Genomic DNA, 60,948 nt, shown 5'->3' on the forward strand with positions numbered 1-60,948 from the left:
AGATAAGGGATTATATTGACTCCTTTCTGACGAAGGAGGACCATCATCTCCGCCATCACCTTGGTGAATACCCTCGGCGCCGTGGAGAGACCGAAAGGTATCGTCTGGAATTGGAAATGGCAATCCTGAATTGCGAATTCAGATAAGCCTATTGAGGAGGGTAAATGGGAACATGCAGGTAAGCATCCTTTATGTCCACCGACACTAAGTAGTCGCCCTCATCCAGACTGGCAATCACCGCCTGAAGTGATTCCATCTTGAACTTGAACCTTTTCAGGAAGAAATTCAGATCTTTTAGATTTAGGATCGGTCTGACCGAGCCGTCCGGCTTCGGAACAACAAAGAGGCTTGAATAAAAACCCGCCCTTGTTGTGACAACGGTACCAGGACTATAACCTGGTCTTGACATAATTTTTGGATTGCCGCTGTTACTGCTTCTCTCTCTGGCGGAGAAGCTGGCAAGGTCGATTTGAAAAATCAGCATGGGGGAACGTCTTGAAACTCTAGCTTGTATCCCTGGGATACTATTTGCAACACCCAGGGATCCAGGCCAGACAGAATCCAATCCTGGCTGAAGAGTTTGAGACGTGCCCCCACCCGAGCGGCCTCCCGCATGGAAGCTCCAGCGTCATGCTGGGGATTTGGCAGAATTAGGGGTAGACTTTTGCTCTTGGGAACCTGGAGCCGGTGTGGGCTTTTTTCCCCTTCCCCTACCTGCAAATAAGGGGGAACCTCTCGCCTTTTAGTATTTATTGGGCCGAAAGGACTGCATTTGCGGGTGATAGGTCTTTTTTGCTGGTGCAGGCGCAGAGGGCAAAAATGTTGACTTACCTGCGGTAGCCGCCGAGACTAACGCATCACCAAATAAGGCCTCACCTTTATATGGGAGAGCCTCCATGTTTCTTTTGGAATCTGCATTCGCGTTCCACTGGCGAATCCATAATGCCCGCCTAGCCGTTACTGCCATGGTAGCGGCCTGTGAACTCAAGAGTCCAATATCCTTCATTGCTTCCAGCAACCTAACATAAGTCTTTTCAGAGAAACTCAGTAGAGCTCCTCAGAGTGCATCCAGTCGTCCTGGGCACATTTCTAAAACTGGAGGAAGGGCATAGAGGGAGGAGCCAGTTCACACCCAATGAAAAGTCTTTAGAGTGCCCATGTCTCCTGCGGATCCCGTATATACCCCATGGTCTTGATGTCGTCCCCCAGCATCCCCTAGGATGTATGAGAAATCCTATTTTCTCTTATGTCCTAAAGGATGCTGGGGTCCAATTTAGTACCATGGGGATGTACCAAAGCTCCCAGTACGAGAGGGAGAGTGCTGAGGGTCCTGCAGAACAGATTGTTCAAACTTTAGGTCCTCAGAGGCCAAAGTATCGAACTTGTAAAACTTAGCAAACATGTTCGACCCTGACCAAGTAGCCGTTCGGCAAAGCTGAAGAGCCGAGACACCCTGGGCAGCCGCCCAGGAAGAACCCACTTTACGTGTAGAGTGGGCCTGAACAGATTTTGGACAAGCCAAACCTGCCGTTAAATAAGCATTCTGGATAGTAAGCCTAATCCAGCGCAAAATTGCTTAGAAGCAGGACACCCAATCTTGTTGGGATCATAAAGGACAAACAGTGCGTCCGACTTCCTGTGACGAGCAGTCCTCTTCACATATATTTTCAAAGCCCGCACAACATCCAGGGACTTTGGGGCAATCGATGTGTCAGTAGCTACTGGCACCACAATAGATTGGTTGATATGAAAAGCCGACACAACCTTAGGAAGAAATTGCTGACGCATTCTAAGTTCAGCTCTACCTTCATGGAAAATCAAGTAGGGGCTCTTGCATGACAATGCCCCCAATTCAGACACAAGTCTTGCAGATGCCAATGCCAATAGTGTGACTGCCTTCCAAGTAAGAAACTTTACATCCACCTCCTGTAAAAGGTTCGAACCAATGTGATTGCAGAAACTGCAGCACCACATTAAGATCCCAAGGTGACGTAGAAGGCACAAAGCGTGGTTGGATGTGCAGAACACCTTTCAAGAATGTCTGAACCTCAGGGAGAGCAGCCAATTGTTTCTGGAAGAAAATGGACAAGGCCGAAATCTGGACCTTGATGGAGCCCAAGCGTAGGCCCACATTCACACCAGCTTGCAGAAAGAGGAGAAAACGTCCCAGTTGAAACTCCACCGTAGGAAACTTCTTGGATTCACACCAAGACACATACTTTCTCCAAATCCGCTGGTAATGCTTAGACGTTACTCCCTTCCTAGCTTGGATCAGAGTAGGAATGACCTTGTCCGGAATGCCCTTCCAAGCTAAGATCTGGCGTTCAACCTCCATGCCGTCAAATGTAGCCGTGGTAAGTCTTGATAAGCGAAAGGCCCCTGTTACAGAAGGTACTCGCGAAGAGGAAGAGGCCTCGGATCTTCCAGCAGTAACTCCAGAAGATCCGTGTACCAGGCACTTCTTGGCCAGTCCGGAGCAATGAGGATCGCCTGAACTCTTGATCTTTTTATTAGCTTGAGAATCCATGGGATGAGTGGAAGTGGAGGGAACACATACACTGACTGGAACACCCACAGAGTTACCAGTGAGTCCACCGCCCCTGCTTGTGGGTCTCGTGACCTGGAACAGTACCTCCGAAGCTTCTCGTTGAGGCGAGAGTCCATCATGTCTATCTGAGGTACACCCCATCGGCTTGTTACCTCTGCGAAAACCTCCGGGTGGAGGCCCCATTCTCCTGGAAGGAGATTGTGTCTGCTGAGGAAGTCTGCTTCCCAGTTGTCCACTCCCGGAATGAAGATTGCTGACAGTGCCCGCGCATGCTTCTCTGCCCAGAGGGGGATTATTGTCACCTCTGACATTGCAGCCCTGCTCTTCGTTCCGCTCTGCCTGTCTATGTAGGACACCGCTGTGGCGTTGTCCAACTGAACCTGAATGGCTTGATCTCGCAGATGTGCCGCTTGTAGAAGGTCGTTTTGTACACGGCCTTCAGATCCAAAATGTTTGTTGGAAGGAGAGATACCTGAACTGACCGCTTTCCTTGGAAGTTTTCCCCCTGAGCGACTGCTTCCCAACCCCTGAGAATTGCATCTGTGGTTAGATGAATCCAATTCTGAATCCTGAACCTGCGGCCCTCGAGTAGGTGAGAAGTTTGCAGCCGCCAGAGGAGTGAAATTCTGGCTTTCGGCAACAGGTGTATCCGCTGGTGCATGTGAAGATGAGATCCTGACCATAAGACTAGGAGAACCAGTGGGAAAGAACGTGCAAGGAATCTTCCGTACTGTCGAGTCTCTTAGTAGGCAACCATCTTCTCCAGAAGGCGAATGCACTGATTATCCAATACCCAGGCTGGCATCAGGACATCCCGGACCATTGATTGGATCACCAATGCTTTCCTCACCGGTAGAAACATCCTCTGCACTTCCGTGTTAAGAATCATCCCCAGGAAGGAACGCCTCCTTATCGGCTTCAAATGCGAAATTGGAAGCTTCAGGATCCACCTGAGATCCCGGGACAGTTGATTTGAGAGAGCAACACTCCGTAACAACATCTCCCTGGAGGATGTTAAGGTCGCCCAGATACGGAATTATGTCACCTCCTGGTTTGTGAAGCGGGAGTATAAAGGTCGCCATGGCCCTGATGAACACCCCCGGTGTTGCGTAGAAGTCAAGTTCATACTTGCACTACAACTGGAAGTGACACAGTTGAGGTGCAACCTTAGATAGGCCTAGAGAGGCGGCCAGATTGGAATGTGAAGTACGCACCCCTGATAATTCCTCTACATCTCGAGCAGAGATCACCACTCCCAGACTCCATCCTGAATTGAACACCCACCAGTAAGGAATCAATAACCCCAGGTTTGAATAGTAACTCCTGTTACGTAAATGAGGTGGAACTGGAATAATGACATTAGTTTGACAAATGTTACGATAGCTTCCAGCAGTAGTGCACAATCTGCCAGAGAAGCTAGTAAGCTTGATCTGAATAATCTGTGAGGCGGGAATACTAGAAATTCTAGTCTGCACCCCTCGGCAACCCAACTGAGTCCAGGGGTCTAGGCAGTATATCGCCCAGATGTGTTACTGAATATCTTTAGTCTCGCTCCCACCTGCCTGATCCCCAGGCAGTGAGGTCCACCGACAAACCGAAGGGTTTGAAAAAGGCAGAATTTGATATCCGTCCCTAGGAACCTGGCGGTACAGGTTTTCTGGATTTCCCCAACGTCCTCTAAAGGAAGTGGAGGAATATGTGGAATCATGTTGGAAGGAATTGTAGTGTAGTTGTAGGATGTAATGTCCTGGTCTGTGCAGCTGCGGAATGGAAGACATACCGACTTACCCGCAGTTGACATTGATAATCACGTATCCCGTGCGTCCCAACAGGGTCTTACCTGTGAAGGGCGGACCTGTCATACCTTACTCGGATTCTGTATCCGCAGTCCATTGGTGTAGCCACCGTCCCCTGCGTGTAGAAACTGCCAGAGCAGTGGTCCCTTCGTTATGCAGGTCAATCTCCTTCATGGCGTCTCGCCGTGAAGCCTGTAGAATCCTGTATGTGACATAGAAACAACTACAAGTCACTTCTACATCATCAAGTAAGGAGCCCCAGAGATGTACGCAAAAGTGGGTCTCCGAGTCACACCTGCAGCAGTGTATAGTATTAGAGATTAATCTCAATAGGTGATCAGCCTTTATGGAGGTTGTACCAGGGACAGGTAAGACAACCATATTTGAGAATTTAGACACTCTAATGGGATGTGGATAATAACTCTGGGTGTACTCAGGTTTTCCCAAATAAGGAGTTCAACGCCCTACACCAGGGGTGGGGAACCTTTTTTCTACCGAGGGCCATTTGGATATTTATAAAATCCTTCGGGGGCCATACAAAAATTCTCAACTTAAAAAATTACCCTGCCCCCTAGTAGGTCTGCCCCTTAGAGGTACTGTGAGTGCGCGCCGGAGGCACGCGCGTGCCAAAAAAATGGGTGTGGCCAGTTAAAATGGGACGTGATACACATATGCCCCCAATAGTGCGGTGCCAGATCCACAATTGCCCCCACAGTGCCAGGTATACAGATGTCCTCACAGTGCCAGGTATACAGATGCCCCCACAGTGCCAGGTATACAGATGCCACCACAGTGCCAGGTATACAAATGCCCCTCACAGTGCCAGGTATACAGATGCCCCCCACAGTGCCAGGTATACAGATGCCCCCACAGTGCCAGGTATACAGATGCCCCCACAGTGCCAGGTATACAGATGCCCCCCACAGTGCCAGGTATACAGATGCCCTGCCCCCCCCTCCCCTCCGTGCTGCTTACCGTGCTGCTTTCGGCGGGACACGGAGGAGAGCGCGGCTATGTTGGGCGGCGGCGGCGTGTAGGACTTGAAACCAGCCGCCGGTTCGAGAGCCAATCAGAGCTCGCGGACCGGCAGTCGCGGCTCCTGATTGGCTGCCGGTCCGCGAGCTCTGATTGGCTCACGAACCGGCGGCTGGTTTCAAGTCCTACACGCCGCCGCTCCCACTCGACAGCCGCGCTCTCCTCCCTGTTCTGACAGCTGAGACACGCTGCCGCCGGACTGAGCGGCAGCGTGTCTCACTGACACAAGCTGGTGGGCCGGACCAAACGGCTTCGCGGGCCAGAGGTTCCCCACCCCTGCCCTACACAGTGGGAAGGCATTCATTATATACATATAATAACATTCCTCATCCCTAATAGCCTCAAACATATGTTGGACCCCTCATATAGATGCATTATATGGGCAAGTGTACGCTTTCTATGGTACAGAGATGGGGTGAGAGGCACAGCAGTGGGATTTGAAACCACACTTTTTTCAAAACTGCGGCTTCTACGCAGTATGGTATATATTGGAAGCGATATCTTCTTAAAGTACACCTTATGGAGGCCACCCCAGGGGGATCTGCCTCCGAAGCCTGAGATGTGTACAGTTTTGAGCATAGTATAGACTCCCCAGGAGAAGATATACATTCTGCAGTACAGGACAAAGTCCCTTAAACATAGTAAAGTGGATTACACATACACAGGTAAATGTCAACACAGTTTTCTCCCCCAGAATATCTTCAGAGAGTCACAGAGCACAAGAAGCCAGCCACAGCGCGCCCTTATAGGCTTTTATAAAGATAAAAACCCTGCTGACTAGCGTAACCTTAACAGGGTAGCTAGTACATATCACTCCCCCCCTTTTATAACACCTTTTACTTCAGTGTAGTTATGTGGAGGACAGCGTTCCCTGTCAGCGTGTGTCTGCAGGGAGAAAATGGCGCTGGTTTAGTGCTGGATCCGCTCTGAGGAGAAGCTCCGCCCCCTGTAATGGCGCGTCCTCCCGCACTTAGAGATTATACTGGCCTAAGGTAATTTTTGCAGCAAACAGTGGGTTAGACCTTGAAAGCTATGTTTGACCAGTGTAGGGTATCGCGCTGGCCCAGGACGCCCCTGAAAGCGCTGTACACAGTGTGCCGCTGAGCCATTCGGAGCGTAGCCTGTCAGAGCAGCGCTCCCACCCTTGTGCCACCATTCCCGCCGAGGACCCGCTTACCGGGACTCCGGCGTCAGATTCACCACTCTTCTTTCTTCTGGCTGTTAGGGGGTGGCGGCATGCTGCGGGAGTGAGCGGTCGCCTCAGGCGGCTAACGATCATCACCCTCAGGAGCTCAGTGTCTTGTCAGCGGAGATAGGGGCCATTAACCTCAAGGGTTGGATCCTACTTCCCCCCTAAGTCCCACGAAGCAGGGTGGCTGTTGCCAGCAGCCTGCCTGTAAAATAACAAACTTTAGAAAACAATAAAACTAAGAAAACTCCTAGGAGCTCCCCTTGCTGTGACCGGCTCCTCTGGGCACATTTTCTAAACTGAGTCTGGTAGGAGGGACATAGAAGGAGGAGCCAGCCCACACTGTTAAAACTCTTAAAGTGCCAGTGGCTCCCAAAGGACCCGTCTATACCCCATGGTACTAAATTGAACCCCAGCATCCTCTAGGACGTAAGAGAAACTATGACGAAGGCCCATAAACCGGTTTCGGCTCGGATTTACTACAGGGTCTGGAACTCTTACTTCACCTGGTGTGCTGCTAAGAACTACGATGTTTACAAGTTTAGAACCCCATGGCTACTGGCTTTTCTGCAACAAGGCCTGGACTTAGGCCTTCGTCTGGCCTCCCTCAAGGCGCTTTGTCCTGTCGTCCACCCTTCCTGATATTTCATTGTGACCGGGCAGTTCTCCGTACTTGCCCTGGTTATCTGCCTAAGGTGGTGTCATCTTTCCACCTTAACCAAGAGATTGTGGTTCCAGCCTTTATCTCTCCTTGTTTGTCTTCCAAAGAAAGGTATTTGGATGTAGTACAGGCTCTCCATATATATGTGGAGAGGACTGCCTCCATTCGGAGGTCTGATTCCCTCTCCGTACTGTTTGGTTTTCACAAACGTGGCTGGCCTGCAAACAAGCAAACTTTGGCCAGATGGATTAGAATGGCGATTGCGCAAGCTTATATGCAGGCTGGTCTACCAGCTCCTGCTGCTATCAAGGCACATTCTACTCTGTGTGTTGGACCTTCTTGGGCTCTCGCCGTGACGCATCTGTAGATCAATTGTGCAAGGCGGCTACATGGTCCCTTGTGAATACATTCATCAGGTTCTATGCCTTTGAAACTTCCGCCTCCCAGGATGCTTCCTTTGGACGCCGGGTTCTTGTGCCCGCTACAGTGCATCCCCTCCCATGAGGAACTACTTTAGGACATCCCCGATGTTATTCCCTGTGGAATACCAGTGTACCCTGCTGCAGAAAAGGCGATTTATGGTAGACTTACCATTGTTAAATCTCTTTCTGCGAGGTACATTGGGTTCCACAGGGCGCCCACACGGACTCATTTAGCTTCTTTGCGTTTGTATGGCATTAGCCGCTGGTGCCTTCTCCTGTCGTGAGAATGTGGTTATCTGCGGCTACTAACTACCATCGTCTCTTTTACCTGCAACTGTATTGGACTGGTTAACAAAACTGAGCTCCTGTGCACGGAGAAGGGGTTATATAGAGGAGGCGGTGCAGTGCATCCTGGGAACAGTCAAAGCTTTTAGCCTGTTGGTGCCTCGGATCAAGATCCAACTCTACACCCCGATGTTATTCCCTGTGGAATCCAGCGTACCTCGCAGAAAGAGATTTAACAATGGCAAGTCTACCATACATCTCCTTTTTTCTGTCAGCATCAACAAATCTGTCCATGGAGTCAAACATTTAGGGTTATTATATCAACCTATTCAATGGAAGCAGTAATACACCACCACTTTGTGAAAGACAAATGCAATAATGGAATAATAATAATAAAGGAATATACTATAGTTAATAGGAAGAGAGGATTCTACAATGCACAGAAATAACGAGTCTCAGATTAATGTACATTCATAATTTATTTGGTTGCTTATAAATTAAAATAACAAGTGGAGGTGCTGCTCTTTCTGAAATTGTTCCTCCAATCATTAAAATAGTCACAGTAAGAATGGAAAGAGCCTTCGTAAAAGATCCACTTCTCTGCGCTACCAGAACCTGAGAAAATAGCCTTACTTAGGATTATCATTCCTCTATAAAAGGTGCACAACCACCTACATCATTGTTTTACTAACATGATTCGTCTTCCTAGCCGGAGTACAAAAATGTCCACAGGTTCTAGTGCAGCTTTAAAAGGCATGTATTCAATCTGTGTTAGCAGACTCATTTTACTAATTGTTCTTGACAAAATCAATTTTCAATTCATTTTAGACTCTGTGCTAAAATATACCTTTAAATTCAACATTCCTTATGCTTATACTAAAATCACTTCTTTGAGAGGTCTCTGAAGGTATAACAGAGGTTATAAGGCTTTTCTGAGCGCCATGATACCTCTGACGTATCATCAGATCTGCAATAAAATCCACACGTAAACCCCAATGCAGCCAACACTCAGATGAAACAGAAGGAATGTGAATTACAGAGAAAGGAACTAGATCTTGGAAATAGAGATCTTTACAATATTTCATATATTTTCATAAATACAATTAGCAAAATGTTCCAGTTAACAACGCTAACCTCATATTCACATTTACGTTTCATAATAAAACCCTTTAAATACTTACACAAGCATATTTTGTGTTCTCTCTATAGAACATATTACAGGCAGTAGAACAGGACATCTTGCTGTGTGGTAAATGTGCACTTTTTCGATATTCTGCAGTATTATCAGATGAATAATTGTGAACATGATTAATATATAAATATATAGTTATAGGACCGTCGCTCTTGCAGCAGAAGCACTGACTTGTGATTATATAGCTTCTCTACGAATAATACTCCTCAAAAGGACCTCGCATATAAATGTAACTTAATCGACTGCAAACATTAAAAGTCATATCCAAATTCTTATTTGATAATTAATGTCACGCTTTGGTCTCAAACAGGATCTTTTCATTAGAAGCCATATTTATTTAGACATTTTACCTCCATCGCACTCACTGAAAAAATGCATTAAGTTGACCACATATGGGAATATCCCTCAATTACTTAAGTATAGATGTACAAAACTATCTATAGAGGAAGTATGTTTTAGTCTTTTAAGGAATAGCATGTGATTAAGAATCTTAATTAAGTTAATCCTTATAACAGTACGGATATATAAAAATTGGTTTTACAATCAGGCAGACTCAGTAATAAGTTTGATTTGTGCCTGTGTGTCATCCACGTTAAGCAGTTTACTGATGACTAACTGAGCGGAATTCAATTGTTTATCATGCTTGAGCTCCCGTCACTTTATTTAATTGTGCTTTTTAATCATGCACTTCGCGCCCAGAGAGGTCTGGTTTAGCTGCGTAAAGCAGCTGAACCCGGCCAAAGTAACGGGCACTACACAAAAAGTCACATTTGGGCATCCAAATGGGTCACTTCCCGCTCATTTTAGCTCGACACCCCTCTTGGGTGTGCGAACTGAAATGAAGGCTCCGGCAGCTGATTGTAGCTGAACAGAACTACGATTGAATGGTTCCGTTGGGCACCATCTACTGGCAGCTCAAATAGTTATATTCCGCCCACTGTGTTCCAGGCATAAGAAACCTTTCTGCAAATTTTAGCACCAAATAGTAAAAGCTGTTGACTGCTGCTGCTGAACTACAAATACCATAATACCCTGCTATGGTGAGACTTGTAGTCTAAACAGCTGATACTGTGCCGTAGGTTATCGAAGATATATCTACTGTATAAAAATTACCTGAATTTCTTTTCAATAAGCAGCAGAATTGGAATATGAATAAATGTGCTTGATAAATCTCTGTCACTTACAGCAGTAAGTGGCCTGTTTACTGGTGAAACAACATATACAGTAAGCCATTTTTGGAAATGCTGAAACTGGACTCTTTAAATCGCACCGGTCTCCAAGAGACAACAGAGACAGATGGTCTTTGGGCTAAACGAATATTTAATTACAATTCAGCTAATGTCTGTATTGTCATGGATATCTGTTTGGCCCACAATATAGCAGCTTACACTGTTTTAGGCGACAGAAAAACCTACCTTATTCCCAACAATATTTTCCCTTCTGCAACACACTAATGTGAAATCCAGGCATGCAAACACTGTCCACAGAACATGTCCGTTTTGCAAAAGCAAAACAAGTGGTGTTGCCGCTGTAAGTCAGTGGAAATTCTGCTTGTAGTCCCTGTGTCTGTGATGGGGGTGATGGAAGGTCCCGTGCTGTGCTAGCACAAGTTGCAGGTGGTCTGCTTGGCACTGCGACTCTGTCCCTGAATACAGATATTACATGCACATTTAGTGTAAGCTTAACTGGCAGGTTTATGGTCTTAAACATTTTAAATAAAAACAATGCATATTAGTGAATCAACGAACAGCATACAAGGTAGAGGTAGGCCATACTCTTAAGTAGAAACAAATGAACAGAAAAAAATATAAAAACTTAATACAGTATCTTTAATTTACACTTACCTGTGTGCACAATTCTGTGCTAGGTGCAATGCAAAACCCTAAGCGTGTCGGTCAGAGCACTAAAGAAAAAATAGGCACCTTGTATATTGTAAGATTTCATCCACTGGAGAATGAGCGACTAGAGGTATGTTCTACTACACGAAAGCAAGTCAGTTTTCAGATAGTAACATGTGTGAAACATAAATGAAAACGAGGAAGCACAGGTTGGCAATAAATAACTGGAACATGAAACAATGTGTAATAGTGATATAGGTTTTAGTCTAAATATATAACAGACACAGATCCATGCTCTGCATTTAGTGATATCTGTGTCCTACAATTCCATAACCTCAGGCAAAGTGCAGATTGTAAATAGACTTCTGTGTACTCACCACCTGTTGCCGTCTATACTCTTCCTCACTAGCAGACAGAGCTTGTGCCAGAGCCAAGTCCTCTTCTTCCTGAGTGCTGGGGACAAAAACATAGTAAACAATCAAGACATTATCCACCATTTATTATTGTATATTATATGTGAAGTCGGAAGCTAGATGTTTATTTTAACCCCACACTAACACATTTATGGGTGCTCGTGACCATGTACCTCCACGATTGCTCAATGTAGCCATGCTTATTATTAGTGGGAACCTCTGCTGTCAGGCTTCAGTAACAATGGGGCAGATGTATTAACTTGGAGAAGGCATAAGGAAGTGATAAACCAGTGATAAATGCAAGGTGATAAACACACCAGCCAATCAGCTCCCATATGTAAAATAAGAATTTACTCACCGGTAATTCTATTTCTCGTAGTCCGTAGTGGATGCTGGGTACTCCGTAAGGACCATGGGGAATAGACGGGCTCCGCAGGAGACTGGGCACTCTTAAAAGAAAGATTCAGTACTATCTGGTGTGCACTGGCTCCTCCCACTATGCCCCTCCTCCAGACCTCAGTTAAGGAAACTGTGCCCGGAAGAGCTGACATTACTAGGAAAGGATTTGGAATCCAGGGTAAGACTCATACCAGCCACACCAATCACACTGTACAACTTGTGATAACCATACCCAGTTAACAGTATGAACAACAACTGAGCCTCAGTCAACAGATGGCTCAAAACAATAACCCTTTAGGTAAGCAATAACTATATACATGTATTGCAGAGAGTCCGCACTTTGGGACGGGCTCCCAGCATCCACTACGGACTACGAGAAATAGAATTACCGGTGAGTAAATTCTTATTTTCTCTGACGTCCTAGTGGATGCTGGGTACTCCGTAAGGACCATGGGGATTATACCAAAGCTCCAAAACGGGCGAGAGAGTGCGGACGACTCTGCAGCACCGAATGAGCAAAGGCAAGGTCCTCCTCAGCCAGGGTATCAAACTTGTAGAATTTAGCAAATGTGTTTGAACCCGACCAAGTAGCAGCTCGGCAAAGTTGTAAAGCCGAGACCCCTCGGGCAGCCGCCCAAGAAGAGCCCACCTTCCTCGTGGAATGGGCTTTTACTGATTTAGGATACGGCAATCCTGCCGCAGAATGAACTTGCTGAATCGTGTTACAGATCCAGCGCGCAATAGTTTGCTTTGAAGCAGGAGCACCCAGCTTGTTGGGCGCATGCAGGATAAACAGCGAGTCAGTCTTCCTGACTCCAGCCGTCCTGGCTACATAGATTTTCAAAGCCCTGACTACATCTAGTAACTTGGAGTCCTCCAAGTCCCGAGCAGCCGTAGGCACCACAATAGGTTGGTTCAAATGAAACGCTGATACCACCTTAGGGAGAAATTGGGGACGAGTCCTCAATTCTGCCCTGTCCATATGGAAGATCAGATAAGGACTTTTACACGACAAAGCCGCCAATTCTGACACATGCCTAGCCGAAGCTAAGGCCAATAGCATGACCACTTTCCACGTGAGATATTTTAGTTCCACGGTCTTAAGTGGCTCAAACCAGTGGGATTTCAGGAAATCCAACACAACGTTAAGATCCCAAGGTGCCACTGGAGGCACAAAAGGGGGCTGAATATGCAGCACTCCCTTAACAAACGTCTGAACTTCAGGTAGTGAAGCCAGTTCTTTTTGAAAGAAAATAGATAGGGCCGAAATCTGGACCTTTATGGATCCTAATTTTAGGCCCATAGTCACTCCTGACTGTAGGAAGTGCAGGAATTGAACCAGCTGGAATTCCTCTGTAGGGGCCTTCCTGGCCTCACACCAAGCAACATATTTTCGCCATATACGGTGATAATGTTGTGCTGTCACATCTTTCCTAGCCTTTATCAGCGTAGGAATCACTTCATCTGGAATGCCCTTTTCCGTTAGGATCCGGCGTTCAACCGCCATGCCGTCAAACGCAGCCGCGGTAAGTCTTGGAACAGACAGGGCCCCTGCTGTAACAGGTCCTGTCTGAGAGGCAGAGGCCATGGGTCCTCTGAGATCATTTCTTGTAGTTCTGGGTACCAAGTTCTTCTTGGCCAATCCGGAACGATGAGTATAGTTCTTACTCCTCTCTTTCTTACTATCCTCAGTACCTTGGGTATGAGAGGAAGAGGAGGGGACACATAAACCGACTGGTACACCCACGGTGTCACTAGTGCGTCCACAGCTATCGCCTGAGGGTCTCTTGACCTGGAGCAATATTTTTTTAGCTTTTTGTTGAGGCGGGACGCCATCATGTCCACCTGTGGCCGTCCCCAATGGTTTACAATCTGCGTGAAGACTTCTGGATGAAGTCCCCACTCTCCCGGGTGGAGGTCGTGCCTGCTGAGGAAGTCTGCTTCCCAGTTGTCCACTCCCGGAATGAACACTGCTGACAGCGCTAGCACGTGATTTTCCGCCCATCGGAGAATCCTTGTGGCTTCTGCCATCGCCATCCTGCTTCCTGTGCCGCCCTGGCGGTTTACATGGGCGACCGCCGTGATGTTGTCTGATTGAATCAGCACTGGTTGGTTTTGAAGCAGGGGCTCTTCTTGACTCAGGGCGTTGTAAATGGCCCTTAGTTCCAGTATATTTATGTGTAGTGAAGTCTCCTGACTTGACCACTGTCCTTGGAAGTTCCTTCCCTGAGTGACTGCCCCCCATCCTCGGAGGCTTGCGTCCGTGGTCACCAGGATCCAGTTTTGTATGCCGAATCTGCGGCCCTCGAGAAGATTAGCACTCTGCAGCCACCACAGCAGAGACACCCTGGCCCTTGGGGACAGGGTGATCAACCGATGCATCTGAAGATGCGATTCGGACCATTTGTCTAACAGATCCCACTGAAAGATCCTTGCATGGAACCTGCCGAAGGGAATTGCTTCGTAAGAAGCCACCATCTTTCCCAGGACTCGCGTGCAGTGATGCACCGACACCTGTTTTGGTTTCAGGAGGTCCCTGACCAGCGATGACAATTCCTGGGCCTTCTCCACCGGGAGAAACACCTTCTTCTGTTCTGTGTCCAGAATCATGCCCAGGAAGAGCAGACGCGTCGCAGGAATCAGCTGCGACTTTGGGATATTCAGAATCCAGCCGTGCTGTTGCAACACTTCCCAGGTACGGGATAATTATAACTCCCTTCTTCCGAAGGAGTATCATCATTTCGGCCATTACCTTGGTAAATACCCTCGGTGCCGTGGACAGACCAAACGGCAACGTCTGGAATTGGTAATGACAGTCCTGTACCACAAACCTGAGGTACTCCTGGTGAGGTGGGTAAATGGGGACATGCAGATAAGCGTCCTTGATTTCCAGCGACACCATAAAATCCCCCTCTTCCAGGCTTGCAATAACCGCCCTGAGCGATTACATTTTGAACTTGAACTTCCTTACATAAGTGTTCAAGGATTTTAAATTTAGAATGGGTCTCACCGAACCGTCCGGTTTCGGTACCAAACATTGTGGAATAGTAACCCCGTCCCTGTTGAAGGAGGGGAACCTTGATAATCACCTGCTGAAGGTACAGCTTGTGAATAGCCGCCAGCACTACCTCCCTTTCCCTGGGAGCCGCTGGCAATGCTGATTTGAGGTAACGGCGAGGGGGAGTCGCCTCGAACTCCAGCTTGTATCCCTGAGATACCACTTGTAGAACCCAGAGATTCACCTGTGAGCGAACCCACTGGTCGCTGAAGTTCCGGAGACGCGCCCTCACCGCACCCGGCTCCACCTGTGGAGCCCCAGCGTCATGCGGTGGACTTAGTGGAAGCAGGGGAGGATTTTTGTTCCTGGGAACTGGCTGTCTGGTGCAGCTTTTTTCCTCTACCCCTGCCTCTGGGCAGAAAGGATGCGTCTCTGACTCGCTTGCCTTTCGGAGGCCGAAAGGACTGTACTTGATAATACGGTGCTTTCTTAGGCTGTGAGGGAACCTGAGGTAAAAAAGTCGACTTCCCAGCTGTTGCTGTGGATACGAGGTCCGAGAGACCGTCCCCAAACAATTCCTCACCCTTGTAAGGCAAAACTTCCATGTGCCTTTTAGAATCTGTATCTCCTGTCCACTGCCGAGTCCACAATACTCTCCTGGCAGAAATGGACATTGCATTTATTCTAGATGCCAGCCGGCAAATGTCCCTCTGTGCATCCCTCATATACAAGACGACGTCCTTTATATGCTCTATGGTTAGCAATATAGCATCCCTGTCGTGGGTATCAATGTTGTCTGACAGGGTATCAGACCATGCTGCTGCAGCACTACACATCCATGCTGAGGCAATAGCAGGTCTCAGTATAGTACCTGAGTGTGTATAAATAGACTTCAGGATAGCCTCCTGCTTCCTATCTGCAGGCTCCTTTAGGGCGGCCGTATCCTGAGACGGCAGAGCCACCCTTTTAGATAATCGTGTGAGCGCCTTGTCCACCCTAGGGGATGTCCCCCAGCGTAACCTATCCGTTGGCGGGAAAGGGTACGCCATCAGTAACCTCTTAGAAACCACTAGTTTCTTATCAGGGGAACACCACGCTTCCTCACACAATTCATTTAATTCATCAGATGGGGGAAAAGTCACTGGCTGCTTTTTCTCCCCAAACATAATACCCTTTTTAGTGGTAACTGGGTTAATGTCAGAAATGTGCAACACATTTTTCATTGCCGTAATCATGCATCGGATGGCCCTTGTGGACTGTACATTTGTCTCATCCTCGTCTACACTGGAGTCAGACTCCGTGTCGACATCTGTGTCTGCCATCTGAGCTAGCGGGCGTTTTTGAGCCCCTGATGGTCCCTGAGACGCCTGGGCAGGCGCGGGCTGAGATGCCGGCTGTCCCCAGGCTGTTAAGTCATCGAACCTTTTATGTAAAGAGTTGACACTGTCGGTTAATACCTTCCACATATCCATCCACTCTGGTGTCGGCCCCGTAGGGGGCGACATCACACTTATCGGCTCCTGCTCCGCCTCCACGTAGCCCTCCTCATCAAACATGTCGACACAGCCGTACCGACACACCGCACACACACACACAGGGAATGCTCTGACTGAGGACAGGACCCCACAAAGTCCTTTGGGGAGACAGAGAGAGAGTATGCCAGCACACACCACAGCGCTATATAACACAGTGATTTCCAATATACTGTGATTGTTCTCAATAGCTGTAAATACACAAATTGCGCCTAAATTTATGTGCCCCCCCTCTCTTTTTTACCCTTGTTGTACTGGATACTGCAGGGGAGAGCCTGGGGAGCGTCCTTCCAGCGGAGCTGTGAAGAGAAAATGGCGCTGGCTGTGCTGAGGAAGATAGCCCCGCCCCCTCAGCGGCGGGCGTCTCCCGCTTTTTATAATGTTAATGGCGGGGGTTTTTGCACATATACAGTGTTATACACTGTATTATGTGCTAATTTATGCCAAAAGGTAAACTAATTGCTGCCCAGGGCGGCGCCCCCCCCGTCTTCTGGCTCTGCAAGGGGGACGGCGGCACGGCTCCGGACGATCGAGGTCGGGCCCTGTGTTCGATCCCTCTGGAGCTAATGGTGTCCAGTAGCCTTAGAAGCACAAGCTAGCTGCAAGCAGGTAGGTTTGCTTCTCTCCCCTCAGTCCCTCGTAGCAGTGAGTCTGTTGCCAGCAGATCTCACTGAAAATAAAAAACCTAACAAATACTTTCTTTTCTAGTGAACTCAGGAGAGCCCACTAAGTGCATCCAGCTCTGGCCGGGCACAGATTCTAACTGAGGTCTGGAGGAAGGGCATAGTGGGAGGAGCCAGTGCACACCAGATATAGTACCTAATCTTTCTTTTAAGAGTGCCCAGTCTCCTGCGGAGCCCGTCTATTCCCCATGGTCCTTACGGAGTACCCAGCATCCACTAGGACGTCAGAGAAATTAACAGTTAGGAGCTGATTGGCTGGTGCATTATCACCTTGCACTTAACACTGCTTTATCACTGGTTTATCACTTCCTTATGCCTTCTCCAGGTTAATACATCTACCCCAATGTTTCAGAGTGGGATTATAGTAGGGATCAGGTAGAAATGAGAGCCATGTTCCAGTTGGACAAGAGCTATAGCCATCGTAAGAAAAGCTGGGAGACATTTTTCTTTATTGCTGTTTTGCAATAAGAATACAAATAAAAAGCACAAACATTTCTCCTATGTTACAGGTCTAAAAAGCCAATGAGGTTGTAAAGTAAAGACATTGGTAGTTGTAGCATCCCCACCAGTAGCCACAAGTGACTCAACGATCACTCTAGAAGGTGTGTGGTCAGCAGTGAGGTCCAACAAACACAAACGAGAGGGAACACCAAGTACTCATAAAGTGAAAACATATAAATAATCAGGATCTGGTTCAGCCATGGTCAACTGAGTCACAGCAATCGTCTCATAATCAACTATCAATACTGAATATTTCTATCAGAAGACCTTGTACATATACATATACAGTAGGACCCTGCATAAGCAAACAGCGACAGCCCCATAGCTCTTCTTGTACTTGTCAGTGGTAAGTTTTGTAACAGGTGGGAACTTTTACACTGTCTCTTAGAAAAATAAAAATGACAGAGCAGCATTAATTCCTATATTAACCCCTTACCTTGTACTTGGGCTTTAGCTGACATGGTTGCATCCCATGCGACCATGCCAACCAGCCGTGTCCCTGGCTGTGAATGAGAATGTGCACGTGTAGAACGGATTTCTCCTCTTGTTCTGGCCTCTATTAGTGATGTAGCGGTCTAGGACTGCCAACATCACAGACGAAATCGCGCCCCAGAATGTCATGCAAACAGGACTCTGGGGTGCATGTGCCGAAAACTAAATGTGCAAGGAGGAGAACTGCCTAGCAATAGAAAGTATGGCAGTCACAAATGACCACTTGATGTGCTGTAATTCAGCACGAGTCTAAAAATGTCATTTTGCGATATAAACCGTAAATGTCAAATACATCGTTCAGTGTAATCGTGGTAGCAGCAGCTCTGTAAAGTAAAAAGCAAAGAAATGACCTCCCCCTTCAGTACAGACAGCTACCACTCCTCCCACATCGCCCTAATGTATTCCGATACAGGTTACATACAACTGACCCAGTACCCTCGCATGAATAAACCAATAAACACAGTTAATTTCCACACAGCAACTCTGCAAAGCTGTCAGTCACTCCCTGCCTGCTGTGGTGGAAAAGCTCTTCCCTCCTAACATGGCAACCTGTGACTGAGGAGCACTAAAGCATGTTGGACATATTTGATGAAACTATTTCATATATGTTATGTAGCTCAGTAATGCACAACAGCTGATATTATATAATATTACTGCCATGTAATGGTTTTACTTGGAATTAATCTACTATTCTAAAATAATAGTTCAGGAATTCTAGGGGTGCTGGGTTGAGAAACTGTATGGTCTACTAGTCAGGGTTGGGACTGCCATTCACTATACCTGTGCTGTTCGGTCACATTCTGCGCTGACTCCGCGATTGACATTTCCAGAGCTCTCTGAAGAGCTTCCTCTTCCGACTGAAAAAAAAACAGCAGAGAGTCACCTACTGTAGAAACAGTGACGCGGTAATGACTGCTTCTTAAGGAAAAATGGGCGAAGACTACTAGGGTAAGTTATACTGCAACTTTAAGTGTATGAATATAATAGTACGGTATCACATAGCTAACAACCAATTCCAGGTTATCGGAATTCAAACTTATTCTCTGACAAATCTTACAAATCCGTATAAGCTGAGGAGCTACAATATCAGAAGAGTATGTACAACTAAAGGCAGTTTTCTCTTCCAGTCAGTACATCGCTAAATGTTCCATGGTAAAGTTGTCAGTGGTCACTTGGAGCTCACCCACCTCTCCATGAGCTGTCCTGACAAATGTAGTATGGGGTCTATGGATGGATGTTCTCCCTACTGCTGACAATACGACGACTGTGGCATAGCTAGCTAAGTGAGCAAATGTAGCTGAGTGACCAGTCTCAGAGATGTGTCTTCTTGTGCTGTGTTGCTATGTGGTTACTTGTATTGCTATATTACACTCCAACTCTGCAGGGACGTCACACATAGTGGGGATACAAAGTAGAGTCCCCACAAAAAGACTATGTTGAGAGACTTTCTAATATACCTAGCATAAAAAATAAGAATTTACTTACCGATAATTCTATTTCTCGTAGTCCGTAGTGGATGCTGGGGACTCCGTCAGGACCATGGGGAATAGCGGCTCCGCAGGAGACAGGGCACAAAAATAAAGCTTTAGGATTAGGTGGTGTGTACTGGCTCCTCCCCCTATGACCCTCCTCCAAGCCTCAGTTAGGATACTGTGCCCGGACGAGCGTACACAATAAGGAAGGATATTGAATCCCGGGTAAGACTCATACCAGCCACACCAATCACACCGTATAACTTGTGATCTGAACCCAGTTAACAGTATGACAAACGTAGGAGCCTCTGAACAGACGGCTCACAACAATAACAACCCGAATTTTTTTGTAACAATAACTATGTACAAGTATTGCAGACAATCCGCACTTGGGATGGGCGCCCAGCATCCACTACGGACTACGAGAAATAGAATTATCGGTAAGTAAATTCTTATTTTCTCTAACGTCCTAAGTGGATGCTGGGGACTCCGTCAGGACCATGGGGATTATACCAAAGCTCCCAAACGGGCGGGAGAGTGCGGATGACTCTGCAGCACCGAATGAGAGAACTCAAGGTCCTCCTCAGCCAGGGTATCAAATTTGTAGAATTTTGCAAACGTGTTTGCCCCTGACCAAGTAGCAGCTCGGCAGAGTTGTAATGCCGAGACCCCCCGGGCAGCCGCCCAGGATGAGCCCACTTTCTTTGTGGAATGGGCCTTGACAGATTTAGGTTGTGGCAAGCCTGCCACAGAATGTGCAAGTTGAATTGTGCTACAAATCCAACGAGCAATCGTCTGCTTAGAAGCAGGAGCACCCATCTTGTTGGGTGCATACAATATAAACAGTGAGTCAGACTTTCTGACTCCCGCCGTTCTTGAAATATATATTTTCAATGCCCGGACCACGTCCAACAACTTGGAATCCTCCAAATCGTTAGTAGCCGCAGGCACCACAATAGGCTGGTTCAGGTGAAACGCTGACACCACCTTAGGCAGAAAATGAGGACGCGTCCGCAGTTCTGCCCTGTCCGTATGGAAAATCAGATATGGGCTCTTATATGATAAAGCCGCCAATTCTGATACTCTCCTGGCTGAAGCCAGGGCCAGTAGCATGGTTACTTTCCATGTAAGATACTTCAACTCCACCGATTTGAGCGGCTCAAACCAATGGGATTTGAGAAAATCCAAGACTACATTAAGATCCCACGGTGCCACTGGGGGCACAACCGGGGGCTGTATATGTAGTACTCCTTTTACAAAAGTCTGGACTTCAGGAACTGAAGCCAATTCTTTCTGGAAGAAAATCGACAGGGCCGAAATTTGAACCTTAATGGACCCCAATTTGAGGCCCATAGACAATCCTGTTTGCAGGAAATGTAGGAATCGACCCAGTTGAAATTCCTCCGTGGGGGCCTTCCTGGCCTCACACCACGCAACATATTTTCTCCAAATGCGGTGATAATGTTGTGCAGTCACCTCCTTCCTGGCTTTTACCAGTGTAGGAATGACCTCTTCCGGAATGCCTTTTTCCCTTAGAATTCGGCGTTCAACCGCCATGCCGTCAAACGCAGCCGCGGTAAGTCTTGGAATAGACACGGTCCCTGCTGAAGCAGGTCCCGTCTTAGAGGTAGAGGCCACGGATCCTCCGTGAGCATCTCTTGAAGTTCCGGGTACCAAGTTCTTCTTGGCCAATCCGGAGCCACTAGTATCGTTCCTACTCCCTTTTGCCGTATAATTCTCAGTACTTTTGGTATGAGAGGCAGAGGAGGGAACACATACACTGACTGGAACACCCACGGTGTTACCAGAGCGTCCACAGCTATTGCCTGAGGGTCTCTTGACCTGGCGCAATACCTGTCCAGTTTTTTGTTGAGGCGGGACGCCATCATATCCACCATTGGTTTTTCCCAACGGTTCACAATCATGTGGAAGACTTCTGGATGAAGTCCCCACTCTCCCGGGTGTAGATCGTGTCTGCTGAGGAAGTCTGCTTCCCAGTTGTCCACTCCCGGAATGAATACTGCTGACAGTGCTATCACATGATCTTCCGCCCAGCGAAGAATCCTTGCAGCTTCTGCCATTGCTGTCCTGCTTCTTGTGCCGCCCTGTCTGTTTACGTGGGCGACTGCCGTGATGTTGTCCGACTGGATCAACACCGGCTGACCCTGAAGCAGGGGTTTTGCCAGACTTAGAGCATTGTAAATCGCTCTTAGCTCCAGTATATTTATGTGAAGAGACATCTCCAGGCTTGACCATACTCCCTGGAAGTTTCTTCCCTGTGTGACTGCTCCCCAGCCTCTCAGACTGGCATCCGTGGTCACCAGGACCCAGTCCTGTATGCCGAATCTGCGGCCCTCTAACAGATGAGCACTCTGCAACCACCACAGAAGAGACACCCTTGTCCGTGGCGATAAGGTTATCCGCTGATGCATCTGCAGATGTGATCCGGACCATTTGTCCAGCAGATCCCACTGAAAAGTTTGTGCGTGGAATCTGCCGAATGGAATCGCTTCGTAAGAAGCCACCATCTTTCCCAGGACTCTTGTGCATTGATGCACAGACACTTTCCCTGGTTTTAGGAGGTTCCTGACAAGTTCGGATAACTCCCTGGCTTTCTCCTCCGGAAGAAACACCTTTTTCTGAACCGTGTCCAGAATCATTCCCAGGAACAGCAGACGTGTCGTCGGGGTCAACTGAGATTTTGGAAAATTCAGAATCCACCCGTGTTGTTGCAGCACTAGTCGGGTTAGTGCTACTCCGTCCTCCAGCTGTTCTCTGGACCTTGCCCTTATCAGGAGATCGTCCAAGTAAGGGATAATTAATACGCCTCTTCTTCGCAGAAGAATCATCATTTCGGCCATTACCTTGGTAAAGACCCGAGGTGCCGTGGACAATCCAAACGGCAGCGTCTGAAACTGATAATGACAGTTTTGCACCACGAACCTGAGGTACCCTTGATGTGAAGGGCAAATTGGGACATGCAGGTAAGCATCCTTTATGTCCAGGGACACCATAAAGTCCCCTTCTTCCAGATTCGCTATCACTGCTCTGAGTGACTCCATCTTGAACTTGAATTTTTGTATGTACAGGTTCAAAGATTTCAGATTTAGAATAGGTCTTACCGAGCCGTCCGGCTTCGGTACCACAAATAGCGTGGAGTAATACCCCTTTCCCTGTTGTAGGAGGGGTACCTTGACTATCACCTGCTGAGAAAACAGCTTGTGAATGGCTTCCAATACCGTCGCCCTGTCTGAGGGAGACGTTGGCAAAGCAGACTTTAGGAACCTGCGAGGGGGAGACTTCTCGAATTCCAACCTGTAACCCTGAGATACTACCTGCAGGATCCAGGGGTCCACCTGTGAGCAAGCCCACTGTGCGCTGAAATTCTTGAGTCGACCCCCCACCGCTCCTGAGTCCGCTTGTAAGGCCCCAGCGTCATGCTGAGGGCTTTGCAGAACCCTGAGAGGGCTTCTGTTCCTGGGCAGGGGCTGCTTGCTGCCCTCTCTTACCCCTTCCTCTGCCCCGAGGCAGATATGACTGTCCTTTTGTCCGCTTGTTCTTATAGGACCGAAAGGACTGCGGCTGAAAAGACGGTGTCTTTTTCTGTTGGGAGGGGGTCTGAGGTAAAAAGGTGGATTTTCCGGCCGTTGCCGTGGCCACCAGATCCGATAGACCGACGCCAAATAATTCCTCCCCTTTATACGGCAATACTTCCATATGTCGTTTGGAATCCGCATCACCTGACCACTGTCGCGTCCATAAACTCCTTCTGGCAGATATGGACATCACATTTACTCTCGATGCCAGAGTGCAAATATCTCTCTGAGCATCTCGCATATAAAGGAAAGCATCCTTTAATTGCTCTATAGTCAATAAAATACTGTCCCTATCCAGGGTATCAATATTTTCAGTCAGGGAATCCAACCAGACGACCCCAGCACTGCACATCCAGGCTGAGGCGATGGCTGGTCGCAGTATAACACCAGTATGTGTGTATATACTTTTTAGGGTAGTTTCCAGTCTCCTATCAGCTGGATCCCTGAGGGCGGCCGTATCAGGAGACGGTAACGCCACTTGTTTTGATAAGCGTGTGAGCGCCTTATCCACCCTAGGGGGTGTTTCCCAGCGCGCCCTAACCTCTGGCGGGAAAGGGTATAATGCTAATAACTTTTTTGAAATTAGCACTTTTCTATCTGGGTTAACCCACGCTTCATCACATACATCATTTAATTCCTCTGATTCAGGAAAAACTACAGGTAGTTTTTTCACCCCCCACATAATACCCCTTTTTGTGGTACTTGCAGTATCAGAGATATGCAAAGCCTCCTTCATTGCCGTGATCATATAACGTGTGGCCCTACTTGAAAATACGTTTGTTTCATCACCGTCGACACTAGATTCAGTGTCTGTGTCTGGGTCTGTGTCGACCGACTGAGGTAAAGGGCGCTTTACAGCCCCTGACGGTGTCTGAGACGCCTGGGCAGGTACTAACTGGTTTGCCGGCCGTCTCATGTCGTCAACTGATTTTTGTAATGTGCTGACATTATCACGTAATTCCATAAACAAAGCCATCCATTCCGGTGTCGACTCCCTGGGGGGTGACATCACCATTATTGGCAATTGCTCTGCCTCCACACCAACATCGTCCTCATACATGTCGACACACACGTACCGACACACAGCAGACACACAGGGAATGCTCTTATCGAAGACAGGACCCCACTAGCCCTTTGGGGAGACAGAGGGAGAGTTTGCCAGCACACACCCAAGCGCTATAATATATATGGGAACAACCTTATATAAGTGTTGTTCCTTATAGCAGCTTAAATATATCAAAATATCGCCAAAAAATGCCCCCCCTCTCTGTTTTACCCTGTTTCTGTAGTGCAGTGCAGGGGAGAGTCCTGGGAGCCTTCCTCACAGCGGAGCTGAGCAGGAAAATGGCGCTGTGTGCTGAGGAGAATAAGCCCCGCCCCCTATTTCGGCTGGCTTTTCTCCCGGAGTTTTAGATATCTGGCATGGGTTAAATACATACATATAGCCTCAATGGCTATATGTGATGTATTCTTTTGCCATAAAGGTATTAAATATTGCTGCCCAGGGCGCCCCCAGCAGCGCCCTGCACCCTCCGTGACCGCTTGGTGTGAAGTGTGTGGCAACAATGGCGCACAGCTGCAGTGCTGTGCGCTACCTTCATGAAGACTGAAGAGCCTTCTGCCGCCTGTTTCCGGACCTTCAATCTTCAGCATCTGTAAGGGGGGTCGGCGGCGCGGCTCCGGGACGAACCCCAGGGTGAGACCTGTGTTCCGACTCCCTCTGGAGCTAATGGTGTCCAGTAGCCTAAGAATCCAATCCATCCTGCACGCAAGTGAGTTGAAATTCTCTCCCCTAAGTCCCTCGATGCAGTGAGCCGGTTGCCAGCAGGACTCACTGAAAATAAAAAACCTAAAAACTTTTTCTAAGCAGCTCTTTAGGAGAGCCACCTAGATTGCACCCTGCTCGGACGGGCACAAAAACCTAACTGAGGCTTGGAGGAGGGTCATAGGGGGAGGAGCCAGTACACACCACCTAATCCTAAAGCTTTATTTTTGTGCCCTGTCTCCTGCGGAGCCGCTATTCCCCATGGTCCTGACGGAGTCCCCAGCATCCACTTAGGACGTTAGAGAAAGAATGGATGTGCTGCAGAGGGGAAAGTGTGTGAAAACACTAATGGCTTTTAGTGGAACTACAAGTCATACACACCTCTGGTCATGTGAAAAGTCCTCAGATTGCCGAATGCATAAAATTGTCCGTAAATGGCAGTGAAATGTTAACATTTTTATTTTTTAGGTCAAATTGAAAATCTTAAGGGATATTTATGGTCACATAACGCTCCTCTATTTGCTGGCCTTATTGATAGAGTATTAGGAAAAGGACAAGGAGACTTACTAATCCGTTCTGCAAAGCAGCTGCTGCAGGAGGCTGCGCATTGGGGACACTTCCTCTGAAAGAGACAGAGCACAGAAACATATAACAGTATAGTAGGAGTATAGATTTGCTTTTCATGACCTAGGTCATTGTTAGTAATGAATGTTTCAGCAGCACTAAAACAGAGTTTCTCCTGTAGAATCATCCAATTCTGACATTTGCTACTTGGCTAAGGAATCTATAGGGGGGTACTCATGGAGCGATCGTTACTTAAAATCCAAGTAATTTGACTGGATTGCTTAGATTTTAAGCATGAACTTTCCGTGTGTACCGCCTACAGCGATAGCGATGCGCGGGGCTATCGCTGGTGCTAGATTGGCCTCAATCTAGCAGGTCGCTCATTTCACCCGCTGGTGAAATTAGCCCCCCCCCCCCACCTTCCCCCGCACGCTCAGCACACATCGCGCTGTGCTGAGCGGGGGGAGAGATGTGTGCTGAGCGGTTCACTCAGCACACATCTCTCCCCAAATCGGGCTGTGAATATGGCCCTTTAGTTTGCAGTACGTACCCTGTGGAACTGAGCTAATCACTCCCATCAATGTCAGATACAGTTACAAGGTTGAAATCATAAGCTGCAATGAACAGATGTTAAGACAGCTAATTGGGTGCCTGCATTTTACCATTATTTAGGTGCACCAACATCAAATCATCCTGTAATACAAACTTCTCCGGGCTCTCATATGTGGAGTAGCTTCTGTTACAGGTGCTGCCAGGGATGAGTAGCCTCTCAGCCAAGAGGATTTCAAAAACAAGATCCCGGTGGTTATATTGGGTTGGGTATGATATGTCGACATGTTCAGAATGTCGACATTGTGAATGCCAACAGTCAATGTCGTCACTGATATTTTGTCTTTAAACTAATCCTAAATGCAGCATTGTGACTGCTGACATTTACAATCTCAATATATTAAAGTGCCGGTATTGTGGACATTCTGAATACCAAAATCCTGACTGGAACCAGTTGTATTAGTTACGGAAAGAGGAGTTTAACTAGACTGTAAGCTCTCACAAGAATTGCCTTCTGAGCATGGGTGGTATTCATGTGACCGGCGTTCAGGAGACCGAAGGTCACATGACCTCCCCCAACATCCCGCCCCCTCACTATCCCGATGATCGGCATGCCGACAAACAGGGACTGTTTCCACTCGTGGGTGTCCGCGACACCCACAGAGTGGGAATAGAACCCGTGGCGACTGCAGGTCGCCACCGAGCCCGCTGCACACGCCCCCCCCCCCCCCCCCCCCGTCGGGATCCCGGCGTCAGCCATACCACACCCCTGAGCATAGGTGTAATGTTTTAACCTCTACATCCACCCATTCACTTAATCCAACTGTAATACCACTACATGTTTGTACTGTACGGTTACACCTGCTCTGGGAACTTACACACACAACATGTATTCTCACATGACCCTGTCCGGCGCTGCACAATTTTGGTGCCTTGAAGTTAAACTTTCATGATGAACATAAGCTAAATATAGTTATTTACAGCAGCTCTCCTTTAGTGCTCAAACATTTCTACCACATTTTCTAAAGGTCACATTATTTCCACTAGTTATGAAGGACCAACAAGCAAAAGTGAACATGCAGCACTACATGTAACAAATGCGGTTTCCTCATACCTGTTCCGCTGGGGTTGTGCTGTTGGTCTGGCTGCTGTGTAGCTGGATGTGGCAGGGGCTTTGGAAGAGGAGGCCTGAGATCTGAGCACTGCTGCATGTCTGCAAAAAAACAAGTAACATACCATAATGATGAATAATTAAGTCAGAAATAGTTTATTCAGAGACTAGTTGCAGAGGAAGAAGCATGACTTATATGTTCCATTTATACTTCCAGAATGATGTAGGTAAACAAAGTGAGTCAACCTATATTTTCTAAATTGCTCACATGAAAGTAACTTTTAAATTAGTGAGACTAGAACCATTAGTGCGGCTAGTTTAAACATTTGCCAGAATAATAGAACATTTACAGAGCTAGAGCAACCTGATATCAATCAATAAAGATCCCCAGGATTATAACTATCTATAGCCAATCAGAGCATTTACAGAGCTAGACCGGCATATAGTCAAATACAGAATTCACAAGGCTATACCAATCTATAGTCCATCATAGAAATCACAGTGCTAGACCAACATATGCCAATAAGATTATTCAAGGCTAGATCAACCTGTAGCCATCAGGAACATTGCACAATTATCATCACTAGATCAACCTATAGCCAGCAGGAGCATTAGGCCATCATCATTAGATCAACGTGTAGCCATCAGAATTAGGCCATCATCATCTCTAGATCAACCTGTAGCTATCAGGAGCATTAGGCCATCATCATTAGATCAACCTGTAGCCATCGGGAGAATTAGGCCATCATCATCACTAGATCAACCTGTAACCATCAGGAGCATTAGGCTATCATGCGCATCACTAGATCACCTGTAGCCTTCAGGAGCATTAGGCTACTATCATCTCTAGATCAACCTGTAGCCATCAGGAGCATTAGGCTATCATCATCACTAGATCAACCTGTAGCCACCAGGAGCATTAGGCCATTATCATCACTAATACCCCTTTCACACAGCCCAAAATTTCCCGGGTTAAAACACATGAACGCGCATCAACCCGGGAAATTTCTCAGTGTGAAAGGATACAGGGACAAAATCCCAGGATTTCTGTCCCTGCATTTCAACCCTGCAATCGACCAGGGTTGGTCCCGGGTTCTTCCCTGGAACCTGGACAGTGTGATACCCCTTTCACACCAGAAATGCAGGGGCAAAACCCAGGAATTCTGCCATGAGCTCATGCAGGGACATTCCCGGGTTGGCACCTTTCATACCAGCATTTGGAGCCGAGACATCCCGGGTCTGCACCTTTCATACTGAACCTGGGATGGCCCTGCATTTTCTGATAATGGGCGTCTCAAAAAAAAACACAAGACCAGGAAGTGCCCTGAATAGCCAATCAGCAGAGGCAACCCGGGAAGGTGGGACATGTCCCTGCACCATTCACACTGTCCAGGTTCCAGGGAAGAACCCGGGACCAACCCTGGTCGATTGCAGGGTTGAAATGCAAGGACAGAAAAGAGGATTTTGGTACTTACCGATAAATCCATTTCTCGGAATCCTCTAGGGGACACTGGAGTCCTATACAGTAGGGGTGTGAAGCTTGCAACCGGAGGTGTGGCACAATCTAAAATTAGCATTGTCTGCACAGCCGGCTCCTCCCCCTTCACATCCCTCCTCCCTCAGTTTGGAAAATTTGACTGAGAGAATAGGACATGATACTATAGCACATGGAGAGGAACCGAACCGTACAACATATCAAACAGCATATAAAAGAAACTTTTCTTAACAGAAAAATTAACGCTGTTTGTATAAAACGTTTGAACAAGAACTTTGAACACAGCAGGTTGACAGCACCGAGGCGGGCGTCCAGTGTCCCCTAGAGGATTCAGAGAAATGGATTTATCGGTAAGTACCAAAATCCTCTTTTCTCTTTCATCCACTAGGGGACACTGGAGTCCTATACAGTAGGGGACGTCCCAAAGTTATCACCCAGGGAGGGAGTGCTGTCTGTGGCTTGCAAAACTAAACGTCTGAACTTAGAGTCACCGGACGCAAATGTATCAACTTGTTAAATATTGCGAACGGGTGGGCTGAGGACCACGTCATCGCTCTGCAAAATTGAGTAGTGAAAACACCTCTGGCCGCCGCCCATGAGGCACCCACTAATCGGGTGGTATGAGCACCCGTCTGAACTGGAACCTGTATGCCACAGGAAATATAAGCTTGCCGAATGGCAAGTCTACACAAAGACTGCTTAGAAGCTGACCCCCCCTTCTTATGCCCCTCATAAAGAACAAACAAATAGTCCGACTTCCTGAAGGACAACGTAAATTGTACGTATACCGGTAAAGCTCGGACAACAGCCAAGGACACGTCCCCATCTGCGAGACCCTGAAAAGATGGGACCACAATTGTCTGGTTTACGTGAAAACCCCGAAACAACCTGGATTTTCATGCCCTATCCTCATGAAAATTTGAAAAGGGGCTCTTATACGATAAGGCTCCCAACACAGAAACCCTCCTGGGCGAAACCAAGGCAAACAATAACGTGACCATCCTAGAGAGATATTTCAGGTCTGTTCTTGCCAACGGCTCAAAAGTTGGTGATTTCAAAAAGACTAACACCAAATTTAAGTCCCACGTCGCAGTGGGAGGACGAAAAGGGGGTTGTATCCTCAAAACCCCCGGTAAAAAGGTTTGAACCTCTTGCAAGGATGCTAACCGCTGTTGAAAGAGGATGAAGAGAGAGACGAAATTTGAACCTTCAGAGAGCCCAGCCTCAGTCCTACATCTAGACCAGCCTGAAGGAAAAGTAGAAGTCTGGATAAGTGGAAGTTCGTTGATGTTCACCCACGTTCCTGACACCAATCCATGTACTTCTTCCAAATCCTGTAGGAGTGCATGGCTGTGACCGGCTTCCTAGCGTCAATCATCGTAGGAATGGCCGTTCTTGGTATCCCCTATTCCTTAAGATCCGGGTTCCAATAGCCACGCCGTTAAACGCAGCCTGTTCAGTGTTGGAACGGTCCCTGAGATAGCAGGTCCTCTCTCCGAGGTAACCGCCAAGGATCTTCCGCTAGTAACCCTCGCAGGACTGAGTACCAACTCCTGCGGGGCCAATCTGGTGCAATTAGAATCGCCCACACACGCTCTAGTTTCAACCGTTTCACAACCTTGGGTATGAGGGGGTTATTGTGAGATCACTCCGTCTGCTGTTGGATCTCTCGTCCTGGACACATATCTGGGCAGCTTATTGGTTTTGCCGAGACTCCATCAGGTCTAATTGAGGTAGACCCCATCTCCTCACCACCCTGTTGAACATCTGTGGATGTAGGCACCACTCTCCCGGATGTATGTCCTGGCGACTGAGATAATCAGCTTCCGAGTTCTCCACACCTGGAATGAACACTGCCGAGAGGATGATGTTTCGTCTTTCTGCCTACAACAAGATCTTTGTGGCTTCCTGTAACGCCATCCTGCACTTTGTCTCCTTGACGGTGTATGTAAGCCGTCGTCGTGACATTGTCAGACTGTATCTTTAAGCGTTGACCTATGACTAGGTCTTCGGCTAAGAGAAGCGCATTGTAAACCGCTCTCAGCTCGAGAATGGTTATGGGCAGTCTGCTTTCCTGTACCGTCCACCTGCCCTGAAACTGATGTTCCTCCAGGACAGCACCCCAGCCTCTAAGGCTGGCATCCATTGTTAGGATCCTCTAATCCCAAATTTGGAATCTCTTGCCTGTTGCGATATTCCTGTGCAACAACCACCAAATTAAGGAGGTTCGCATGCACAGTGGAAGTCGGATTCCTAGATGTAGAAGCCAGTACGAAACTGCTCCCTGAGTAATGAGGTTCATCTGGAATGAAGTCTGCCGTACTGGAGAGCCTTGAACGACGTCACCATCTTCCCGAGAAGTTGCACCCAGAGGTTTAGAGAAACCGGTTGGGTGTCCTCAGTACCTGAGTCGCTAATCTCTGTAGGTCCTGGACCTTGTTATCTGGTAGTAATACTCTCAATTGAACCGTGTCCAAGATGAGACAGAGGGACTGAATCCGTTGAGTAGGCACGAGGTTGGATTTCTGGCAATTCACAATCCACCCATGTTGAATGAGAAATTGATGAACTGTCTGAACATAAGTGGTCAGCAGTTCCTGAGATGATGCCTTGATCAGTAGATCGGCTAGATAAGGAATAATCGTGACCCACAACAGTCTCAATCCTGCAACCATGATTGCCATGATCTTCGTAAAAATTCTTGGGGCTGATGATAGACCGAACGGCAAGGCCCTGAATTGGTAGTGATCCGTCACCAGTGCGAACCTTAAGTAAGCCTGGTGAGGAGTCCAGATTGGGATATGCAGATATGCGAATATCGGTCTGGTTTTGGTACGACAAAAATACTGGAATAGAAACCGGTTCCTCTCTGCGAGGCTGGAATTGGAATAATGACCCCTGACCGTAGCCATTTCTGAATTACTGTTAGTAGTGCCTTCGCTTTCTGAGGGCACCGAGGCAATCCCGTTGTAAAAAAACTGACTGTGAGGCCTCTATTGAAAATCCAGTTTGTACCTCTGGGAAATTATGTTGTTTATCCAAAAATTTTGGTGAGGTTTTGGCCCAGATGTCCAGACGCGCTCCCAGCAAGGGGGACCCCAGGTGAGCTGGGAGGCCGTCATGCCATGGCCTTGTCAGCAGGTTTATCCTGCTTTCTGGTCGTTGACTGTGAGTGGTCTCCACCTCTGCCTCCACGTGCCTGTGTACCGAAACCTCTTCCTCGGGCTCGAAAGGACTGTGATCTAAAGGAACTAAACATTGTTCCCGAATAACCTCTCCTAACCTGTGGAGTGGCTCTCGTATAAGGAGTAGGCAGAAAAGTGGACTTCTCTGCTGTAGCTTGTGAAATCCACTTGTCCAACTCTGGACTGAAAAGCATTTCACCCCCAAAGGGGATGGATTCCATCGGCTGTTTGGTGTCAGAGTCCCCTTGCCATGCTCTGAGCCATAAAAGCAGTCTAGTCGTTATGGCCGATGCGGAGATGCGCGATGCTATCCTGCTCACATCCTTTGAGGCTTGACACAGGTATGAAGCTGATTCTCGAATATGTTCCGCCAGATGGGTAATATCTTTCAAGCTATTTTCCTCCTCAACAGCCTGTACAATACGTCCAGACCATGATCCCATGGCCTTGTTACTGCTGCTATGAAAATGGACTTTAAAGCTGTGTCAAACTTACGATCTGAAGCATCCTTTAAAGTCATTACATTAGGTATTGGGAAGATTGTATTCTGTGACAACCTTCCTAGGAAAGTATCCACTATTGGTGGAGTCTCCCACTTATCCATTACACCTTTAGGTAAAGGGTAAGTTACTTGAAACCTCTTCGGTAATATAAAGCGTTTATCAGGTTGCTTCCAATCCTCTGAAATTAGTTTTAGATGTAGGAATGGGAAACACTGCTGAACGCGGTCTTTGGGATTCTAATAATTTGAAATTCTCTGGCTTCTTAACTTCTTCCACTTTAAAGTTTAGGATCTCTTTTACCGTGTCAATTAAGGAATCGAGACCCGAGATTGCCGTGTCCTCTTACAGAGAATCGGCCTCTAGGTTAGATTCAATTAACTCACCTTCCTCTGTATCAATAATAAGACCCTCATCCTCCTCTGATTCTGGTACAATAGGAAGAGGTCTTTTAACTGCCTTGCGCACATTTGTTTCTGCTTGTGCGGGCGGCGGTAACCTGATGAGAAAGTCTTCCATTGTTTTTGAGAATCCCGCAGCCCATTTCGATTGCTGCTTGCGTGATTCTGCCATCTCCTTGGAGATTTTATCTGCAAGGTTTTCTTCCCATGACCTAGACGGAGCACTGCTCCCAGGTGTAGCGTCCTTGTCTAAGCAGGAGTCGCACACCCCGGAGCTGGCAACCCGCGTGCTCGTCGTGTCATACAAACTAACAGGTCTTGTTGTTTAGACCCCCTACCAGGGTACTACGCAGCGCTTTCTCCTTTAAACTAGGAAAAGAAAGACTGTGCTAGATGACGGAAGCAAAGGTATCAGGTCCAGCTGGAATCACTCTCTCCTTCCTTATATTGCAAAAGGAACAGGACAAGAATAAATAAATAAAAATAAATAAATAAATATATATTTTTTTTTAATTTTCTTTTTTAAACACCAGCTGACTTGCGACCCTCACACCCCAACTGTAAATCAGTTACGATGGTAGAGTTGGTATCCGCCTGCTTCCTTGTATTTTCTTCAGGATCTTTGTAATAGAAGTCCTTTGAAAATATAAATTTGAAAGTAGAATTATTTTGTTCAGGAGATCCTCACAGTATCTTTTTTAAAATATAAACTTTCACCAGCAGAGGGAGCTGTTGTTACAATAACCATCCCTCTTGGCAGGTATACATGGGGGAGGGCTGATCCCTGCCCATTAGAATGGCGCCACTTAGGAACAAGTAAAATGGGCGCCAACTGAGAACCCTGCCAGGCAAACTCCATCCATCATAACCTACCAGCCAGCGCTTATGAGCAAAGATTGCAGCCCGTCATTATAGATATATATATATATATATATATATGGAAATGGGGGAGTTATTGCGCCACTTGTGTTTAACAATTATTAAAATAGAAAATATAAAACATGTGAAGTTAAAAATAGACACTCCCTAAAAATTCAAAAGGGTGTCAGCTGGCCCCTATACAAGGATGGTAATTCCCTGCAATGTACAAGGATTTAAAAGAAAGGGGGGGAGGGGGAATAGCGACCAATGGTGTCTTAAAAACTCACAATAAAAGGTATAGAATATAAGAACAATTTATTCACATAAAATAGGGTATTCACATAAAATTTGTTGCATAAAAATAACAGGTCTCTTTAAAAAATGGGATAAAAACAATTTACACAGTTCTACGTATATTACCAGTTAAAAGAACAAATAAAAGAATTATAACTTAACTGGATGTAGGTCACTGTCAGGTTGCCCAACGCGTTTCGTCACACAGACTTCATCAAGGGGTATTTAACAGAGTGGGACCATGCCTCTATTTATACCAGTGGTAATCTAGTGGTAATTATGACATCACTTCCTGTTTGTACAGGATGTTTGCAGTACAGGCTGTGATTTAACTAATTTCTAGTCTTATATACTCTGAACAGGTATTAATATATAGTGCAATGTATATTATATAATCTTAAAGTAGGTTTGGAGCATGAAACGGATAGAAACAGTCGTTTTTATGAAGTGCTGGCGGCTTCTCCGCCACACTTCCGGTATTCGGGCGTCGCGTCACTTCCGCCCCACTTCCGGAGCCCCGACCGCGCATGCGTCCGCGGCTTCAGCAGCACAAGTTCTTCCTAGAGGCCAGTAGTATTTGCAAAGAGAGCTCCATCGGCGGCCATCTTTATGTGGTTAATTCTCATAGTGATTTCATGCGGCGGCCATGTTAACGGAGTTCACAGTTAAGGACATTCTCATATTGATCCTCCGTGAACCATGTAAATAGAGAAGCAAAAACGATGATAAGTGATTGTAAAGGAATGTGTTCATCATATTAACAGTTCCTAAAGTAATTCATCATATCACTGGGTATATATACTTAGTAAAGTGCATTAGTGTGCTGATTAAAATATATAAATAAATATATTGAATCCGGATATATATTCTTAATAAAGTGCTAATTTAAATAGACATATAAATATATAAATAAATAAATATATAATTATTAAGGTAGTTAATGTATACAGTACAGACAGTGTTACTTAGAGGTGTGAAGTACTAAACAAGGCTAGGGATAAGTTCATATATGTGCAATTGCAACATTGACTAGCTCATGTAGGCTTTTAATATGTAGTTTTTTATTTACAGTACCTGATATTCCCAGATGGTCTCCCTAGTCTGGTACTGATCAGGCCCGACACTGCTTCGCTTCCAAGATCGGGCGAGGTTGGGCATTTCCAGTGTGGTTTGACTGTAATAATTACTTACCATACATGTGTCATATTGCAAATTAGGAAGTGGTAGTGGAGGGGTTGGGGTGGTTTGGGGGTGGGGGGGGGGGGGGGGGAGGTGGAGCAAAGGGAAACAACACTGGTGGAGAAAACGGCCGTGAACATATGTCTATAAATAATTGGAACAAGTGATTACAGTGAGGTATAGATGAAGAGGGTTGGATTCCAACCGTAATGAAGGAAAGAGGATGCTGTTATCAGTAACTATGAAAATCAATCCAAGTCAGGTCTAAAACCAACCTCGAAATTTTATCCGTTAGAGTCAAAAGGTAGTAATGTGAATATCTTCTATGAAATGGTAAAAAAGGATCTATGTGAAACCAACCTGGACACAATTAAAGAGAGGAACATCACTAACCGTGAAAAAGAAGCTCTTAAGAAACTACAGAAGAACCAAGAAATTGTGATAAAACAAGCTGACAAAGGGGGGGGTTTGGTCATCATGGACCGCCAAAAATACATCAACGAGGCACAGAGACTACTTGAAGATGAGACATCATACACCAAATTATCTAGTGACCCCAAAAATACTTTTGTTGATGAATTGAGAATACTTTTGGTGCGCGGTCTACGCACAGACGTTATTACCAAGGAAGAGTTCCAATTTCTGATGAAAACGGACCCCATTACCCCTATCTTCTATTTTCTGCCTAAAATTCACAAAAATCTGGAAAACCCGCCCGGAAGACCTATTGTGGCGGGTATTGATTCACTTACTTCCAATTTATCAGAATATATAGATGTCTTCCTCAAACCTTATGTCAAAGAACTACCATCATACCTGAAGGATACTACCGCTGTGTTGAACTCTATAAAAGACCATGAATGGAAAAACACATTTAAGTGGGCAACAATAGATGTTCAGTCGCTTTACACCTGCATTAACCACGAAAAAGGAGTACTTGCATGTAGAGATTTCATGGAAACTGATACCTCACTAACAACGATTCACAAAGATTTTATCTGTGATGTTATGTTTTTTATTCTGCAACACAACTATTTTAAATTTTTAGATCACTTTTATCTGCAGCGATGTGGGACCGCTATGGGGACGATTTTTGCACCGAGTTTCGCCAATCTTTTTATGGGCAGTTGGGAGAAGAATTTTATTTACGGCAATCATGATTTTAAGAACCATCTGATTTTTTACCGTCGTTACATAGACGACATTTTAATCATCTGGGATGGCACAGAAGAAAGGTTTTACAAATTCATGGACTTCCTGAGTAAGAATGATTTTAATCTTATTTTTACATCGAAAATCGAGGAAGAATCCATTGAATTCCTCGATCTGATCTTAGAGGGGAAGGATGGAAGGATTGAAACCAAGAACTTCATCAAGCCGGTCGACACAAATAGTTACCTTCACTATAAAAGTAGTCATCTAAAGAAATGGAAAAATAATATCCCCTTCTCCCAATTCAACAGAATAAAGAGAAACTGCAGTAACCAGGAAGAATGCGAAACACAAATTGAGAAATACAAAAATAGATTTGAGGATAAAGAATACCCTGCTAACATTTTGGAAGAAGCAGCTTCTAAAGCAAAAGCACTAGAGAGAACAACATTACTTGAATACAAACCTAAGGAAAAGAAAAAAGATTCCGTTTCATTCATTACAACATACAGTCGCCATGAGAAATCCATCAAAGACTCATTTAACAAACACTGGGGCATCCTATTAATGGACCCAGTCCTCAAAGAATTTCTGCCTCCCCGCCCCGAGATAATCTTCAGAAAATCCAAGAACCTTAAGGATGTCTTAGCACCAAGCATGCTACGGAAGGAATCTGAAGAAAACACGCGGTTACCAAAATGCACTGGATCTTTTAAATGCGGCCGATGTAATATCTGCAGGTACCTCCATCCAGTCAGAAAAACGTTCACAGACATAGAGAAGAAAGAAGTGTACAAAATCAAAGACTTCATTAACTGTAATACCCAATCAGTCATTTATCTCTTGGAATGCGAGTGTGGTAAGCAGTACGTAGGAAAGACGAAGAGACCACTGAAAATAAGGATTCAGGAACATATCCGCAACATAAAGAATCAAATGGAGAATCACGCTGTATCCAAACATTTCAAGGTGGCACACAACTCCAACCCGGAGGCCTTAACCTTTAAGGCTATTGAATTAGTAAAGCTGGGTGAAAGAGGTGGAGACTTGGCGAATAAACTTTCACGCAGAGAGATGTTCTGGATCTTCAAATTGCAGACACTCCACCCGAAGGGGTTCAATGACTATTACGAAATTGCTCCATTCCTGTGAACCCGATGGTGCCATCATTACGGTTGGAATCCAACCCTCTTCATCTATACCTCACTGTAATCACTTGTTCCAATTATTTATAGACATATGTTCACGGCCGTTTTCTCCACCAGTGTTGTTTCCCTTTGCTCCACCTCCCCCCCCCCCCCCCCCACCCCCAAACCACCCCAACCCCTCCACTACCACTTCCTAATTTGCAATATGACACATGTATGGTAAGTAATTATTACAGTCAAACCACACTGGAAATGCCCAACCTCGCCCGATCTTGGAAGCGAAGCAGTGTCGGGCCTGATCAGTACCAGACTAGGGAGACCATCTGGGAATATCAGGTACTGTAAATAAAAAACTACATATTAAAAGCCTACATGAGCTAGTCAATGTTGCAATTGCACATATATGAACTTATCCCTAGCCTTGTTTAGTACTTCACACCTCTAAGTAACACTGTCTGTACTGTATACATTAACTACCTTAATAATTATATATTTATTTATTTATATATTTATATGTCTATTTAAATTAGCACTTTATTAAGAATATATATCCGGATTCAATATATTTATTTATATATTTTAATCAGCACACTAATGCACTTTACTAAGTATATATACCCAGTGATATGATGAATTACTTTAGGAACTGTTAATATGATGAACACATTCCTTTACAATCACTTATCATCGTTTTTGCTTCTCTATTTACATGGTTCACGGAGGATCAATATGAGAATGTCCTTAACTGTGAACTCCGTTAACATGGCCGCCGCATGAAATCACTATGAGAATTAACCACATAAAGATGGCCGCCGATGGAGCTCTCTTTGCAAATACTACTGGCCTCTAGGAAGAACTTGTGCTGCTGAAGCCGCGGACGCATGCGCGGTCGGGGCTCCGGAAGTGGGGCGGAAGTGACGCGACGCCCGAATACCGGAAGTGTGGCGGAGAAGCCGCCAGCACTTCATAAAAACGACTGTTTCTATCCGTTTCATGCTCCAAACCTACTTTAAGATTATATAATATACATTGCACTATATATTAATACCTGTTCAGAGTATATAAGACTAGAAATTAGTTAAATCACAGCCTGTACTGCAAACATCCTGTACAAACAGGAAGTGATGTCATAATTACCACTAGATTACCACTGGTATAAATAGAGGCATGGTCCCACTCTGTTAAATACCCCTTGATGAAGTCTGTGTGACGAAACGCGTTGGGCAACCTGACAGTGACCTACATCCAGTTAAGTTATAATTCTTTTATTTGTTCTTTTAACTGGTAATATACGTAGAACTGTGTAAATTGTTTTTATCCCATTTTTTAAAGAGACCTGTTATTTTTATGCAACAAATTTTATGTGAATACCCTATTTTATGTGAATAAATTGTTCTTATATTCTATACCTTTTATTGTGAGTTTTTAAGACACCATTGGTCGCTATTCCCCCTCCCCCCCTTTCTTTTATATATATATATATATATACATACACATAGGGGGGCGTACATTCCCTTGCGCGGCTGAGGGATCTCCTGAGCCGCGCGGAAATCACTGCAGCGTCTCAACCACCCTCCGCTCGCTCCAGGACCGCTCAGACTAAGTCCCGTAGCGGCGCTTTGTCTTCCCTCAGGCGGCTGAACTCTCCTGTACCTGATCCGGCACTGCCCTCTGCGTGCTCCGGGACCGCCAGCGGCGCTTGTCAGCGGCTGTATAGTGTGGGAGACGTAGTCATACCCCCGGCGCGGTCCTTCAGCCCCGCTATGTGTCCGCTTGCTGGTGACTGCTGCGCCGCTGTGGTGACCTCAAGTTGAAGTGGGAGACCTATATGCCCGGCGCGCTCTTCCAGCCCCGTTCAGTCCCTGCTTGCCGGTGATCGCTGCGCCACTGTGACCTCATGTGTAAGTTGGAGACTTAATCATATCTCCGGCGCGCTCTTCCAGCCCCGCTGAGTCTTTGCTTGCCGGTGACCGCTGCGCTTGGTTAAATATAAAAAACCTTTATGCTGACAGTGGAAAATAAATAAATAAATAAAAACCTAACATGGGCCCCTATTATACAACCAGTACTCACTGCGCCTGGATTAGAGGATCTCCTTGCAGAGAGATGCAGTTCCCTTCAATAGGGATCATTGTCTCTCCAATATTAAGCAGCCTTGTCCCCCTTTTTGTTAGGTTGACGCAGCCCTTATTATAGATTTTTAAGTTTTAGTCAGGAGCTCAGTAGCTCCATGTGCTGTACCTCCAGCACAATTTTCCAACTGAGGGAGGAGGGATGTGAAGGGGGAGGAGCCGGCTGTGCAGACAATGCTAATTTTAGATTGTGCCACACCTCCGGTTGCAAGCTTCACACCCCTACTGTATAGGACTCCAGTGTCCCCTAGTGGATGAAAGAGAAATCACGGGATTTTGTCCCTGTACCCTTTCACACTGAGAAATTTCCCGGGTTGATGCGCGTTCATGTGTTTTAACCCGGGAAATTTTGGGCTGTGTGAAAGGGGTATGAATGGTGCAGGGACATGTCCCACCTTCCCGGGTTGCCTCTGCTGATGCTGATTGGCTATTCAGGGCACTTCATGGTCTTGTGTTTTTTCTGAGAAGCCCATTTTCAGAAAATGCAGGGCCATCCCAGGTTCAGTATGAAAGGTGCAGACCCGGGATGTCTCGGCTCCAAATGCTGGAATGAAAGGTGCCAACCCGGGAATGTCCCTGCATGAGCCCGTGGCAGAATTCCCGGGTTTTGCCCCTGCATTTCTGGTGTGAAAGGGGTATAAATCAACTAGTTGCAAACAGGAGCATTAAGCCATTAACGGGACTTGACCAACCTGTAGTCATCATGAGCATTAGGTTATTATCAGCACTAGATCAACCTGTAGCCTTCAGGAGCATTAGGCTACTATCATCACTAGATTCACCTGTAGCCATCAGGAGCATTAGGCCACTATCATTACTAGAGCAAACTGTAGCCATCAGGAGCATTAGGCCATTATCATCACTAGACCAACTTGTAGCCAACAGAAGCTTTAAGCCATTATCATCACTAGATCAAAAAGTAGCCAACAGGGGCATTAGACCATTAACAGGGCTTGATCAACCTGTGGCCATCAGGAGCATTAGGCCATCATCACACTAGATCAACCTGTGGCCATCAGGAGCATTAGATTATATACCTAGATCAACCTGTAGCCATCACAAACATTAGGCCACTATCATCACTAAATCAACCAGTTGCCATAAGGAGCATTAAGCCATTAACGGGACTACCTGTAGTCATCATGAGCATTAGGTTATTAGCAGCAATAGATCAACCTTTAGCTAACAGGAGCATTAGGCCATTAACAGGACATGATCAACCTGCAGTCATCAGGAACATTATGCCATTATCACTACTAGCTCAACCTGTGGCCAACAAGAGCATTAGCCCATCATCATCACTAGATCAATCTGTGGCCATCAGGAGCATTAGGCCATTATCACTAGCTCAAACGGTGGCCAACGGGAGCATTAGGCCATTATCATCACTAGCTCAACCTGTGGCCAACAGGAGCATTAGGCCATCATCATCATCATCACTAGATCAACCTGTGGCCATCAGGAATAGTATACCATTATCATCACTAGCTTAACCTGTGGCCAACAGGAGCAATAGGCCATCATCATCACTAGCTCAACCTGTGGCCATCAGGAGCATTAAGCCATTATCATCACTAGGTCAACCTGTAGCCAACAAGACTGTTTACAGCAAAAAATGAATAAAGTAAACTTCATAAAATACAAATAGAATACTTTTAAACCAAGCATCTTCATTTAATTAAGTTCATATACTCTAACTGGAGGTTTTTTTCTCCCTCTGAGACATTTATTCAGTTAAGCCTCTTCGCTTGTTATTGATCAAGCTGTATCGTTTTTATTTCTGTGTTGGTGCATTTGACAAAGGACAGAGCCCCTATACAGACAGAAATAGAGAAGTGAGATAGACTAGACCAACCTACAGTCACAACTAAACCATTATAATGTTAACAGCAGTACAGAGCATTTCAGCTCAACCAATGCTTGCATCCACTTGTGAACAAATGGACTAGGCATACATATAGCCAACCTGAGCAACAGCATTTTAACGACATGCATAGTGATGAACAGTCAGACGCCCCATATATGAAGAAATAGTTCACACGTCCAACTAGCTTTTTCCTTTTTTTAAAGCTAACCATGAGTGAATAACAATCAAAGCAAATCCTCTGAACTCTTTTTCCAGGTGTAATACTTCAGTATGGCTCAATGTAACAGCTTGCACAGTATAATACTGACTGTAACATGCTCTGCTATATAATGAAATTAACCAGAAAACTGACTATGTGGATATGTCACTAAAAGCTCACCCTGCCCTGGAGATGGGGGCACTCTTGCCTTTGCATTCATGATCAAGGGGGTGCCTGTGTTTGAGGCAGAAGTTTCCATGGCAGTCATCGCATATCACCTTCATGAGCTCTTTCTGCCGACAGCCTGGTTTTCCACACTTGTTAGTGAATATCTTAATATTAAACACAAAGACTCATTAGCATGACAATTGTAACTGGTGGGGACTCATGGCTGTGACTAATGAATCCTCACCTTGCGCTTCTGCTGAGCTGGATCTGACTTGCAGTCACGGTCAATGTGTTCTCCAACTACGACATCAGGGGTCTGTCCCTTTTTAACTGGGATTGGGGTGTTGCAAAGAGGACAAACTGGAACCTGCACATCCTGACAGAGAGAGTAACAATTAACTGCACTGTAAGGAAGGTCTATGCATCACCTGAGCTGGTTATTACCTTCTTGTAGGCCGAGCTGCACCCATGGAGCACATACATAACGTGGTCTTTACAGAAGATTTGTTCACATGCATCACATTTTAGAGGTAGGAAATCTGTGGAGCACAACAAAGCCAGGGAGAATGTGAGCCAAGCATTATATAACCCTGCACCTATCAGCCCCAAATTAATGGAACCCAATGAGCAGGCCAGAAATTGCTTCATACTAAAACCCATTGGCTTCTGGGATGATTGCTTTTTTTACATTATACCTACCAAGCTGCTTGCAAGTGGACTCTGAACAATGCTTCCCGAGGTTTGGAAACTCCATAATCTCACCTTCCAAGGGATGAGGGAATAATTGCCTGAAAGTAAAAGTAACAGGATACATTATCTACAGAAGAAACACATTTCTAGTCTCAATATTTTGTAACATCCACTTCTATGTCCACTAGGCAAATTGCAAACCGTTCCTCTATTTGCAGCCTATAAATGTACATGCCTGCTCTTCAATGTAAGATATTCACTCCGTTCTTCCCGCATAATTAGAATCTGAAAATGAGGCAAAAGCATCAGCTTTCTGTAAATCTCGTGCATTTTGGATCATCTACAATTTGAGCGGGAAATTCAAGATGTCTGTGAAAGATGATGTTTTGCTTCATTTTCAGACCAGAATTTGGAAGGAAGAAGAGTCAAAACTGAACTGCTCATCTCTAATTATTAGAAGACAGAAATTTTAACACTAAGCTCAAATTTAATGTCAAAGGAAAATGCTTAGACCAATATAGAGAAAAAACTACATTCATAATTAAATATCCTTCCATTGCTTTTAGCCATAATGTTGATCTCCACAATTAATGACAGATCATTTTATGAACAACACTGGCACTTTACTTGGCTCTCTCTGTTTTATGGGCGACCAATATAAAATACAAAGTTCCTGCACTTGGGCAAATGAGTGCAGCCAACACAGAGATAGTACTAACTACCTCATCCGACTTAATGGGGACAAACTGCTGAGCGCACTGTATTCATGCACATACTGACATCTTAGAAATACACACACACACAAAAAAAAATTATATATATATATATATATATATATATATATATATATATATATATATATATATATATATATATATATACACACACACACACACACACACACACACACACACACACACAAAATACTATCCTTTTAAACAGGGACACTAATGAATTACACAAGTTCTGTGGCTGGTTGACTTAAAGGGGGCTACCAAGCTATCCAATTACAGCCCATTTTTACTGCGGAGTAAATCACCCGTTATCGGCCAATAACACATGGGATCCGTGATAACTTCATGGACTCATATGTTACCATTTGAAAATGGGTCTTCTGGGGCTAGTTATCGGGGATTCTGCTGCATAATCCCCGATAAAAGCCGCCTTACGGGGTTAACAGTAAAGCCCCGGGAGAATCCTTTAGCTGCGGAAACTCACTTAAGCTAATAGGATACCGCCCAAACCTGCATTTCATCTGGTTTAATATAAATATAAATATATATATATATATATATATATATATATATATATATATATACATACACACACACACACACACACACACACACACTGCTCAAAAAAATAAAGGGAACACTAAATTAACACATCCTAGATCTGAATGAATGAAATATTCTTATTAAATACTTTGTTCTTTACATAGTTAAATATGCTGACAACAAAATCACACAAAAATTATGAATGGAAATCAAATTTATTAACCCATAGAGGTCTGGATTTGGAGTCACCCTCAAAATTAAAGTGGAAAACACATTACAGGCTGATCCAACTTTGATGTAATGTCCTTAAAAACAAGTCAAAATGAGGCTCAGTAGTGTGTGTTGACTCCACGTGCCTGTATGACCTCCCTACAACCCACACAAGTGGCTCAGGTAGTGCAGCTCATCCAGGATGGCACATTAATGCGAGCTGTGGCAAGAACGTTTGCTGTGTCTGTCAGCGTAGTGTCCAGAGCATGGAGGCGCTACCAGGAGATAGGCCAGTACATCGGGAGACGTGGAGGAGGCCGTAGGAGGACAACAACCCAGTAGCAGGACCGCTACCTCCGCCTTTGTGCAAGGAGGAACAGGAGGAGCACTGCCAGAGCCCTGCAAAATGACCTCCAGCAAGCCACAAATGTGCATGTGTCTACTCAAATGATCAGAAACATACTCCATGAGGGTGGTATGAGGGCCCGACGTTCACAGGTGGGGGCTGTGCTTACAGCCCAACACCGTGCAGGACGTTTGGCATTTGCCAGAGACCACCAAGATTGGCATATTCGCCACTGGCGCCCTGTGCTCTTCACAGATGAAAGCAAGTTCTCACTGAGCACATGTGACAGATGTGACAGAGTCTGGGGTCGCCAAGGAGAACGTTCTGCTGCCTGCAACATCCTCCAGCATGACCGGTTTGGCAGTGGGTCAGTAATGGTGTGGGGCGGCATTTCTTTGGGGGGGCTGCACAGCCCTCCATGTGCTCGCCAGAGGTAGCCTGACTGCCATTAGGTACCGAGATGAGATCCTCAGACCCCTTGTGAGACCATATGCTGGTGCAGTTGGCCCTGGGTTCCTCCTAATGCAAGACAATGCTAGACCTCATGTGGCTGGAGTGTGTCAGCAATTCCTGCAAGACAAAGGCATTGATGCTATGAACTGGCCCGCCCGTTCCCCAGACCTGAATCCAATTGAGCACATCTGGGACATCATGTCTCGCTCCATCCACCAACGCCACATTGCACCACAGACTGTCCAGGATTTGGCGGATGCTTTAGTCCAGGTCTGGGAGGAGATCCCTCAGGAGACCATCCGCCACCTCATCAGGAGCATGCCCAGGCGTTGTAGGGAGGTCATACATTCACGTGGAGGCCACACACACTACTGAGCCTCATTTTGACTTGTTTTAAGGACATTACATCAAAGTTGGATCAGCCTGTAGTGTGTTTTTCCACTTTAATTTTGAGGGTGACTCCAAATCCAGACCTCCATGGGTTAATAAATTTGATTTCCACTGATAATTTTTGTGTGATTTTGTTGTCAGCACATTCAACTATGTAAAGAGCAAAGTATTTAATAAGAATATTTCATTCATTCAGATCTAGGATGTGTTATTTTAGTGTTCCCTTAATTTTTTTGAGCAGTGTATATATATATATATATATATATAGACAAAGGAATCCTTCCCACTGACCAATGTGGTACTGGGTGGAAGAAAAACAGGCGGCACTCCAAGGTCTTTCAAAATAAACTTTGTATTGAAAGGTTACAGCATGGTGCAAAAGCAACGTTTCAAGACCATTGCGGTCTTTTCGTCAGGCTGTGCATTGTGAGAAAAAAATACAATACAGACCTTGGAGTGCCGCCTGTTTTTCTTCCACCCAGTACCACATTGGTCAGTGGGAAGGATTCCTTTGTCTATATGCACAACGAGGAGGGCACCCGGGCACAATTACTTTATTCTTCATCCAGAGTGCCGGATAATACATTCCTCTATATATATATATATATATATATATATAGGCTTTAATCCACAGCACTCAACTATCTGCAGTGCCTGAGTTATGTGACTACATCATTAAAATATAAAAAATCGTACATGCTCTACACTCACCTAATTACACTCCAAAATGTATTTAATTTAAATTCAGGAAATGTTGGTTCCAAAATATTTCAATAGTTGTCAAGCTATCCAACCACATCAAGATCACCTCTCCTGGCCATTCGCTACACCGCATCATTTGTCACAAAGTATCACACAGATTTTACACGGTCAAGTCACATTATTGACCACCTCCTACATTTGACGTAGGCAGCGCGTAGCCCATGAAGTACATCACGTGTCATGTGCTGACTTGATGAGCATATAAGGTGTGCGATAGGCCATCTGTACACACATCACTCAGTGCTGTCATGGGTAAAAGAGGATATTTATCCGATTTGCAAAAAAGTGCTGATTATCGGCTTTCGGGCCAAGGGTGGCAGTACTTCTGACAGAGCGCAGTTTGTGTACTGTTTACTTGCTGCTGTGGTGAAGGTGTATCGTGATTGGACAAGTGGCACCACTGCGAATAACAGACGTGGAAACTGCAGAGCACCATGTGCCATTGATGTTTGGAGGTGAACGCCGACTAGGAAGGTACGCAAGGGCCGACAGATACTCTACAGTGGAGCAGTTCCCCATCAAAATGAACCTGGGGGCTGCCAGACGTGTGTCTCAAACGACAGTGCAGCCCGTCTAGCTGCTGTCCATGATGCACGCGGTGATTACCCTATTAGCTGGTGGTCATAATAATGTACACTATGCTTTTTTAATGGGTTTACGTCTACCAGCTCATTGGCTTAAAGAGACAGAACCTCACCTACGTATACCAATTAATGAACACCTGTGGAATTAGCTAACATATTGGCTTACATATGGGGGAAAAGGAATGCAAGAGAAAGTGTGAGCACAAAATTTTATATAAACAATAGACTTTAATCCACGGCACTAAACAATCTACGGTGCCTGAGGTACTGTGTGTGATCACTCCATTTAAATAAAGAAAATCATGCATGCTCTGCACTCGTCTAATTACAGGTTAAGTCTATTTAAGCCAATGGAAACAAAAGAGGTATAGAGACCACTGAGAGCAGCAACAACAGAAATTACCAACAATGGGCGGAATTAAAATCCTATCCCGCCGGCAGCCACTAGATGGCGCGCAAACAGAGCTATTCAATTCTAGCTGCATTCTGGCGCGATGGCTGCCGGCATCTGCATTACAGCTCACTTTCCCCCCCTTCCCACCGCGTAAAGGGTGAGTGCAATATACAAACCATTTTTAACAATTGTTTCTGGTATACAGTATAATGCTATGATTATTTTGTTTTTTTTAGCGATTACACGAGTTTAAAATGTGACACTGAGAGATGGCAATAGTCCCACTCACAGGTGTGGTTTGAACACTGGTATACGTGCAAGGAAAAGACACTGTATTTGAACGAGTTTTAATTCCGGCCCTCATTTCTCTTTATTTGTGGATATCTTGTACCACGAGGACTTTTGAAGAAGTAGGCGCGATAAAGGACTTTATCCTGCTTTTTCTTTTTAAGCCAATGAACTGGAAGACTTGAACCCATGGGGAAAAAAAATCATAATGTGCTACAAAATCTGTGTGATATCAGCTGACAAATGATGCAGAGTCGGTGTAGGGACCGGCTGGAAGGGGAGACCTTGATGTGGTTGGCAAGCTTGACAAATTATTGCTAAATTCTGGAACCAACATTCCCTGCATTTAAATTAAATACAGCTTGGAATGTAATTAGGTGAGTGTACTGCATATATTTTTATGTTTGCCAAAAGCTGCTAACCTGGGAACAGACAACATTATTTGCAAAGGAGACAGTTTGCAATTCTAGCAGAATAGTGAGCTTTTACACTTGTGCAGTAAATATAAGGTATGTTGTAAAGTGTTTTATAATAATTACTCTACAAGAGTTTTTCTATATGGAAAAGTCAAGAAACACACTGTCCGATGTTTGGCAGATGCGACATCGCAAACGATATATATCGTGACCGCATCCCGGAGCATGCAGGCCTGTCAGCTATCTTCTGCTCTCAAGTTCAGAACGAAAGATATCTGACTTCTTATACGACCTGCAGGAGCGCGCATCATATACAATATCTCCCATACACACTGTCTGATGTGACCGATAGGTTGTACGAACCGGCAGTGCACATCGGACAGTGCATGCCCAGCCTTAGGGGTAGCAACCAATCAGAATCTAATTATCATTTACGTGGCACCTTCTAAAAGATAATAGCTAGAATCTGACTGATTGCTATGGGCACCAGCTCCACTTCTATAAACCCGCATTTTAGTAAATATACCCTTTAATGCTTTCAATAAAGAAGTGGACACTTGTCCGCTAAGGAAGACAAGCAGACTTGTGAAACACGTCTAACCAACCAAGCACAAGTGATCTCTTTTATTTCAGTCACCCATGCTTTCGTTTCATCATGTTTTATGAAAAGTTAACACTACAAAAGGTCATCTGCAAACGTTAGGCATCAGAGGGAAATGTTCATCCGTTTCTGGAATTTATCCAGTCCTGGGTTATCTAAAGAATATGGAAACATAGCGTTGTCATCTGTTAAATAATGGCTTTGTCTGGTAGACCAGGTGTCTGTAAAAGTACATCTAAACAGATATTTCTCCTTTAGTGCTCATTTTCCATATCTGTAACTGCCATGTTATTTATTGGGGGATGGGAACCATAGACACCTTTTCAAATAGCTTTCAAGCGGTGGATCTGTTTAAAGGCACATTTGCCATGCCTCAAATACGCTGATAAGAAAATGCCATTCCGGATGTACCCCAACATAAACTATTAGCATCCACTGATATGACCCTAATTTACACTGCTTCCAATGGAAATATACTTGCTCTGGATGGATATTTATGTATTTAATGTATCATGGTCTAATGTAGCTAAATACACCTGTACAGTAATTGTAGAATATAATTGGTGCCATATAAACACACAGCATATATATTTTATCTCCTATTTTGGCTAATATGTCTGTATATGTTACTTGATCATCCCCCAGATTATTAAAACGTAGCTGATAATAATAATGTATATGTATTTTGCAGCCTTTTATATTCCCTTCTTTTCCAGCATGTATTTGAATAAACAAATAAGTGTCTCTGACTCATATACAGGCAATAGTACACCAGCCAATGCATGCAGAAGCTACACATTAATAATAAGAATTTACTTACCGATAATTCTATTTCTCGGAGTCCGTAGTGGATGCTGGGGTTCCTGAAAGGACCATGGGGAACAGCGGCTCCGCAGGAGACAGGGCACAAAAAAGTAAAGCTTTACTAGGTCAGGTGGTGTGCACTGGCTCCTCCCCCTATGACCCTCCTCCAGACTCCAGTTAGGTACTGTGCCCGGACGAGCATACACAATAAGGGAGGCATTTTGAATCCCGGGTAAGACTCATACCAGCCACACCAATCACACCGTACAACTTGTGATCTAAACCCAGTTAACAGTATGACAACAGAAAAGGCCTCTTAAAGATGGCTCCTTAACAATAACCCGAATTAGTTAACAATAACTATGTACAAGTATTGCAGATAATCCGCACTTGGGATGGGCGCCCAGCATCCACTACGGACTCCGAGAAATAGAATTATCGGTAAGTAAATTCTTATTTTCTCTATCGTCCTAAGTGGATGCTGGGGTTCCTGAAAGGACCATGGGGATTATACCAAAGCTCCCAAACGGGCGGGAGAGTGCGGATGACTCTGCAGCACCGAATGAGAGAACTCCAGGTCCTCCTTTGCCAGGGTATCAAATTTGTAAAATTTTACAAACGTGTTCTCCCCCGACCACGTAGCTGCTCGGCAGAGTTGTAATGCCGAGACCCCTCGGGCAGCCGCCCAAGATGAGCCCACCTTCCTTGTGGAGTGGGCTTTTACAGTTTTAGGCTGTGGCAGGCCTGCCACAGAATGTGCAAGTTGAATTGTGTTACAAATCCAACGAGCAATCGACTGCTTAGAAGCAGGTGCGCCCAACTTGTTGGGTGCATACAATATAAACAGCGAGTCAGATTTTCTGACTCCAGCCGTCCTTGCAATGTATATTTTTAAGGCTCTGACAACGTCCAACAACTTGGAGTCCTCCAAGTCGCTAGTGGCCGCAGGCACCACAATAGGTTGGTTCAGATGAAATGCTGATACCACTTTAGGGAGAAAATGCGGACGAGTCCGCAGTTCTGCCCTATCCGAATGGAAGATTAGATAAGGACTTTTATAAGATAAAGCCGCCAATTCAGATACTCTCCTGGCAGAGGCCAGGGCTAGTAACATAGTCACTTTCAATGTGAGATATTTCAAATCCACCTTTTTCAATGGTTCAAACCAATGGGATTTGAGGAAATCTAAAACTACATTTAGATCCCACGGTGCCACCGGAGGCACCACAGGAGGCTGTATATGCAGTACTCCCTTGACAAAAGTCTGGACCTCAGGGACAGAGGCCAATTCTTTTTGGAAGAATATTGACAGGGCCGAAATTTGAACCTTAATGGATCCCAATTTGAGACCCATAGATAATCCTGATTGCAGGAAATGTAGGAAACGACCCAGTTGGAATTCCTCCGTCGGAACCCTCCGATCCTCGCACCACGCTACATATTTTCGCCAAATGCGGTGATAATGTTTCACGGTGACTTCCTTCCGTCCTTTAATCAAGGTAGGAATGACTTCTTCTGGAATGCCTTTCCCTTTTAGGATCTGGCGTTCAACCGCCATGCCGTCAAACGCAGCCGCGGTAAGTCTTGAAAAAGACAGGGACCCTGCTGTAGCAGGTCCCTTCTCAGAGGTAGAGGCCACGGTTCGTCCGTGAGCATCTCTTGAAGTTCCGGATACCAAGTCCTTCTCGGCCAATCCGGAACCACTAGTATTGTTCTTACTCTTCTTTGCCGTATGATCTTCAATACCTTTGGTATGAGCGGCAGAGGAGGAAACACATACACTGACTGGTACACCCAAGGAGTTACCAGTGCGTCCACAGCTATTGCCTGTGGATCTCTTGACCTGGCGCAATATTTGTCCAGTTTCTTGTTGAGGTGAGACGCCATCATGTCTACAATTGGTCTTTCCCAACGGTCTATTAACATGTTGAAGACTTCTGGATGTAGACCCCACTCTCCCGGATGAAGATCGTGTCTGCTGAGGAAGTCTGCTTCCCAGTTGTCCACGCCCGGGATGAACACTGCTGACAGTGCTATCACGTGATTCTCCGCCCAGCGAAGAATCTTGGCAGCTTCTGCCATTGCACTCCTGCTTCTTGTGCCGCCCTGCCTGTTTACATGGGCGACCGCCGTGATGTTGTCCAACTGAATCAACACCGGCTTTCCTTGCAGGAGAAGTTCCGCCTGGCTTAGAGCATTGTAGATTGCTCTTAGTTCCAGAATGTTTATGTGAAGAGACTTTTCCAGACTCGTCCATACTCCCTGGAAGTTTCTTCCTTGTGTGACTGCTCCCCAGCCTCTCAGGCTGGCGTCCGTGGTCACCAGGATCCAATCCTGAATGCCGAATCTGCGGCCTTCTAATAGGTGAGCCTTCTGCAACCACCACAGAAGTGACACCCTTGTCTTTGGTGACAGGGTTATTCGCAGGTGCATCTGCAGATGCGACCCTGACCATTTGTCCAACAGATCCCTTTGGAATATTCTTGCATGGAATCTGCCGAATGGAATTGCTTCGTAAGAAGCCACCATTTTTCCCAGGACTCTTGTGCATTGATGTACTGACACTTTTCCTGGTTTTAGGAGGTTCCTGACCAGATCGGATAACTCCTTGGCTTTTTCCTCTGGAAGGAAAACCTTTTTCTGAACCGTGTCCAGAATCATTCCTAGGAACAGCAGACGAGTTGTCGGGATTAAATGGGATTTTGGAATATTCAGAATCCACCCGTGTTGTCTTAGCACCTCTTGAGATAGTGCTAAAGCTGTCTCCAGCTGTTCTCTGGACCTTGCCCTTATTAGGAGATCGTCCAAGTATGGGATAACTAATACGCCTTTTCTTCGAAGAAGAATCATCATCTCGGCCATTACCTTGGTAAAGACCCGAGGCGCCGTGGACAATCCGAACGGCAGCGTCTGAAACTGATAGTGACAGTTTTGAACAATGAACCTGAGGTACCCCTGGTGTGCGGGGTAAATCGGAACGTGTAGATACGCATCCTTGATGTCCAAGGATACCATAAAGTCCCCTTCTTCCAGGTTCGCTATCACTGCTCTGAGTGACTCCATCTTGAACTTGAACTTTTTTATGTAGAGGTTCAAGGACTTCAGATTTAGAATAGGCCTTACCGAGCCATCCGGCTTCGGTACCACAAATAGAGTGGAATAATACCCCTTTCCTTGTTGTAATAGGGGTACTTTGACTATCACCTGCTGAGCGTACAGCTTGTGAATGGCTTCCAACACCCTCTCCCTTTCGGAAGAGACGGTTGGTAAGGCAGACTTCAGGAAACGATGAGGAGGATCCGTCTCTAATTCCAACCTGTACCCCTGAGATATTATCTGCAGGATCCAGGGGTCTACCTGCGAGTGAGCCCACTGCGCGCTGTAATTTTTGAGACGGCCCCCCACTGTCCCCGAGTCCGCTTGAGAGGCCCCAGCGTCATGCTGAGGTTTTTGCAGGAGCCGGGGAGGGCTTCTGTTCCTGGGAAGGAGCTGCCTGTTGGTGTCTCTTCCCTCTTCCTCTGCCTCGTGGCAGGTACGACAAGCCCTTTGCTCTCTTATTTTTGTAGGAGCGAAAAGGCTGCGGTTGAAAGGTCGGTGCCTTTCTCTGTTGGGGAGTGACTTGAGGTAAAAAAGTGGATTTCCCGGCAGTAGCCGTGGCCACCAAGTCTGATAGACCAACTCCAAATAACTCCTCCCCTTTATACGGCAAAACCTCCATGTGACGTTTTGAATCCGCATCGCCTGTCCACTGTCGTGTCCATAAGGCTCTTCTGGCTGAAATGGACATAGCACTCACCCGAGATGCCAGTGTGCAAATATCCCTCTGTGCATCACGCATATAGATAAATGCATCCTTTATTTGTTCTAACGACAGTAAAACATTGTCCCTATCTAGGGTATCAATATTTTCAATCAGGGATTCTGACCAAACTACTCCAGCACTGCACATCCAGGCAGTTGCTATAGCTGGTCGTAGTATAACACCTGCATGTGTGTATATATTCTTTTGAATAACTTCCATCTTTCTATCTGATGGATCCTTAAGTGCGGCCGTCTCAGGAGAGGGTAACGCCACTTGTTTGGATAAGCGTGTGAGCGCCTTGTCCACCTTAGGGGGTGTTTCCCAGCGCGCCCTAACCTCTGGCGGGAAAGGGTATAATGCCAATAACTTTTTTGAAATTATCAACTTTTTATCAGGAGCAACCCACGCTTCATCACACACGTCATTTAATTCTTCTGATTCAGGAAAAACTGTTTGTAGTTTTTTCACACCATACAGAATACCCTGTTTTACGGTATCTGTAGTATCAGCTAAATGTAACGTCTCCTTCATTGCCAAAATCATATAACGTGTGGCCCTACTGGAAAATACGTTTGAATTTCTACCGTCGTCACTGGAATCAGTGCCCGTGTCTGGGTCTGTGTCGACCGACTGAGGCAAAGGGCGTTTTACAGCCCCTGACGGTGTTTGAGGCGCCTGGACAGGCATTAATTGATTGTCCGGCCGCCTCATGTCCTCAACTGACTGTTTAAGGGAAGATAAACCATCACGTAATTCCACAAATAAAGGCATCCATTCTGGTGTCGACCCCCTGGGGGGTGACATCTGCATATTTGGCAATTGCTCCGCCTCCACACCAATATCGTCCTCATACATGTCGACACCACGTACCGACACACACCGCAAACTCACAGGGAATGCTCTAATGAAGACAGGACCCACTAGCCCTTTTGGGGAGACAGAGGGAGAGTCTGCCAGCACACACCACAAAGCGCTATATATACAAGGGATATCCTTATATTAAGTGCTCCCTTATAGCTGCTTTAATATATATATATATATATAGCCATTAATGTGCCCCCCCTCTCTGTTTTACCCTGTTTCTGTAGTGCAGTGCAGGGGAGAGACCTGGGAGCCGTTCTGACCAGCGGAGCTGTGACAGAAAATGGCGCCGTGTGCTGAGGAGATAGGCCCCGCCCCTTTTTCGGCGGGTTCTTCTCCCGCTATTTTTCCAGTCAGGCAGGGGTTAAATATCTCCATATAGCCCCTATGGGCTATATGTGAGGTATTTTTAGCCTTGTATAAGGTTTATATTTGCCTCTCAGAGCGCCCCCCCCCAGCGCTCTGCACCCTCAGTGACTGCCCAGTGAAGTGTGCTGAGAGGAAAATGGCGCACAGCTGCAGTGCTGTGCGCTACCTTATGAAGACTGAGGCGTCTTCAGCCGCCGGTTTCCGGACCTCTTCACGCTTCAGCATCTGCAAGGGGGTCGGCGGCGCGGCTCCGGGACCGGACTCCACGGCTGGGCCTGTGTTCGATCCCTCTGGAGCTAATGGTGTCCAGTAGCCAAGCAGCAAATCCACTCTGCATGCAGGTGAGTTTACTACTTTCCCCCTAAGTCCCACGTTGCAGTGATCCTGTTGCCAGCAGGACTCACTGTAAAGAAAAAAACCTAAACTAAACTTTCTCTAAGCAGCTCTTTAGGAGAGCCACCTAGATTGCACCCTTCTCGTTCGGGCACAAAATCTAACTGGAGTCTGGAGGAGGGTCATAGGGGGAGGAGCCAGTGCACACCACCTGACCTAGTAAAGCTTTACTTTTTTGTGCCCTGTCTCCTGCGGAGCCGCTGTTCCCCATGGTCCTTTCAGGAACCCCAGCATCCACTTAGGACGATAGAGAAATAGAATTTAATGATGGAAGGCAGCCTGGGTTCACCTCCTGTATACTATGGCTGGTAGGCAGTATGGACCTACCTGGCCATTACCCTACAGGGCCTCACCCTATATCTAACCCTATACTGCGCTCCAGCCTGCACAGAATCTGCACACCCATCACCCCAGCTTCACCCGAAACACAGTCCGGTCATCATGGCTGATTACACCCGACTACTACACCCTCAGCTCTGACACTCACCAGACCCCAAGCTGCAACAACAGACATCCGGATATAGCGTCACATCCTGTCCGTTACCCTAGCGACCATCAGCACGCTAACAAATCAGCGTCTCCACAGGCTGCAGTGAGCTGTCAATCAAGAGTAGGCGGGACTGTCCGCCATGTTGGTACACCCTGAGAAGTTTTTTTTTCTTGGCCGTCCATGATGAGTTGTGCAATTTCCATGACTTGTCTAGTTCTTGCAACTCATTTCCTGTTTACTAAAATTATTAAATAAGAACCCGAATAATACGCGGTGTGTTGGTGAGCGGGGCCGGGTAGCCACCTACCGCTGTTGCTACTGGTTGCCCTGTACGCACTATATATTACCATGAACTCTCTGCTGTTTATTTGAAGTAATTTGGTAAAACAGTTTAAGGCAGTGGTTCCCAAACTGTGTGCCTAGGCACCCTGGGGTGCCTCGGGACACTTGCAGGGGTGCCTTGGACTGATGTTCAAGAACCAATTCAAATATTTATGGTCAATGTAATAGGCAAAACCAGTGCTGGTGTCTTCCAGTCATAAATTATGTGGACAACCAGAAGTGGATCCTGTCCCTCACCACATAATTGAACCTAAGAATGACATATAAGCACATTTTACTTAATTTAAGATTTTATTCAAAATTTCTCAATAAGAAACTTTTGGCCTAGGGGTGCCGTGATAAAATATTCTGATACTCTAGGGCGCCGTGACTCAAAAATGTTTGGGAACCACTGGTTTAAGGGATAATTCAGTTAACGGCGATAATCTGTTTAGGTTAACGCAGCTAATTTTTGCTATACAGCTAGCTGTGCAAATTGACCCGTGTTAACTCTCCACGGGAGTTACTGCTGCTTTTATTTCTGTAGCCCCTGAGCAGGTGAAAAGTTGGGTATAAACTGTATTTCCGAGGTGGATTCAACTAGCCTCGGTTAATTACAGCAGACTTAATTGATCCCCCAGGGCCGAGATCAGACTGCGTTAAATGTGATGATTGCGGGTGCCACAAACCTGTTAACACTTAGGGGGACATGTACCAAGCAGTGATAAAAGTGGAGAAGTGAGCCAGTGGAGAAGTTACCCTTGGCAGCCAATCAGCATTGAAGTAACATTTATAATTTGCATACTTTAAAATTATACAGAGCAGCTGATTGGTTGTCATGGGCAACTTCTCCACTGGCTCACTTCTCCACTTTTATCACTGCTTAGTACATGTCCCCCTTAAGACGGCTTGAACAGAAATCTGCGTTAAATGCATACCTCCCAACAGGGACAAAATGTTCTCTACCTGGACTTTTCTCTTAATTGATGATTGCAGCCGCCAGCCACCTGTGTTGAACAGGTTAATGGATAAGAAAGGTGTTTCACCACAGGTGATGGCAAGCATAAATTAAGAGGGAAGTCCAGGAATAGTGCATTCTGGCCCTCATTCCGAGTTGTTCGCTCGCAAGCTGCTTTTAGCAGCTTTACACACGCTAAGCCGCCGCCTACTGGGAGTGAATCTTAGCTTCTTAAAATTGCGAACGAAAGATTCTCAAAATTGCGACCACACACCTCTTAGCAGTTTCTGAGTAGCTTCAACCTTACTCGGCATCTGCGATCAGTTCAGTGCTTGTCATTCCTGGTTTGACGTCATAAACACACCCAGCGTTCGCCCAGACACTCCTCCGTTTCTCCAGCCACTCCCGCGTTTTTCCCAGAAACGGTAGCGTTTTTTCGCACACACCCATAAAACGGCCAGTTTCCGCCCAGAAACACCCACTTCCTGTCAATCACATTAAGATCACCAGAACGAAGAAAAAACCGTGAGTAAAATTCCTAACTGCATAGCAAATTTACTTGGCGCAGTCGCACTGCGGACATTGCGCATGCGCATTAGCAACTAATCGCTCCGTTGCGACAAAAAAATAACGAGCGAACAACTCGGAATGACCCCCTCTGTCCCCCCTGGAGAGGGTCATGTTTGGATGTATGTAAAATGTAAATGGGATCAGTACGAGATCCTGGCGGTCGGGATCCCGGGGACAGGAGACCGACACAGCGGGTCCCTTCACGCTCGCCACGCTTCGGGCCCATTGGCGACCTTCGGACGCCATAGGGTTCTGTTCCCCTCCGGGTGGTGGCGTGGACCACCACTCAAGACTCAAGAGGGGTAAGCAGCCGTCGGTCGGGACTGTGACCGCCGGTATTTCAGATGGTGTCGGGATCCCGACAGGCGGGAAATTGTTATCGTGCCCTATTTCCCGTCTACGGTGACGGGAGATCGAAGGGGACGATATAGAAATGTCCCACATTTTCGCACTGATTGTGCCCATAGCATACTGGCACCGGGATTCCAACCGCTGGAATGCCGGCAGTGGGGCGAGCGTGAAAGAGCCCTTGGCGGGCTCGTGTTCACCACACTGCGGGCACACTATTTATTCTCCCTCCAGGGGTGTCGTGGACACCCCAAGAGGGAGAATACTTGTCAGTATACTGGCGGTTGGGATTCTGGCGTCGGTATTATGAGCGCCGGGATCCCGACTGCCGGTATATCAAGTGCCACCCGGTGAACAGGTATAACTCAAGTACAAATCATCCAGTGAAAAGTTAAAAAGGGTTTTCACCAATCCCTGTTTTTGGTAGGGACTGACTGTGTTTAGTGTCAAGACAGAGGCTTATGATTGGATTTGGTTTTTTAGATGCTCATACACAGCCCTCTATGACTCTAAGCAGAGATAATCAGGGAATGGTGGACAATCCCTGTAACATTTATATAGATGACCGCGACTAAAAAACACTTGTATAAAAACGTGTATACCGAAGCCGGAATCCCAACACTATTCGAAATGCCGACACCGGCATCCCAAATAGGTTCACCATCCTGATGCCGGAATCCCAATAGCCGGGATGCCGAACGAGCAGACACCAGCCCACTGGACACGTAAACCAACTACGGAGATCCCTGACCTCTTCTCTTCCCATAAACGGCAGCGACACACCTCCATTTTCTCTAGCATCCATAAGGGATATTGGGGAGACTTAGTAACACGGGGTATAGATGGGGTCCAAAGGAGCCGATGCACTTTAAATTTCTTCACTGGGTGTGCTGGCCTCTCCCCTCTATGCCCCCTCCCACAGGCAGTTTAGAAAAAAATGACCGTGGGAGTTAGGGGAGGGAGGGGGCGGTCACCGGCCTTGCGAGGTGTCAGAGTCGCTTTCCTGCTGCAGGACCACCGTCCTGAGAGGTTTGTTCAGCGGGGCACTGCGCCTTAGCTGTCGCAATCGCAGCACACCTCTATCAGATGCCTGAAGGTGATGACAGAGGTGAGTACAAACCAGGGTCCCCGCTAGGGGGGTCCCCCTGGTTCATGGTGTGGCTGAACGCGGGCGCGGCATACGGGATCCTCCTGGGGGGGATCTGCTAGAGCTCCCCGTGTACACTGGCTTGTGGTGGCTTAAACTATCACTTGTGTGGGGTTTTTAAGCACATTAGGAGACATTGCCAGTATAAAAAACTCTGTAGCCCTGGCGCCATTGGGTGGGCTACCTCAGAGCGGGACCAGCGCCATTTTGGCGCCTTCCTCTGCTTACTGCAGCAGCAGGCACACAAAGCTCGTCCTGACACTACAGAATACGCTGGAAAACTGGTACAGGGTGTAGCAAAGGGGGAGAGCCGCTATTGTATACAATCTGTGTTCTATATAGGACAGAAATTATTAGTGTTTCACTGTGATGAATAAGCTCACACACTGTCAGAGCCTGCCTGTACAGCGGGGCTGGGCTACACAGCAGCCAATCATGCTGCTTAGAAAGGAGAAATGGGAGGCATGCCTCAGTGTGGGGGCGCACTTGTGCTCTGATGGGCAGCTCGGATTGGTCATGTGACTAATCCAGAAAGTGCAGGAAGACAGACACTGGAGCTGAGCAGCGTGACGGTTGGTTCTAAATCAGAGTGGGGTAAGGGACCTCTGATGTCACTCGGGGGTGGAGCCACGTCACCAGGGGGAGGAGCCATGGTCGAACAGGGTACCCGAAATGTATTTTTGCGGGCTCGGTGGCCAGGTTACTAAAGATAATAGTTGGTGGCATGGATAGTAGAGGAACTATCCTGCTGGCCTAGCTCCTCCCCTGGGTGTCGTGGCTCCTCCCCCTGACGTAAATGGTCTCTTAGACCACTTGAATCTAGCATCTACCACAGCGTGACAGGCGAGGAAGGAGATGGGGATCTGAAGTGCCAGCAGCAGCCACCCGTGCACAGTGACTGGGGTGAGTAGCAGTGTGTGAGTGTGTGTGTGTGTGTGTGTGTATCACCTGTAGTGAGTATGGGGACAGGATGTATGTATCTGTGTGTGTGTGTATGTGTATCATCTGTAGTGAGTGTGGGGACAGGATTGTATGTGTGTGTGTGTGTGTGTGTGTGTGGCATCTGTAGTGAGTGTGGGCACAGGACTCTGTGTGTGTGGGTGTGTGCGCCACGCAGTTGGGGAGCCAGTGTCAGAACTAGTGGGTGGCAGCGTAAGGGAGGGCGCGATCACTCCCCTTCCTTTTATCACTGGAGAGAGGACTGGCCACCGCTGAGCTGCCTGTCACCCCACCACATGCCAGCATCTGCTGGGCTGGGAGAGAGGCTGCTGCAGCGGCAGCCAGTTCTCTCTCTCCCCACCCGACATGCGGCTGTCAGCAACAAGAAAAGGGGAGGGCAGCGGGACCAGGGCCCCCCTCCGGGCCCCTCCAATGAGCCCGGGCCAGGTAGAGAGTACCCTCCACCCCCTCCCTGCGCCACTGTGTGTGTGGCATCTGTAGTGAGTGTGGGGACAGGGCTCTGTGTGAGTGTGTGGCATCTGTAGTGAGTGTGGGGACAGGACTGTGTGCGTGTGTGTTACATTGAATAGGGGGTCACAGACTCCCAGCACCCAGACCCACCCCCATGTGTGCCTCCCCAGCCTCTGACCTCACCGCACGTCACTGTGTCTGATATGTCATCACAACTCATTGCTAATATTCAGAAAACTCAGCTACTTCAACAGGCTGTTGCAGACTTAGCTGCTAGGGCATATGTTACACAGCCCCCCTCTCTAACTCAGGACCACAAAAGCGTGGTTTACCTGCCTTACTATCTGATTCAGATGAGGATACACAGGAGGATGGGGATGACTTGGATCCCGTTAGTGGGGATTCCACTTCTGCTCAGGGTATTGAACCACTCATTTTGGTTATACGGGACGTGTTAAAGCTTCCTCTAGAGGACGCTGCATCACAGCAGTCGTTTTTCTTTACACAAAACAAGCCTAATGTCACTTTCCCTGATTCTGCAGAGTTAGATGACCTATTTAAGTTAGCCTGGAAAAATCCAGACAAAAAAAACCAAGGGGGTCATTCCGAGTTGTTCGCTACATGTTTTCAGTCGCTACACAGTGATCAGGCAAACAAATCGTCAGTTCTGCGCATGCGTATGAGGCGCAATGCGTACGCGCAACGTACTTTCACAAAATCCGAAGTAGTTTTATACAAGGTCTAGCGACGCATTCCAGTCGCACTGCTGGCCGCAGAGTGATTGACAGGAAGTGGGTGTTTCTGGGAGGTAACTGACCGTTTTCTGGGAGTGTGTGGAAAAACACAGGCATGTCAGATACAAACGCAGGCGTGGCTGGCCGAATGCAAGGCGTGTTCGTGACGTCAAATCAGGAACTAAAAAGTCTGAAGTGTTCGCAAGCTAGGAGTAGGTCTGGAGCAGCTCAGAACCTGCACAATCTTTTTTTGTAGCATCGCTGCGATCCTTTCGTTCGCACTTCTGCTAAGCTAAGATACACTCCCAGAGGGCGGCAGCTTAGCGTTTGCACGGCTGCTAAAAGCAGCTAGCGAGCGAACAACTCGGAATGAGGGCCCAAGTGTCAAAAAGGTTTTTGCACAGTTTCCCATTTGCTCCTTAAGGTAGGAAATTCTGGGAGAACCGCCGGGAGTTGACGTATCAGTCTCTCGACTGTCAAAAAAGGCGGTGCTGCCTGCCCCGGGCTCCTTTACCATAAAGGACCCTGGGGACAGAAAAATAGGGACTACACTAAAGTCTATCTACACAGCAGCAGGTGTTTCGCAAAGGTCGGTCATAGTGGGTTGCTGGATGACCCATGCCATTCACACGTGGGCTTCTCAAATTCAGGAGGGCCTCTCCGGGGATATGCCTCTGGTCACTACGGTGTCTCCTGAAGCACATTCAG

The 60,948-nt window shown here is 46.4% G+C and overlaps 1 protein-coding gene and 2 pseudogenes across 5 annotated transcripts; 1 reads left to right on the forward strand and 2 right to left on the reverse strand.

Annotated features, from left to right (window-relative positions):
* Positions 1-8,396: 8,396 nt before the first annotated feature.
* On the reverse strand, positions 8,397-54,847 carry ZFAND2B (zinc finger AN1-type containing 2B). Of its 5 annotated transcripts, XM_063933818.1 has the most exons (11): positions 54,616-54,680; positions 42,322-42,410; positions 42,067-42,161; positions 41,867-41,998; positions 41,635-41,786; positions 27,045-27,143; positions 25,385-25,439; positions 18,765-18,841; positions 11,344-11,419; positions 10,973-11,031; positions 8,397-10,773 (listed from the first exon to the last, which is right to left on the reverse strand). In XM_063933818.1, the coding sequence occupies exons 1-10, from the start codon at positions 54,666-54,668 to the stop codon at positions 11,011-11,013; spliced, it is 849 nt and encodes a 282-aa protein (XP_063789888.1). In that variant the 5' UTR covers positions 54,669-54,680; the 3' UTR covers positions 8,397-10,773; positions 10,973-11,010. The 5 variants fall into 5 exon arrangements, with proteins under 5 accessions (XP_063789888.1, XP_063789890.1, XP_063789887.1 ...); XM_063933820.1 differs by lacking the exons at positions 10,973-11,031; positions 54,616-54,680 and adding an exon at positions 54,750-54,847; XM_063933817.1 differs by lacking the exon at positions 10,973-11,031 and having other exon boundaries at positions 54,616-54,676.
* Positions 34,840-34,959, reverse strand: LOC134946133 (5S ribosomal RNA; annotated as a pseudogene).
* Positions 37,485-37,604, forward strand: LOC134946135 (5S ribosomal RNA; annotated as a pseudogene).
* Positions 54,848-60,948: the final 6,101 nt, after the last annotated feature.

This window comes from Pseudophryne corroboree, chromosome 7, assembly GCF_028390025.1.
Source record: "Pseudophryne corroboree isolate aPseCor3 chromosome 7, aPseCor3.hap2, whole genome shotgun sequence".
Lineage (NCBI taxonomy): Eukaryota > Metazoa > Chordata > Amphibia > Anura > Myobatrachidae > Pseudophryne > Pseudophryne corroboree.

What these genes read in the sequence shown, in the direction of transcription:
- ZFAND2B (XM_063933817.1), bottom strand. Translation starts at nt 54,668, where the DNA reads ATGGGTGTGCAGATTCTGTGCAGGCTGGAGCGCAGTATAGGGTTAGAT. An exon ending in CAGCTCAGCAGAAGCGCAAG is followed by an intron (nt 41,787 to 41,866) that starts GTGAGGATTCAT and finishes TTTAATATTAAG; the next exon opens with ATATTCACTAACAAGTGTGG. An exon ending in AGTATAGACGGCAACAGGTG is followed by an intron (nt 10,774 to 11,343) that starts GTGAGTACACAG and finishes ATCTGTATTCAG; the next exon opens with GGACAGAGTCGCAGTGCCAA.